Genomic DNA, 70,020 nt, shown 5'->3' on the forward strand with positions numbered 1-70,020 from the left:
TCACCCAGGATGGCTAACCGAAGGGCGAACGATCCTGATCATGAAGGATCCCTCAAAGGGTGCAGGCCCATCCAACTATCGGCCAATAACCTGTCTCTCCACAACATGGAAGCTCATGTCAGGCATCATTGCGGCTAAGATAAGTGGACACATGGATCAATACATGAGCGAAGCACAGAAGGGCATTGGTAGAGATACCAGAGGAGCCAAACATCAGCTCCTGGTCGACAGAACAGTCGCACAAGACTGCAGGTCCCGACGTACCAACCTGTGCACAGCCTGGATTGATTACAAGAAAGCCTATGACTCGATGCCACATACATGGATCACTGAATGCTTGGAGTTGTACAAGGTGAACAGGACCCTAAGAGCCTTTGTTGCGAACTCGATGAGGATGTGGAAAACCACACTTGAAGCCAATGGCAAGCCACTTACCCAAGTGTCCATCAAATGTGGCATATGCCAAGGTGATGCACTCTCCCCACTGCTGTTCTGCATAGGACTGAACCCCCTAAGCCAAGTAATCACCAAGACAGGCTATGGATACCGCCTCAGAAATGGAGCTACAATCAGTCACCTCCTCTACATGGATGACATAAAGCGAAAGGGACATAGGTTGTGTGGACTCCCTGATCCACACAACCAGGATCTACAGCAGCGACATCGGGATGTCATTCGGGCTTGAGAAATGTAGTCGGATGGTGACTAAGAGAGGAAAGGTAGTCCGCACTGAAGGGGTCTCACTCCCTGAAGGAACAATAGCAGACATTGAGGACAGCTACAAGTACCTCGGTATACCACAAGCCAATGGCAACCTCGAACTGGCAACAAGGAAAGCGGCTACGGCCAAATACCTCCAGCGAGTGAGGCAAGTCCTAAGAAGCCAGCTCAATGGCAAGAATAAGACCCAGGCAATAAACAGCTATGCCCTGCCAGTGATCAGATACCCTGCAGGAATAATAAGGTGGCCAAAGGAAGAGATTCAGACCACGGACGTTAAGACCCGAAAGCTCCTAACCATGCACGGAGGGTTCCATCCCAAATCCAGCACCCTGAGACTGTACGCAAGCCGAAAGGAAGGAGGCCGGGGACTAGTGAGTGTGAGAGCCACTATCCAGGATGAAACATCCAAGCTCCATGAATACATCAAGGAGAAGGCTCCAACGGATGACGTACTCAGAGAATGCCTCAGACAATGGGGAAGATGAGTGGTTGCAACAGATCCCGGGAACTACATCGGACATCTCAGTCCAGAAATGTGCAGTGCTGGGAACAGCAAGGATACTGCGCAGAACCCTCAAGCTTCCTGGAGGACCCGAGCTGAATGAGGGACGGACACCACCCGAGGGGGGCGGGGGGGGGGAGACGAGGAATTTTATATATATATATATTTAGTATACCATTTCATATTTACCTTTGGGCTGGGGGAAAAAAAAGTCACCTAAGTCAACACAAAATTTCACCGGCATCATGTTACACATCTACACAGACAATTCTGTTCTCGCTAAAACTCCTTTGTTCGTATTCCAACTACTCATGGCCATTTCACAGTCTATTAGCATCTTGTATTGGTTACCGTTCATAGTCGGGACTCAATCCTTGTCTCCCATCTCTAAAGTCGTGCTACCCACTACCCGCTACCAACTACCCACTGACTGGATGTAAATCCATCTGACTACTTGATTAATTGATGGAACAATCAATGATGAATCCATTCAACTGCAATGAAAACTCATCACCATAAGTCCATTTCAGGTACCACTTCTGTCTCTTTTAAATCAGGCGTCATTCCGCGTAATTAATAAACAAGGATTCACATATTCTCTCGTGTTGTGAAATAACATCAGGCTACAGGAGTATCAAAAGTGGAATTATAAAAATGCAGGCAGGGCCTTTGCGAGTAGAGGCATTCTGACGGTGCTTCTCACATTCCCAAAAGACATTCTGAAAGAACAGAGTGAGATGAGGTTGCATAATGCGCACCTTGAATTCATGGAAAAGAATGCCTGCTCTTTTGAGACGGATACGCTGACACATCCAGGACGCCTGAGGAGAATCATGCAAACTGTGACGTTTTTGGCCGGAGCCTTTTGTAGCCTAATTGATACTAGTTGCTACAAGCTGTGCTAACAATGGAGGTTAGCTGCTTTGAATCCTTCGCCAGTCCTCCAACGGGCTCACTTTGTGTTGCTACATTTCTGTAGATTGCAAGGTCATGAGGTTCAGTCAAGTGGGTCTGCAGTCAAAGCATTCCCCGCCTGTCACTTGTATTCTTTGAATTAAAAAATATATATACTGTAGATAGATAGAGTGGACAAGTACTCGCTTAAGTAGCTATTCAAGTCTCAAACAAATTCCAGGAGGAGATAAAAGCCATGAACACGCTGAGTCAAGACAGTGACAAGTAGAACTTAGTGTCAATAAAGAGTAGGATTTTACAATATAAGGCCAGCAGAGAGTGGGACACCATCCATTAAAGGACATTTATTGACCTCCAATTTGTTTGGTTTGCAACACAATGTTTCCCTTTTCAACCCTGGAGAACCCACAGGGTCAAATTTGGCCCCTATGAATTCTGCTATTCAAATGCTACCCTTAAATCCCAAAGGGTCAAATTTGGCCCTTATCCTAAATTAGGATTAAAGCATGGAATATTTGAAAAAACATATTTTGGTGTTCAGTGAACATATAGCAGTTATTTAATGTATAATTCATCATTTTCCAAAGAAGAAAAGGGTTCTTGGGGTTCTCCAGGGTTAAAAAACAAAAATAAAATACAGCAATTCCCCTATGGACAGAAACCACCACAAAAACACAAACAAAAAACTTGGGTAGGCTATTTGCCATCACCGTAGTTTTTTTTTTTTTTTTAAATAAGTGACAATGTTAATAGTTTTAACCAGACCAATACCACAAACTATGATGCCCAAAAAGTTTTCGATTATTTCAAACTCATATTACAATGTTACCCTTAAAAATGCATGGCTGAAATGCTTGGCACGTGTAAACATCTGGCGAAGACACTCTTTATCTTCCACTTACAACCCAAGCTACTCGTGCATATGCAAAGCTTGTCTCCCGTCTAAGACGTATCACTTTGACATACAGGCTTGACACCAATGACTACTTTCCTATTTAGCAAGCGCTTTGCAGCCAATGCATTTTTGCTGCAATTTATGGTGTTACAGCAACAGCACAAAAAAGCAAGAGACTTTTTCAGCAAATAACTGGGAATAGGTTGCACAGAAGAAAAAAAAAATGCTGCTGTGTAGAGTTGCGAAACATTTATAGGCAGGAGATCACTGGAACCAAGAACTCCCCAAATTTTGCAAACACAAAAATAATTTAGGACAAGCACCCACTAAAATTTAAGACAAATGTGTACCGACCCCCATCTCCGAGACCAGTTGCACCAATCCACACCAAATTAGTAAATATGACAAGAATACAATGCAATGCATCTTTATATATGTCGCGCTTTTCACAACAGCTGCATCTGTAACAAAGTGCTTATAGTTAACATAAAATAACAAAATATGGTCATATAACACAACATATAACATAAGACATGGACAGTCACGCAATCGTCACCACTATCTCTGCATACGCTTTGTAGTTTGAAGCAGTTCTAGATGAAAGAGGAGAGAATCAAAGTGTCCTTTCACCAGTAGGTCAGAGACGTCATGCTCAAAAGGTGCATGACATCCCACACATCTGCTACAAGCTAAGTTGAAAAGTAAACAAGAAGCTGTAGCGTCCATTGATGGAAAAAAAGAAAGATCGGTTCACCTCTCCTGTCAATCCTGTCACGTAAATCCGCTTCAATACAAAGCGCCGACTCTCAGTTCCAAATCCGCGCCACGCCGATGGTCCGCTCTCCTCAGCTCCAGCAGCCATCCATCCAGCCACCCCAAAGCAGACTGTCCAACAACGCCGACATCTCCGCAAAACAAAACGAGGCAGTGAAGAAAAATGCTGCCCAATACCTGTGCAAAAAACAGGCGACATTCAAATAGCACCGACATTTCCCCCCATCAAAATCTGTGCTGGCACACGTGCGCTGCAGAGAAGGTGCAACCATCAGGCACAGATTCGTCTCCTTTGAGGAATGTCGTGGCCAAAACGCTGAACAGCACACGATGCACAAAAGGCCAAAGCTACAACGAAAAAAAGCAGAGCTCTTGCAGATGGCTGCCAACGACGGCACCATCTTCAAAGGGCAATGCCTGATAATGAACAGGAAGTCCGCCATCTTGTAAGGAATTTGGCCATTTCCAGGCATCATAAACTCCTCGTGTACAGTCGAGCTGATCATAACATTTGAATGACGTTTTCCTGTGTTTGTTGCTATTATTGGAGTTGAACCACAGCGTAATTGCAGTTCCGCTCAAGAACTGTGCACGCCACACCACAAAGTTTGTGTCTGTATCTGTACCTCCAGGCTGCTGAATTCCGAGTCGACCACAAGAAGGGAGGCATGCGCCCGGTGGATTTCCACGTGCCTCATTCTACAAGAGGCATGCATGAGGCACGATCAGTCTCCGTTTTGGCCTGCGACGCCGTGCGTCATCCCGCGGCTGCATCACTTCCTCTTGCCTTGGGGTTGGGGAAAAAGAAGTTCCGCTGGGCCTGGGAGTGAAGTAACGGCTGCTTCACTCTTAAAGCTCATCAATTTGTTTCGTTCAAAAGGTTTGCACCTCAGTGCCATCCAGTGGTGGCGGTGAAGTCTCAAGACCTCATGGGAAAGCTGCATTTCATTCACCAGGTAGAAGAAATATGTCGAATCAGCAAATCTACGTACCTACTGAGAAGAGATTAAACCGCCACGCCCCAAAAAACAGTCGAGCATTAAGGTTGGATTCACTGAAAAGCAATAAATCAAGAATAAAACTGATTTTTTTTTCTGGTTGCTGAAGTCTTCCCTTGTCATGATTCTGTTTGGGACCAACAGGTGGCACTGTAGGGCTCCCTCTGCAGCTGCACACCTGTTGGTCATTAGGCAATTAGTGCCTTAAAAGGACTCCCAGCCCGACCACTCATTGTCGGGTCATTGTTGTTTTTGCTGCTGCCATGTTTGTTTGTTTGTCATGTTTCTGTTATTGATAGTTTTGAGCTTCAGTCATGGTTTTTGTTTGCTACTTTGGACTTTGTTTGCTTAGGATTTTGTTTTCTGTGTTTTATCAATACACTTCTTCAAATACACCCTCCTCCTCTCTCCTGCCTGCTTTTTGGGGTCCACCACCACCGCGCAACGTGACATCCCTTGATTTAGACACGTTATAGGTTAGTCAAAGAAAACCCCAAATGTCTGTCTTATCCAATCCACTGGCATCTAGCATCCGTAATCATGCATGAAATGAACACCAATATCGAGCAGAAGCTTTGTAGTTGAATCGACAAAGCCGGTCGATTTCCAAGTTGCTCTAATTTTATTAATATAATAAATCATGTTAACTGGACTGGGCTTAAAATGCCACCAGTAGATTTTCCAAAAGCATTCCGAGGTGTCACTGAGACCGTAACCCACTGTATCCATTTTCCGAACCGCTTGATCCTCACTAGGGTCGCGGGGGGTGCTGGAGCCTATCCCAGCCATCTCCGGGCAGTAGGCGGGGGACACCCTGAATCAGTTGCCAGCCAATCGCAGGGCACACAGAGACGAACAACCATCCACGCCCACACTCACACCTAGGGACAATTTAGAGCGTCCAATCAGCCTGACACGCATGATTTTTGGAATGTGGGAGGAAACCGGAGCACCCGGAGAAAACCCACGCAGGCCCGGGGAGAACATGCAAACTCCACACAGGGAGGCCGGAGCTGGAATCGAACCCGGTACCTCTGCACTGTGAAGCCGACGTGCTAACCACTGGACTACCGGGCCGCCCCTACCCACTGTATCATCAAATTAAATGTCACTAAGACAAAGTAAAAAGAGTGACCCCTTTAGTTATGGGTCTGATTTGCAGTCACGCCTGATGTGATGCTATGATGATAAATAATTTATTGGGGAAAAAAATATGTATGAGACAGTACAGTACCAAATGTTACAAAAGATGAATGAAAAGACATTAAATAAATTCCAATTCCAACTCTACTTAAAAAAACGTCTAGCAACTGGGGGCTCTGCCAAAGCTGTTGTGACAATAATAATTGTTTTTTGACATATTTAGCAACATTCCTGACCTCTTTAAACTTTATTTTTACCCCAAAAACCTACGTGCAACAAATTTAGATTTTCTTTTTGTGGTGTAATTGAAGACTCCCTCCAGAGAAGGAGGGAACATCTCATCTCAAAGTGAAGACTACAAATGAACGGTGTTTGCAGGAGGCTACTGGTAAATTTTGCCATTTCACAAATAGGCAGGTCGACATTCAAAATGGACTTGGTTATTTTTGTTACGCTTCATGGGTGAGTGGGTAGTCCAGAAATGCAGCAATTTGCAAAGCCATTTATGGACCTGGAGGTTCCACGAATCTATTATGGATTTCATGTGCACATGATCTATGGCGAGAATTAAAAAAGATTAAAAAAATAATAATTAAACATTATACTGTATGCTGGAGTTCTATGGCACTAAGATGATATAGAACAAAATCAGCTTCCGACTCGGGTAGTAGTGTTGTTGTTGTTTTTCAGAATATGATCGGCTGCAAGCTTCAATACTCAATAGGGAATTTTCATGACCCCCCCAATAAAACAGAAATCGGACACTGCAACACAAAGACGGGTTGAGTATAAGCATTATCAAACACATTTTATTCAGCTGCCGCACACACGCACACACATTCACTACTTTTAGAAAAAACACTTCATTAAGTTGATAAAAGCTACTACGTGAGCCAGTCAGTCTAGGCTACTAATTCTATCCAGAAATTGTTAATTACCGCAAGATGGCTGCAATTTCTATTCGATCAGATGAAGTCCGTAATGATTGACACGGATCGTTAAAGATGGCATCCGAGTGCCAACATTTGCCTCGTCAGCGGTATTATACAGCTGCATAAACACATAATATGTGCAGATTGAGAGCACGCTTGTAGCCGCTGAGACCTTCAAGAGTGCAAACAATTACAGCGCCTGATGTACTTTCTGCCGAGGTGACATCATTTTTTTTTTTTTTTACTCTTGTGTCATTCTTTGATGAACACCTCATGATCATGCGGTAGTAAACAGGACAAGCTCGTTTAATCATAGGATTCTCCCATTAGCAGGTACATTAAAATGTACGGCGGACAACTTGTAAATGTAGCACTAGCACTAATGATGGTTTTTTTGTTTTTTTTAAAGTAAACACATCTGTGTTCGTTTTATAGAGCTCATAATTATTTCTTAAGCGGGATGCATGCATACTGATCAAGGTACGCAAAGGGCTGATGAGTGGATGTCTCTAAAAGATTATCCTGAGCAATTTTCTATGGTGTGGATTGATTCTTCCTCTTGCTCAGAAAACGGTCGCGGGCCAATAATCGGAGACATCAAACCCGTTCAACATTCATGATTGCAAAACCTTATCAACATCAGGATGTCTCAAGTCATTCATCACAGGAAAAAAAAAAGACAGGAAGATTTTGAAGCCACAATGTAGTTGGGAGACAAGCTAACAGTTAGCCTAGCATCATCAATTCCTTCTTGGTGTTTTTTTTTTTTTTTTGCAGCAGCAGTCCGGACTCTGTGGCACCATGCTGCCTCTCGTATTCGCAGGTTAGTCTGTATGACAGCAGATAGCGTGACCTGTGTTTTGTTATATAAGCGCAATAAGGACACACGCGGCAATTTTTATTTTATTTTTTTGTCTGCGTGTGTGTTTGCACACCGCAATCGAGCTATTAGAACATTGGTGGATTGGCGATATATAAGCTACATGAAGTGAAAGATACAATTGTATCAAATGTTGAGGAAAAAGTATCGGGGGGGAAAAAATTCTGATCCATAAGCACCAGGTGTGTTCCTGGAAGAACATCAAGCACAAAAAAAATTGGGTTGACACATGAAAAAGATTGAAAGATATGTAAGCGTTGCTGCACAATGTGTTTGTTTCTATTTAAAATCCTTTTTGGGAATTTAATCGACTTTATATCAGCACAAAACTGAACCGTAACTTTGGTGCCTCACTGACCTAAAAGCGCACAAACTGTACAGGCATGTATAAAATCTAAAGCAACAAAAATAAGTCATTCACAGAAAATGGTACGTATATCAGTTCAGGGCAAAGACATTTAAAGGCACACTCTGCAATATTTCCGACTGCATGATCATTATTGCGTTTGACAAGAACGTGCAGCGTTGTGGAAATGCGGAGCTTCTGCAGTCAGTCTTGGGCGTAACGCGCGAGCAAAGTGAAATGCCAATCTCAGCATGCACGCAATTAAACATCTCGGAGCACCTGAATGCAGTAAATGTGACATCTGTGGGCGCTTTGCGTTTTATAGCTACTGTTGTAGCATTTACACCCTTTTGTGTAGACTTTAAACTATTAAGCTTTTGTTGTCTTATAAAATGTTTCCAAAAAGAGAAAGTCACATGTGATTCAGGTTGTGGTTTGAAAAAAAAAAAAAAAAAAAAAAAGGCGTTATTGAACACGTCTGCTCACAATGGAACGCTACACGAGGAAGCATCACTTCCTCGTGTAAAGAAGGCGAGAGGAGTCAAGTGGCGCATTAAGTACGCTCAGTTTGGTCGAGAACCGATTATCCGAGGCATAAAAAAAACTCAAACTTTCTGGTCGAAAACCAATCTGGTCGAGAACAGAGACGTTCGAAAACCGAGGTTTGACTGTACAGGGTAGTTCGTTACGCAGGTTTAGCTTACACTGAGTACAGCGATTTGTGTCCTGGTGTCTGGACCTTGTTGGTGCGCCTTTCCATGTAGCGATTTTGTTTTGAACTGCGGTGTCACTTGACTGGTACCATTTTTTAAAAATATTACTCGAACACGACAATTAAACTGTCTCTGCCCATTTGCAATTGAGTGAATAAAACACACACTGGCTCTATGTTTGAAGTAGCTTGTGATTGCTGGTTATTTACCGTATTTTCCGGACTACAAGTCGCTCCTGAGTATAAGTCGCACCAGCCATAAAATGCATCAAAAAAACATACAAAAGTCACACTGGAGTATAAGTCGCGTTTTGGGGGGAAATTTATGTGATAAAATCCAACCCCGAGAACAGACATGTCATCTTGAAAGGCAATTTAAAAATAAAATAAAATAGAAAACAACACGCGGAATAAGTTTACAATATGCTAACGTTACATGACGCATAAACGATAAACTGAGAACGTGCCAGGTATGTTCAAGTCACATATTAAGAGTTATTCAGGTAACTATAGCATAAAGAACATGCTAACAAGTTCACCAAACCATCAATGTCACTCCAAATCACTAAATCCAATGAAATCTTCATCCCGTGTCATTTTAAAACAACTCCACCAACTCCGGAGGTGGAAGATCTTCTACGTCGCTTACGTCAGACTCATCGTGGTTTTATCAATACGGGTCTAGCGCGGCCTCTTGCGGTTTAATGTGAAAATAACATGTGAAATGATATAATAATGTGTTAATAATTTCACCCATAAATCGCTCCAGAGTATAAGTCGCACCCACAGCCTAACTATGAAAACAACTGCGACTTATAGTCCGTAAAATACGGTATATGTTCTATTTTGATGAAAAAGAAGGAACGACGGGCAGAGTGTCCTGCGTGTTACCGAAGCGACACGTCTGCAGGTCTGTACTGGCCGCGCTCTCGCTTTGCTCGAAACAGGTGGTGCAGGCTGACAAGATGGGCTCCTTTCTGCATATGACGAAACCACTCTTCCGCCAAACGTGCCCCCAGTGAAAGAGTGTTGCCACACGTCCGAGTCATACGCTATTCGCGGCGTCGACGCGGAAAAGAAGGCTAAGTAGAAAATCTTGCCGACTGTGCCTTTAAATCACCCGATGGATGCAAAAAAGGAGAGAAATGTATTTTCAGGGCGGAGTCGTCTACTTCTTCTCCATCTTCAGCGTCGTCACAAAACCCCATAGGTCCTTGACTACCTGTGGTAGACATGGAAGAAGGGGAGAAACATCCAAGCGTGAGAGACATGACTCACTTTTCCGAACATGTTTTCGTGCGTCTCGGCGGTGGGACTTGAAAGCGGGGCTGTTGGGGGGAGACGAGGGTTTGGGTGGGGGCAGTAGTACATACCAGAGTAGATACGAGTTAGGTGCTTCATTCAGGTCTGACAAATCTCAGCCCGGGCTGATGAAGCCGAACAGCATTTCCACAGATGTTTCTCCACGCGGCGAGATCAACAGCTACGGCCGGGCCCTCGCGACACGTAAAAGGGCTTTTCACCTGCTCTCTATACCGCGCGGCCAACATTTTCCAACTAAACTCCACCCACCCTCAATGGCAAAGACGGCAGGTTAGCATCGCCCGCATGTTTAACATGCGCGGCTCAAACTTTGGAGGACACGTTGGTTTTGGAAGGCCCCTTTGGAGTCGGCCAAAACTGACATTTCCGACCAAAATGGCTACCTTCCAATGTGTGTTTCGTGTTTAATGCCGAGTCATGAAACTTTAATGCAGTGCTTCACCCACACACTTTTTAAAAAAGCTTATTAGCAACATGTATGGAGTACACGGAGATGCAATTAGATTCGAGTCCAGGGAGATACAGATTTTTAAGCGTGCACTTAAACCGCTAGATGGCGCCAAGTTAACTTCACAACATCCAGCCACTATCAATTCACATTGGCTTCCCTGCCGGTCGGGCAATATCAGATGGCGGCAGTAATGTGCCGCTACGCGGGTTTGCCAACCGCCAGAAGACCCCACGGGAGAAGGAACGTCAAATGTGTTTGCGATCGGGCAAGCCATGAAACGTTGCTGCCATAATCGAATCACATGCAATGAGGGGAAACTCAAATATTTCTCAACTTTGTGCAAACCATCTCTCAAGCGCACCCGAACGAAATCTCGATAGACACGCTAATTTCCGAAGCACATGCCCAGCATGGCCCTAAAATGGCCACTTTAAACTGTAATCATTGATTTCCTGGTCTTTTCACCTGAAGGGAAACTGGCTTTGGGGCGGGATTCTCGAGTTGGGAGTCTTTTGAGTAGGGGAAAGCCCTCAAATCGGCAATTATTTTTTTTCTCTGAAGAATAACAACGCTGAAACGAAACAATTTTAACCCCGTAAATAATACATGTCCAGACAGCGCTGAACACACCATGATACTATCCGACACTCCGCAGAAGTCTTAGAAGCTTCTTTGAGTGATTCATTTGCGTGCCCGCAAATAAAAGGAAATGGGCTGTTGTTTTTCCACTAAAATGACAAGAAAGCAGCGGAAAGATTTAGTTCCTGCACTGAGCTGGTCGAAGGCCTTGAATGTGCATGTGAGACTGGTACCATCCGCATACCACCAGTCCCTTCATTAAGGCTACAAAAGACACACACTCCACTAAATCACTGGGAAAGAGTTGGTCTTGGCAGGTGTACTCCCATTCCGCCTCAACACGGGCCGGCCCGCCCACTGACACAAAATTGATATAATTCAAAGAGAACACGGTGTCCTGGAGAGGTGCGTGTGTGTGTGTGTGTGTGTGCGTGTGTGTGCGAGGCCGACTGGAGAGTATAATGTATGTCAACCGTGTGAAGAACAATGGCGCATTCCTGTGAATTCATCTTGGCAAAGAGCTCTTGAGGCTTAAAATGAAGCAAAAGAGCTCTTGACCCTGCAACTGCCAAGAGCCCGAGCAAGACGGCCAGCTAGCAATGTTGATGCAGCAGGACCTTGAATGGCGCACGGGTCGCACGATTCACAAGCTTTCCTTGAAAACTACGGCTTCCGGCCACTGTCAGGCTGGAGGAGAAACACGACTTCAGCCTACCTCGTGAGACTTGAACGTGAGTATATCGAAAAGAGGGCTTCTCAACCTTTTTTTGGGTGCAGGGATCCCTCGCGGGGGTGATTTCTTTATTTTTGCCAAGGACCCCCTCGCAATCCTAAAGCCAATTAAACAGAACTTCCATGTGGACTTCAAAGTGCCATCTTTTTTTTAAACAGTTGAACATATGTATGGCCTGTTTAATGGGGAGCAACTTGGATAACTAACTACACAGCATAGTTTTTCCAATGGCAGAATGAATAAAGTGGATATCGGGTCCCACGCCCTTGATCAAACGAGGACCCTTTGAACATCGTCCGATAGGCCAAGGGGCCAATTTTTTCCGACTGTTTTTATCTTTACATACTCTATCCGTTTACTGTAATTTCCGGATTATAAAACGCGACTTTTGTTACACGCTTTCAACTCTGCGGCTTATTTAATGAAGCGGCCTATTTAAACGATTTTTCTAACGGGCTCCTGTGTCCCGTCTTTCTATGTAAACACCCCAAGTTACAATGTGGGCACCTGCGGCTTATATGTATACAAAATGTTTTTTCCTTTAAAAATGGCGTGGGTGAGGTTCATAATCAGGTGCGTTCTATAGTCCAGAAATTACGTGACAGCAGTTGTAAATCAAACCTTGCCTGCAGGGATCTTCAACAGCATGAGAGAGATCTCCCTGTATCAGTCAGGGCAAGGGTGCAAGTGGAGTCATTTTATATCCACTGTACAAACATGTTAATCTGGTGGATATGAAAGTCATCCTCAGAGGTTGACGTGTGTAGAGAGCGGCCAGTAAACAACTCTTGGGGCTATACATCTATCATAAGAACAAATAATACACAACACATGGTGTGAGGCGAAGGAGAAGAAGATGAAAAAAAAAGGGGGAGGCTTTCAAGGTAAGAGCTGTCTGCGCTGGCTTTGGGATCTAAACCCCATGTGTGATCAGTAAAGACATCACCCAAAAATAAATCTAAGGCGTCACAGTCACTTACTTTTTTGTCGGAGATTTTAAAGGAACTCTTGGCAAAGTTCTCAAACTTCTGCTCCGTCTTGGGCAGCGGTCTCCCCTGACGCCAGAAGACAGTCAATCATGGAGTCAGCCAGGCGGCAGATACCCAATTAAGAGCGGCAATCGGCGAGGATGAGAACGGCGGGCCGTACCTCTTTGGCCGCCGTCGACAACTTGCTCTTTATCTCGGCCAAAGACGGGGATTTCGACGGGCCGGCCTGCGCTTTGTCTCTTCCTGGAACAGGTGTCTGGAAAAAATATATTGTCCAGATAAGACAGGCTGATTGGGGTGTCAAATGGAGATTTACAGGGCTGGAGATTCAAAAGATTACATATTTGAGCAATATTCCTTCTTGAATACCATCTGACCGGCTTATGGTGTATAAAATGGAGGCTTTCTTAAGCGGATTGAGTGGTGATGGATTGATATTGTGAGCATCGCGGGGAAAGCTTCGGCCCCAATCGTGACCTATTTAGTCTGGCCCGTGTTTATAGCCTTGGCACGAGTCAGCAGCTGGACAGAGATAAAAGAATGACAAGGGACGACAAAATGTACCCGCATGACAACATCTTATTTTTAATACATCAGGTACAAATTATTACTCGCGAGCCGGGGAGGGCGAGGCGAGCCTTGGTCGTTCCAGTTGATGAAATTTCCATTAATGGAAAATCCGCAGAAATGAAAGACACGTGCCAACAGGCAACATGTGTGGTTAAGTCTGCCCTTTTTCTTTTGAAGAGATGCCTTTCTTTCCGTTCAATACCTTGAATCTTTAGTGATCTCATAGACACAATTACAAGGAATGAAGGCTGCGGCGATCGCAGTCCAACGAGTGCGTCCAGAGTGTGTCTGAACGTGACATACGCCACACACACAGACAAATGGCATACTGGATTCGAGTGGATGTTACACAAGCCAACGAGCTTGTCCCTGCTTGCAACGGCAGTGTGGAATCTGACGAAATTGCAGGGTTTCACCGATAGCCAGAGACGAGTTTGAAAGAAGCAAGAAGAGACTCATGGAAGGGGACTAGGCACGGACGGCAAGCACAGCCTCGGCCGGTCACGCTGTCTTTTGGGTTCTGTTTGTGTCGATTCAGAAAGGTGTGCGCTGCGGGAAGGTACAAGTGACAGACACTCAATATTTTTTGGGGGAGTCGACTGTGATGTGATGAAAGTCAAGGCAAAGTCGATTATTCGATGATGTCATTATAAACGGTCTCGATAGAACACCAGGATATTGCCTTGATATTTTTATTGACATGCTCAGCTATAACATGCAAAAATAATTGAGGATATTTGGTAATGATCTAAATGTTGGTCTATTAAATTCAAACGGCCACCAGCAAACAAGTGACTTCATGCACATAATGCATAGCAATTGTCTTTTTCCTGTAATTACAAAACCTCGTAGAATAACAGTCCAACCAGCCACGTTATTAGAAAACATATTTACAAATAAAACCGATTATGAAATAGTAAGTGGTCTTCTTATAAATGACATCAGTGATCACCTGCCTGTCTTTGCAATTATTCGAAATGATTTCCAGTTTTAAAAATCTAAACAAATAATTCATACATCAGAAATGAGGTCAAGAACAACTCAGAGAGTACGTTTCCTGGTTTGAAGTGCTATTGGGCTTTGCTTGAGAAGAAAACTCTCCCTGATTGGCTTTAATGGTGCTGTCTTGCTCGGTCCAAGACATTTTTCTGTCATTGTTGGAGCCAAAGCTGAGAGAGCAAACACCTGATTTCATTCTCATCCCACTTGACAGCACGTGGACGGTCTGGAGAAATATGCTGAATTTGATCAAAGTGTGCAGGAGAGCAACCGGTGCTTAAAAGGGAGACACGATGTCAGATCTTGGTTCTTCTGAACGTTACGGTGTAAAACACGCCATTTGTCCAAGACAAGCAACGTCTCTCTTTTGAGATTTAAGACAAATCATTTGACATCGTTGGAAACCTGGACAATTCTCAGGGATATGATTCGCGATTCTACTTTTAAGAGTAGTCCATGTTTCAAAAAAATACTGTCATCTGTCCCCATGTCCGTGAGACCAATATTTTACGGCGCACATCAAAAGGTCGAAATAAAAAGAAAAACTTGGCGCAACACGCACTGCGCTACAGGCAAAGAGCACATATGCTGCTGGCTGCTGGCCAGCCAAATCCACTACATTTATTATTTACAGGCAGCTCTCCGCACAAGCCAGCACCACAGGCCAGCTGCGGACCTGAAACAGCTGATAAACACACAGGCTTTTTCATCTGGCCCAGACGCTGATTACAGATGCCACAAGACATGGAACTTAATCACAAGCACACTCTCATTTGACGCAATCTGTCGTCTTCAATCCAAAGCAAACACATGTTTTTGCAACACCTTTGCTCATCAAGTTTGCCTGGGGGGGGGGGGCGGTGGAGGAGGAGGAGGGGGGGGGGGGGGGCTTCTCGACGATGAGAGCTCCGCAAAGCCACAACGTCTTGAAGAGATCTGGCTCAACGTGACCGAGTAACCACAATCACTGATAAGTAGTCTGTTAAGTCAACCCTGGCTCTCTTAATCTAGCTGTGAGGATGTTCGCGTGGACTTCAATCAACAAGAACAGCCCACAATCCTTCACAAATACGAGGCTGAAAGCGACCGAAGCAAGAGGCGAGGCAAAGCTGCTATTCAAGAGCCGTTAACACAGAATTCAACCCATTCCGGGACACCGGTCGGAGGTTGTTCCGATTTCAAACCAAATTTTTCCAATGGGGAATTAACCCTTTCAGGGACAGCGGTTATGACAGTGGACAGCTTATTGTGTTATCAGGTTACAGGGTGCATGAATTAAAACCTCAATGAACCACACAAGCAATTCAGCTCCTTGCATTATGGATTAGAAAAGGCCAAAGAAAACGCAAAACAGACGTCCAGTACTTTATGCTTGCCGAACTCAGACCGCATGTGATTGGCTGGCAGTTGGCAATAAACAGCTCGCCACTTCAGAGGCATATTTTTGGCTGAAAATGTCGATCGAAGTCCGAATGGTACGATATCGCCGGCGCTCTCGAGTACTTCAGAGATTCCGCTCTACCGGTTTTCATTAATTCCTTCATGGTCCCAATCATGAGGGCGAGGGTTGCAGCTTCCAAATATTTGCTTGAATTGAACATGCACTGTAATTGGGTCGAGTATTTGGGTACCGGTAATCTGATATAAAAAAAAATAAAAAATTATATTGCATTAATAAACGCATTAATATGAATGCAAGGTGCATGGATTGTTTTTACTCGGACATCTACGTGGCTGAGTGTGGATGACTTTAAAAAGTGGTGCCTGGTCTGGTGAATGACATGGGACTTGGCGAATGAGAGTGCAGAGTTTGCTTGCTGATAACTGCGTGTTAAGTGACTCCGCGTGAGTTGTGGCAGGAGGGAAACTCGTGGATGAACGTGCTTATTATGTTTGTTTTCTGACCCTTTGTTCAATAAAGAGTTTTAAGGCAGAGATTTTGCTTCAACATTTCGAATTATTCATGCGCCCTGTAACCTGCTAACATGGTAAGCCGTCCACTGTCGTAACCGCTGTCTCTCAAAGCATTAATTATGGCACGGACAAAGCGAATGAATTTCACACACAGGTTAGCGATCTCATCAGCGCCCATATCCGCTTTGTTGAACACGTTAAGGTGTGGAGTATAACTGTCGCATGAAACTTTGGGGTCCAGGAAAAGAGATATATTTTACAAATGATGCTTGCAGTGCAGGCGTCGACTCGTCCTTCTGTCATAATGATGTCATGCAATGTTTCTGGATATTGGGTCATGTATGTCACTCAGTGGGTTGGTCTTTTTGAAGTTTCTCATGCACATTAGTTCCAATCTGACGAGTCATACCCACATTAGAAAAAAAAAAATCCTTACACTTAATGCTATCCAGATAGGCACCTGTTTTAACACGTCAATCAGCTGCTAAAAACAATGACTCATCCTCTGGGATAAGTCTGAGCAAAGTGGTTAACAACTTTACAACTCTGACGTCTGCTTTAAGGCATAACTTCTCCAAACTCATCAATCTAAGGAAAACCAGCTGGAAGATAAATGGACTTCGGATCGGCGCGACTTTGTTGATTCTCATGACAAGCCCCGGTTACGCAAGAAGGTGCAGCGACATGCTGGGCTGCGAGAGGTGAGAACTGCAGTACTGGCAGCAGATCTGACGAGGCAATCTAATGACCAGTCACCTGCGTTTAAGAGAGAAAAAACAGACATCCACGCCCTCTTCCTCGCTCCTCGGGGGCATCTGGAAGCGCAAGCTGCACCAGACATCAAACGCTGGTAATGAGAGCAATTGGGAGAAGGTGTGTCCAGGAAGCGAGGGGTGTGAAGAGGTTGTCAAGATGGAACAGTTGTTGGGTACAAGAGAGGCGACGGAAACAGGCCAAGCTCTACGGGCCACAAATTCAAACCGGTCGGACGGTATCGCCAGCAAATCGCCAGAGGATTAAAAAAAAAAAAAAAAAGGCGGGGGGGTTTCAAATGTGTGGTGCTACAAAATATCTCGAACAGCATTATGAATTCGTCCAAAACATGGACGCCCCATTTTCGTAAACATTTTTTTCAACAAGCACAAAAATGGACACTGGTGTTTTTCACAGGACAGCGACAGCATGTCATGTGTTGTCCATTCCCTCACCCGATGAAGATGGAAAAGGAATTGGTTCGATTAGTGGTCGCGATAACGGAAGCGGAATCACAATTGTCATCCCCGGGACAAAAAAACTGTCACTTTCGCGGTTAATGGGGACCAAAACCACCCGCGATAAACGAAAATCCGCGAAGTAGTGACCAATTAACATGTACAGGTTAAAAAATAACTAACTAAATAAATTGAATTTTATTTTTTGTTTTGTTTTTAAAGTCCGCAAAAAGTCCGCAAACAGTCCGGGAGAAGCTGCAAAACAACAGTGAGTCACATAGAGCAACATATACAATACTGTACTCCATGTATATGGAATTGTTTTTTTTTTTTTTTTTTTTTAATGAATATGTTTGAAAAAATCCGCGATGCACCAAATCCGCGATAAACGAACCGCGAAATAGCGAGGGATCACTGTATATACCATTCAAATTTGGAAACAAGTGGGCCAAGTCTCTCGCCACTGCAGTTCTGAAGTTCCTGCAGTGCAAAAGCCCCGTTTTCCTCACCTCGGGAGTTCTGTTCTCAGTGTTTCACACAAATCACAACCTTTCCAGGGGTCAGATAAGCAGCAATTGGCCCGGGTGTATTGTCTTTGTGGTTGAACCGCCTTATCTTTGTTCCTGTCAAAGCCATTTGATCAAATGCTATGCGAAACATGTGGAGAAGCCGGCCAATTTGTATTCCCCTGGTGTTGCATGTTGCCGTGTGGGCTGGCGGGGGGCATCAAAAGGTGGCTGCAACCCAAGACGGCGGGGTCGGGACACAGGGTCACGGGTTTAAACCTTGCCCCAGGAAACCATTTTAGAGGTCAGGTGTGTTTGCTTAAGCGAGAGGCAGGGTTGAAGATTTGGGCTTTGAGAAGCAGCCGCCCAAGACATTCCACCGTAGAAATTTTGCATCAGGTAGAGCTATTTACAATGCGCTCATCGCATTCCACTGCACAAAGAAGGCAAAACTGATTTGGATTCAGTCTATTTGGAGGCACTTAATGTTAATGGAAGCAGATAGTCATTCAGAAATGCTGGCGACGGCAGTCAGTTTACAGAGAGTATCAAGATATCATTTCAGCTGCTATGATGACATGCGTGAATTTTTGTTGATTAAGTTCAAGCTGTTTCATCAGTCAAAGCTGTAACACGGTAGTACTCGTCTTTTAGTGGAAACGGCACAGCAAGATGTTGTACCTTAACCTGTGGTTCAACCCCCGATCCTGATGGTTTCGACGCAGGGCCATTTTGTTTCATCTGACTTTTGTTAGCCTTCTTCGATATTTCCGGGCCCTATGGAGGGGGAAAAAAAAAATCAAAAATAAAATCATAATTAACACGAACCTGATGGGACAAAACATGAACTGAAGGATGTAGAATGCTAGTTCAATTCATCAAACTAAAATGTATGCATTAAAAAGACAAAACTGAACTAAGGAAATTTGATTTCTTATTGAGAATTCTTCAAAAAGAAAAACTGGAGAGACAACACAAATTAGTGCAACTTCCCATAAATCAGCACCTCAGCTGTCTCCTTACATGCCGCAGGCCTTCCAATTACATTTCTATTGATAGAATTCACCTGCGCGATTATCTAATAACCCACATTTCCTGAACACCAACCCTTTACTCGCCTCGGAGCGGGTTGCAAGTGTAATTGCCCGTGTTGACATAACGACTACAAGACCATTATGCGTGTCATTTCCTGAAGCGATACCTCTGGAAAGACCGAGTGATGGCATTTACGAGACGTTTTGAACATGACGAGATGAGAACCGCGGAAAACACTTCAGTCATGACAACAGACCTGTCAAGTTTCAATATTGAAGAGGGAACAACCCGTGCTGGAAATGAGGTGTGGTTCAGTCAAAAAGATTCGAACACAGGCAAAATGGTAAAGGTGGAAATCTTTTTGCATTCATAAAACTTTTAAACAACGTTTAGCATCAGTACCGTATTTTCCACACTAAAAGGCGCACTGGATTATGAGGCGCACGTTAAATGAATGGCCTATTTTGTATTGTTTTTCATACATTGGACGCACCGCATTATAAGACGCAATCTACAACGCATCCACTAGATGGAGCTACGCTCAAGGAAATGCCAACAGAATGATCAAATGTCAATAAAACGTATTTAATAAAGCGGCGACAGAGTTCACTTAACCAACAGCAAGTTATAACATCGACTCGTTAACGTCGAACTCTCTTGCCACTGCTGTATTTCCGTGTTCAACTGCGTAACCGATCGCCTTAAGTTTGAACTCTGCGTTGTAAGCACGTCTCTAGCAAGGAGCCATTTTGGCGCCGAAATATTACCGTACTGACCATACACAAGGTGCATCGGATTTTAAGGCGCGCTGTGAGCTTTTAAGAAAATGGAAGACTTTTCGGTGCGCCTTATGGTGCAGAAAATACGGTAGTTTGTTGTTGTGTAAACCTATTGAGCTTTTTACACTTTGTTTTACCCTATTAGATATGCCTTATAGAAGAGCAAATTGCTAGCGAGCATGACTGGCAAACAAATTTCATTGCACACTTCGAGCTCAGTGAGCTGTAACTAAGAATGAGCATCTATTGAAACCTTTTTGTGTTGGTATGATAGGATATCATGCTTTCTTATGAAAAAAAAAAGGGTCACAAATGCATTTGTAATAAGTATGTTCGTACACAACTTGCTCCAGCCATGACTGGCCCAGGCCCGGAGACTAGCTAACTAGACTAGCCAAGTAACAGCAAGCCGCTAACCAGTCAACTCCACGCTCTCACTTGCTGACTCCCATCTTACTCACCAGGCCAAGCATTGACTTTTAAAGCCACACACAGTCAAAGTCACAGACAGTAGTGTGGCGGGATAGAGGGATGGAATGGAATTCTTTCAGCTAACATGCAAATTCAATGTGATCCTGTTACTCAATTTTTCAATGGAACAATCTATAGAATTATACATGCTGTAAATTCTACTCAAAAAATTTCCGAGCCCGACACTGATAACATTTTTTTCTGCCTGGTTTCTGGGTTGCTCTTATGTAAACTGCAGGTCCCTCAGTCATGCCACTCGAGGAAATAGTTGATGTGTTTTATTGGATTGTTTTACATTTATGGACTGGAAGTGTTTTTCACTCAAATATTTACTGCAATTATGCAAATTGTACTCTCGTTTGGTTAGGTTCATGTGTGATTGACAACAACAAAGAAAATTCATCAATACTTTATTTTCTTTTAAATGGCCAGAGGAAGGCGTTGTATATTAACCCCCCAGAAACAAGAAAAATATGGTGCATTTGACCTGCCACATTTTTTTAAAAATTTGATTAGCTGAATTTAAATTCATGACTCATTTGACCGTAGATTTATAAGGACAAAGTCTTATAAATAATGGATTATAAGAGCATATACAGACATAAATTAATCAATTAAATAAAAGTACACATTTAATTAATGCAGCCGTTACTCTGCAAACTACAGCGACGTCTTAGCAAATCAAATTTTGGATGAAAAAAAAAGAAAAAAGTTGTTAAGTATACAGTATAAAAAAATAAAATAAGCCTTTTTCACAAAACTGAGACCTACAGTCCAAGAGAGTCTTTAAGTGAGGCCCACCCTGTACATTTTAAGGCCCCATTTATCAAATCAACGACCTCTCATTCATTAAAACTGACCACTAAAATCATGCAAATGTGTCCACTTTTTTTAAGGCTTAATCACTCTACGTTTGAAAAATATCAACATTTTCATGCAGTTTCACCCATCAAGCTATCTGGTCATTGACTTGTATTTTTAAGTGCTATCTATGGTCTCGTGGACAAACAACGTGAAGACATGGGCTCGGGTCATGGAGGAAGGAGAAGACAACAGAATAAATCAACAGGTGACAGACGCGCTCAGCTGTCATCCGACCCCGAGGCGAGGATCGGCACTCATGTCGCAGGTATGCGCATCTGCCCCGCTTTGATCTCTCACCCTGGCACCACTTCTCTTTGGACCCGCGTGTTTTCGTCAAAGCGAGGAAAAATCACACGCAGAAATTGGGCTGGTACACACACACACACGCACACGCACACACACACACACTTGAAAGTGATTGCGGAGACACGCAAAACACGTTCAAAGGCGAGGGCCAGGTGCAGGGCTGAAGTGGCACGAGAGATGAAAAAAAAAAAAAAACAATCTTATTATTACCAGTGGGATGACAGAGGGACAAAGATATGTCAGCTTACACACACACACACACACACACACAAAAAAAGTGGTGCGCGTGTGCAAAGTAATCCTACAAGACATTACAAGTATAGAGTAGAACCTGCAAAGTGCAACAATTTGGAGCTCTCGGGAAAAATATGCAGCAAAAGTCAAACAAAACTTTGGAGTTGAAACCATCATGCATGGTGTCAGCAAATCCCTTGAGACTCCAGCTCAGGAAGTGCAGAGTAAAAGTTGCATGTGCGAGTGCCCGCCAGGATGTGCGAAGTAACAAGTGTTACGACACTCTGGTCTAGAATAAATTACACATTTACTCTCTTGTTTTTACATATGTGGCTTTATTTAGGGCGGGCAGTGTACGTCAACTGAGTCTGCATGTTGAAGGGGGTGCATCGCTTCTGATTTCTAGAAAAATAAGTAGAAGGGTTAAATACAAACATGTTGTTGATAAAATGCCATTTTAAAACGCAATGATTTTGAGTCTTTTGCAGCAGGAACAAAGTACGTGCCAATCTTGAAGAGGAGGTGTGGCTTTCAAAGATTGGAAAGTCTCGACTGTGCAATGTTTGGGACTGTTCACCCTTTCACCCCACCCAAAGTGAGGTTTAAATGAAAATGAAGGGGGAAAAAAAGCTTATACTGTACATGACAAGTCATGTATCTAAAAACAGGGGCTTTTATGTTGCCGAAGGCTGAAAGACTCAACATTACTCCGCCCAAGGTTATTTATAAAAGTAATAAATAAAAGGTCAATTATGATAATTTTGTGGAACTCAAAATGTTTTTGGGGGTTTTTTTTTTGTTTTTTTTACATTTTTCGGAAACCTGTATCTTAAAAAATATTTTCAATTAGACATGGGCAAAGTGCGGCCCGGGGGCCATATGCGGCCGGCCCACGGATTCCAGCCCTTCACTATGAGCCTGACATCAAAGTAAAACATCAAATATGCTGTGCATTTGCTTTGAATGTTGTGCTTTTATTTTAGGTGCACACGTATGGATGCTAGTAAAAGCAAGTGAGCAAGCAAGAGTCTTGTGTCTGCGGTGTTGCCAACATTATAATTTGCAACTTTTTCAACCTCTCAAAAATGACAACAGTGGTGCGAATATTAGCAATGTTTTGTTGAAAATGTGTATTTCCTAATCATAACAATGCAGTCCATATCGACGCACACAGCAATTTACTGAAACATGAAAATGTGTTTTTTCCAAATAAATTAAAAATCATACAAAGATAATGTGAGCATGTTGGGCCCTCGGCAAGCGTTCCAGTTTCTCATGTTGTCCCTTTGCAAAATTAATTGCCCACCCCTGTATTAAATCATAATTAAAACAGTTATATATGAAAATTAAAAAAAAACTTTAAAGGAAAATAAATAAATAAAGCAGGCTCGCTCTAAAATTTCTAAAAACGTTGTCAACGGCTACAAAATAGTTTCTCCCCAAGTGAGAATTATAATGAATGTTTCCCCCCAAAAAAGTAAATGAGTGTGAGTAGTCATGAAATAGTGTCGTCCTGCTGGTGAGACAGTGAGAATCCCGTAGATTACAGAGGAGAAATCCGACCATCACGCCACACGAAACCTGTGTTTTACTCAGCAAAAACAGGTGGGCGCAAGAGTGAACAGGATGGAAAAGGTCATGTTTTTTGCCTCGTACAGTGCGGGCTGGGGGGAAAAAAAAAGGTGGCCGGTCAGTGGGTGCAGGGGTGGTAGGCGCAGCTGGAGGCAAATGAAACATTGCCACAGGACACAAACAGTCTGTGGGAGTTTGAATTAAGATGGAAACAAAAGGACTTGAGGCAGAAGCAAGTTTCTGCCTCTGCTGACACCCAGTGGACAACTGAGAACTAACCGTTTCCTGAGATTTTGTGATAACCATCATATAAAAATAGACTTAATAAAGTGTGTGTGTGTGTATGTGTGTTTCTTTTTTTGACATTTTTAGGAAACTTGTAGCTTAAAACATTTCAATGACACATGGGCAAAGTACGGCCCGGGGGCCATATGCGGCCGGCCCACGGGATCAAGCCCTTCACTATGAGCCTGACATCAAAGTAAAACATAAAATATGCTGTACATTAGCTTTGAATATTGTGTATGCACATACACGCGCACACACACGCACACACACACACACACACACACACATATCTACGCCCCCCCCACTCTCTTCTCCCCTCTGCTCTTTATGTCATGTTTTGTCAAATTGTGATTATCTTGGAAATGCAATTAATCAATCAGCCCAAGTTCTTATTCACACTGTAAATTTTGCAAGTGAACCATATACAGTATTGTACACCCGTCGATGCGTGTGATGATCAGTGTTCCCGTTGGGCAGGAATGACGAGGGCGCCACATAGGCCACAAACTTGGAAATGGAGGAAACTTGTTATGTATATTTGTGCTGTTATTAGAGCTGCAAAATGATCTTGAGTGTCAAGAGCAGCTTATTCGATGCAGGTTTCGCAATGCTACATTTCGACAATTGGGAAGTGCATTGGCGACTGCGTGCAGTGACCTGCAGGAGCGTGTGTGCTCTGCATGCCTTGATCCACAACGCGCTGGCGGCAAAAGTCGAAGGTATGACCAACATTCACTATGGGCTAATATTTACCACAATGCTGGGCTACGGCGGCTTGTTAAGTCCAAAAATTCCCATTTATCCTGTAAACGGTGAGGTATTCACACCGAAAGCACACTGCACCGAGCCGTTTGAAAGCGCACCAAGACCACATCAAAAAGTGGCTCTTGGTCCAGTTGTTTGATCCACGCCAGGATTCGTTTGTGTGCATTTAAACCCGCATAAACACACCAGCGCGGCTCGTTTAAAGTGAACCAAATACAGCGGGTTTGAATACACCCTTGGTTATTGGATCTTTTTATTTCCCGTTGAGTTGTTTCCCTCTGGGTTCCGATGCCATCTCGTTACCAATTGTAACGTAAAAGGGTTCTGCCGGACACTACAACGTTGTCAAACAAAGATAACACCAATAACATAGTTAACTACTGACTAAACGAAGGAAGGAGACAAGCAAGACTTCGAAGGCTATTTACCCCCTTGTGGATGTGAGCCCAGGAGGTTTGTGTGCCCTTTTGTTGAATCAATTGTCTTCAGAATTATTGTCTTTCATTTATCGTTTTGTTATGCCATTTGTTTTTATGCCAGGGAATAAACTCTGTTTTCTTTTATAAGATAACATTATTAGTCTCGCAATGGAGAAATTCCCAATTCACAGCAGCAAAGTTATGAAAGGAAGAAGTAGAACAACAAAATATAGGAGCTGCTGGGGACTTTGTGTCGTGCTACATGCTACATCCTGAGGGAGCCACATACAGATCAATATTCTGATTTATTGGACGTAGTATTTTAAATGTTCTGTAAAGTGCTTTGTGATAGCTGCAGAGGTTATGAAAGCTCTATATAAATAAAGCTGTATTGTATTGCATTCCTTTTAGTAGTGGATCCATGAAGCAACTGCAGCCGTTATTGTCGCTTCTATTCTTTCCACTTTATAATGCAATGCGCCCGATATATGAAAATAGTTTTAAAATAGGCCACTCATTGAAGGTGCACCTTATATTCCACAGTGCCACATAGTGCTGAAAATACGGTAATCATTGCAGCCCTTAAAATAATGTGAGATAAACCCTAAATGTAGTCCGGATTTATGGCAGAATGCAACTAATCTATAATGATCATTCACTTCAAAAAGCGGCCAAATCAACCCGGCTTACTTTTTTGACGCTCATCTGGGGCGTGACTTGATTTTCATCACTATCCTCATCTTCATCATCACTACAAAATAACAAAAGATAATAACATAAATCTTGAGACCGATGAAATTTCCCAATGAAATTATCATAAAAAGGAAGGAAAAAAAACATACTCATCATCATCATCCTCCTCCTCCTCCTCATCATCATCATCACTGTCTTCGTCAAAGTCCATTTTTAGCTTTTTCTGCCATATTAATAAGAACAAGGAAACATAGATTAGAGTTTTGCACATCTTGAAATCCTTTTTATGGATATTCCAATTATTTACAAGAATTTGATTTGGAATGTCTCATTTGGCAAAGCAAGCAAATTATAATACAAATTTCAAATAAATAGCAAGAAAAAAAGCCAAATCTTTAGTTGTTTGTTGTTGTTGTTTTTTTTCAATCACAAATGTAAAACCCATCAATATTAACAATGGCAGATATTTTGTGGGCAAACCATAGACTCTGTAATAGTGACATGAAATGGGATGACACCGTGAGATAATCTCATCTCAATTTAAGATAAGATAAGAGATCCTTTATTTGTCCCACACTGGGGAAATTTACAGCCTACAGCAGCAAGAATGTGGGTAGAAAGAAGAAAAAACAAACGAACACCATTCAATTAAGTGCTACTGACAATTGTCAATAGCACTGCCACAATGGTAATGGTAAATTTACCACAAATGTAGTGATTTAGATTAGATTAGCGAGACACAAAAGTGTTATTCTGTTATATGAGTGCCAATTGGTGGATACACAGGTTAATAATACCTTCTGCCGTCTAGTGGAATTTATTGTTATGGTATAAATAAAGAAATACACTTCTCCCAGCACATCTCAGTGTTTGGGTTAAGTCAAACCTTGGTATGTGAGTCTATCGCTTTTGTCAGTCTTAAAAGCTGCTCGATTTTCGTGTGCAGCCATTGAAAAAGAAGAAATTCGAGAGTTACCTTTGAAGCCTTTTTCCCCAACATCTGGCTAGCAGGACGCTTCACGGGCGATGTGTTGTGTTCTTCCTCTCCATTGTCTGAATCTCTCACACCTTACAAATCAAAATAAGTCAGTTTATACTCAGATTTACATCTTCAACTATCCATCAATTTTCGATAGTTTCTGTATTCATCGGGTTTATCGGTGCGCTCTGTCCCAAAAACACAATAAAAATCCACAATTTTTCAACTTTTAGTTTTGACAAATGCCAAGCATAATAGAGGCGTTAATTTGAGCAAAAGACATGAAGTAACAACTCAATGTTGAATTTCATCACCTCAGTTTTATTTTTTTAAACTTTGTGGAGAACAGGCATGGATGGGCAAGTAGACATTTTCAAGTGGATACATATTTTCAAAGACCGACCCGGAAACAAATAAAAAGTAATGTTTTCACATATCACTCATCACCATCATGTACGCTTCGACGAGCTGCCGTATTCCAACAGTAAAGACACAGGTGCCATAAAGTGTCATGGCGATTGTTATTTGAAGATGAATTAAGTTTTCCTTAACACACAGTTGTTGTCTGAGCATTATTGAATACAATAATCTGGCAATAAAGCTTCACATTGTGTCGCAACCCTTGCTCCTCATCGTTGATATGAATCGATTAAGCCCAGCAGTGATCAGGGTTCGCCTCAAATCGTGATCTTTCAGCTAATGTCGGACTTGTCTGCTACTTTTCTCGGCGACAGCACTGGAGCCAATCATCAGAACAAAGCTGTGAGGTGGGGGATGGATCACAGAATTTGGCTATTTTGTCTTTTGCTTCAGACCCTTTGATGTTGCGTTTGGATGATGGAGTCAGGTCAAGTCAACTGTATTTATAGAGCACTTTCAAACAGCCATCGCTGCATACAAAGTGCTGTACATGGAGCAATTTAACATGCACAATAAACAGTAAAAGAAATCGGTAAAAAAGGCGGTAGAAAGCACTTTTATGGAGTTCAACACAGTCCATGCATTGAGAAATGTATTACGAAACAAGCAATACATTAAGAGCATATATTTTGCACAGATTTAAAGTGGCATTTTTGCTATACGTCTGGTTAGGAAGTGTGCGGTCCTATGTGCCCATAATAGCACTGATGAAAAATTGCAGACCCTCCAGCATTTAAATTGCCCATCCCTGGCCTAGTACAATGAAAAGGGCCAACGTGTGAATACTCACTGACAAAATGTTGTCCACTTATGTGTACCGGTCCGGAACCTGACAGGAGACGGAAAGTAACTGGCGGCGTGATCTCAAATCCACCTAAACTCATCTAGAAAATTAAGAAGGGATATTCATATCAAATTTCTGCAATTGGATCTAGCGCGCGCGTGCGCACACACACACACACACACACACACACAAAAACGCATGTAAAATGTAGATTTTCTTTTTCTTTGACTGATTTTGACTCACAGAAGGAAGCACAGATGGCTTCAGCACAACCAGCGGTACTTTGGTGGCCTTTCCGTCATAAGTAAGCGCCTCCAACTCCACCATGTGGAACTTGTCCTCAGCCTCGGCTCCCAGGCAAGCCTGACACAGCGGCAGGGTGCAGCATACAACACAAACAGGTATAGGTGTGTATAAACAAGATAGTCATGCTACTAAAACATTTGGGTTGAATTACGATTAGCGATTGTTGCATTTCTTTAGATACAGTGAACCCCTAACATGTTTGCAGTTTGCTATTCACCAATTTACGTTATTGTTTTTTTTTTGCGTCAAACCTATACTCAAGTACATTTTTTGTGCTCTTTCTCCACTCCACTCCAAGATGCCACAAAATGGCCCCAAAGCCCTCACTAATATAAACATAGTAATTGGTGTTAGGGAAATACAATAGCCCATGGCGATCTTTCCCCATTGAAATGGAAATAATATGGAAAATTAACGACTCCGTTCCAGCTGCGAATCGTGTTTTTTTTTTATGTATTTAAAAATTAAACAGTTTGCACAATTTGATGAATGAATTGTGGTTCCTTCAGGTGTGCGTGACTGGCCACTGGTTGGCAGTATAACACAGTAATGCTGGCCAATTTGGAATAGATTCGCAACTAATTTAATCGACTCGAAACTGCTGTAATTAAATACTACTTTCTTTTGCATAAGATTAATACAGACCTGTAGCATATTGTCTGTCTATGTGTGTTACTGCACTGTTTGCGTTTGAATATCCCATCATTGATGCATTATAACACCACAACTTGCCCATCTGTGGCGTTTTTCAATGTCTGTTAATATTATGCTAGCGTTATGTTCAGAGTCACCCAGTCAGGTGGGATAACTCGTTCAGTGAATAAGATGGATGCATGGAAACCAATGTTTCCTTTAAAATGTAATACATTAAATTTCCCTTGCAAATATATAAGAGGACAAAAGCGCCCCCTGAGTGGCTGCCTCTCCAGCAGCGATTCTTGCTGCTGGAGGCTGTAAATTTCCCCAGTGTGGGACTAATAAAGGATATCTTATCTTATCTTAAAACAAAAGATGGCAGATTCGCGCCAGTCTATGTAAATTGGCAGTGATTCATTCGTGTACGTGTGTGTGTGTGTGTGTGTGTGTGTGTGTGTGTGTGTGTGTGTGTGTGTGTGTGTGTGTGTGTGTGTGTGTGTGTGTGTGTGTGTGTACGGGCTTCCAAGCAACGAATTTTGAACAAACGCTACAGTTGCTGTTGTTTATATTCCACCTTTCCACTGATTTTTCGACTGGTTTTATGGACGCCTTACCGCTTTGAGAGACAGCTGTTGCTCCGTTTCATCGTCGTCGACATCGACTTTGTACTCCCGTTTGTCTGATTTGAGGGTACAACCTGGAGTAAGACAAGAGACATGTAAAGAATGCCACGTGCGTGCAAACCGCAAGTCGACACGACATAGACGTGGAGAAATTTGAGGCACGCTTATGTGCCATTTTATGACCTTTATTCCGCGGCTTGCTAACAAAAGATCCAACTGGGCCGGTCAAATGAGCCTGTTACACTAACAGCGTCTTTCAATTAAACGTATTATATGCGTCAGGTAAAACTGCTAAACATTTTTTTCATTGTTGAATGCAAGAGCTCACCGAATAAATACATTTGAGGTCTGTTCATATCTGAAATATCGCCCTCCATATTTGTTGTTGTGTGTAATGGGGTTTTACTTCCGCAGAACGCCCTGACGGACGCCTGGCCGAGCCAATAGGAGAGGCAGAAGAAACGCCGTGACAGCGCCAATAGTTTGAGCCAATAGAGTCGAAGTGGAGGCGGGACAAAGGGTATTGGATTTCTTCTGTGGATGAACGCTAGAGAGAGCTGTCGTAAAGTAGATTGAGGAATAACAAAAAAACTAAATATGAAGATCGAAAAATGCAATCTCTCAAATATACCTAAGTCCAAAAAGTAAAAATAAAATCTTATTGTCAGTATATCCCAACAAGATTTGTTTTGCTAACTCAGTTGTAAGCACAATGAAACGATACATTTCTCTGCAAAAACAAATCCCTGGATTCAGCTAAATTCTAACAGGACTGAATTGACTGATGCAACAGCAAAACAAAGCAGCATAAAAAAATAAAAATAATGAAAGCTAAATTAGCTCATAATTAAACTTAAAAAATACACCTTGCATGTAATATTAGATAAGAGAGAATGTGTTCACTGGCAAAAGCTGGCACTTTTTTGGAAAATGCATTCACCTTTAATCGTTTTTTTTTTTGTAGCTGTCAACAGAATAGAAATCTTGTAATACCTCGCTTCGCCACATCTACTATGTCATTGTCTTTATGCTGCCTAAATTGGTGAAGATTGCACGACTGTCTGTGTCCTATGTGTTGTGTTGTGTTATTTTTGTTATTTTGACTTCAAAATGGCGCCGCGTGAGTGGCTGCCTTTCCAGCAGCTCCTATATTTTGTTGTTCTACTACTTTCATAACTTTGCTGCTGTGAATTGGGAATTTCTCCATTGCGAGACTAAAAAAAGTTTTCTTATCTTATCTTATTTCTTTTTCCATGTCGCAGGTGCCTGTTATTTTCTTTTTAGGATCCCATCTACCTCATCTACAAATGACGTGCGTTTTCATAATCAACTGCGGCCCTTGAGCACAAATGTTTGCCCATTCTTGATTTGCTGTATTCACGAATTGCAGCTTTTATTGAGAAATAGTGGTTTGTTAATACCAGGTGTGTTGATGGGAACTACATAAAACAGACATTTCTGAGGTTGTTAAAAAAAATACTTAGAATAAGATGAGAACATTAGAGGAGAAATAACCCTCATAGAATATCGTAAACTCAATGATGGCATGGGCCCTGTTGGCTTCAGAGCCAAATGAAAAATAAAACACATGTGAAAATTCCTCCTTCATGCTCAGTTTGCGTTACTCATCACCTCATACTGTATCTCTTTGTATTTCTCTTCTTAAACCGTGCGTGCAAAGATCACCTTGACCGCTCCTGTGTTTTAATTGCCGCCGAACCGTGTCCGCTGGAATTGTGACACACCAGCCAGCTGAACGGCTTGTCAGTTGCCATTCTAGCCTCACGTTACTACATTTGCACAGCAGGTGTTGAGTCACATGCAGGGGCCAAAAGCCTCAATTTTGACCCGACAGGAATGACATGTCTTCACACATGGCCAAACTCTTTGAAGGGGAAGCACATCTGCACGTCGACGGCTCACTCAATGCCTATTTGAGGGAGAACAACGGCTGAAATTGATATTCATTTCATTTACATTAAACCCCTGGCCATTTGCTACTTGTTATTTACCATAGTTTCCCAAAAGTACGGCACACCGTATTAAGAGGTGCAGTGTCAGTTACGGGTGCTGTTTCTGTATTTAACAGATACACAAGATGCACTTCCAGTAATAATTTTACAGTTTGAGCCCTGTGAGTCCCAGGGACTCGCTGATTAGAAAAGTATGAGTCCCATTATGCATTTAGAGAGTCCCAAATTTCGAATTCTGAAATGGTCTACATATTCAATTGCAGATGATAATAACACAAACACCAACAACATACTGCACGTTGTTTATTTTTCAAAAATGTTCATAATTCAGGCATACAAGATTTGCTGAGAAATAGATTCTTATTTCATCCCATGGTTCAGTCTTTGGGTTAATAAATTCTCCTCTCTTTACTTGGCTTTCTCAAAGTCAACTTATCATCGCCAAAAACTATCCAACTTTAGCTGCTTCCTCTGTGATATCGCCGCGATAAACTTTCGCGACACTTGTTTTAACATTACACAAGTTGGCAATCGTCTGCTTCTTGCGAGGTGAAGGCCGATTTCGCCAATCTCGTCTCATGAGAACGGAAATCTCGTCACGCGAGATTACTTAACGCGGGATCAAAACAACAATGGCAGCGATGGTCAAACTGCGATCGACGCTGGGGAAAAAAGATTTGCCGTACTTTTTTTTTTGTTTTGGCGGCGAAATTTCCTCGCGTCCCAAAAACGCACATTATTTGGAACTGTGCGTCCCGCGAGAAACTTATGCGTCTAGGACGCGGGACGCAGAGGTAACGAGATGGCTGCACTTCATTGTTGGACGCAGGCATGGTAAAACGTACGCTATCTTAAAAAAATACGGTAGCATGCATGCCCGCTAACGTATTTTTAAAAAGGCAGCGGAAGCAAAACTGAGTTTGGTTTCCATTTATTGAAGTATTTAACAACGTACTCACGTTATGTTTTGATCGATCCACGAGTCCATCAATGTCCTAATCTTCTGTATCCGAAATGAATGGCTGGGCAGGTTCCCTCGTGTCATTGTCAGGCTCAATCTCGTTGTCGTCTCAGAAATGGCTCTTTCGTAAACTAGAACAACAGTGCAAGCAGACACGTTAGCCCATGCATCCACAATCCATTCAGAAATTGTGGCGATGCCTCCCACTTTTAGTAAAGCTGTGTTCGCCATTGCTCCCATGCCACTCGCGTCTTAACTTTGAACGTCTTTTTTTTCACCGATGTCCAACGGTTGGTGTTCCTTCATCAAGCCTCCCAGAATGATGTCAAACTCAGAGTTAATTTGCTGCACTTGGCCATCTCACGGCCGCTGTGAAAAATGTGCACGAAGTCATAGATCGTCAGGGACGATGACACGTACGCCTCACTTAGCCACTTTCTCATTTTCTCCTCGTCCATCCAGCCTTTTTGATTGGCCCAAACGATGACTCCGGCCGGAAAACGTTTCTTTTAGGCAGCGTCATGTAGGAATGTGGGGATTGGTTGAGAGAAAAGTCAGGAATGGAAGCCAAGTGAGGCCGGCAGAGTGGCAGAATAAAGGATTAAAATCTCCCAGAAAGTGTCTTTATTTAATGCAATGCAGAACATTACACTTTGTAATGCAAGTAGGAGCGGAAGTTGGCCATCCGTCCTTATCTGGATGAATCGATGGCGCTGTTTCATAAAACGGAAGCACCATGGATGAGTTGATCTTGAATTCTCTCGTGTTTTTACTCGAGGTCCTCCGCGTAACTGATAGCTTGCATTTTAAACTGTGCCTCGTAAGCCTGTCTCTTCGTAGCTGCCATTTTCGGGGAACCTTTGCCAAACCGATGTTGTTTAGCACAATGCACATCCCGGCACTTTTTACCTATACTGGGGGGCATGCCTTTCGCGTCCTCTTTCACGCCCACCCTTCCCACTGTAACGTCCGCCTTTCCTTTGATATAAGCAGTCGGTCGAGTGCAGCGCTCAGCGAGGTCACGCAACACCATTCACAGAGTTTGGAACTCAGTGAATACACAAGACACCCCACCCCGCCCCATTTTATTAGGCAACCTGTCCATTTTGGAGAAAATTTAAGTGCACCTTATGGTCGTGAAAATACAGTACAGTGATCCCTCGCTATTTCACGGTTCGTTTATCGCAACTTCAGTGCATCGCGGATTTTTTCAAACATATTCATAAATTTTTTTTTGTTTCGTATTAAGTCCGCAAAAAGTACGCAAAAGGTCCGTGAGAAGCAGCGAAAGTCAGCAAAACAACAGCGAGTCACATAGAGCAACATATACAGTACTACATGTACGTATATGTTTACTGTATTTTGTTATTCATAAACTAACCTAACTTATACATGTTTAAATCTATTAGTATACAGCATTAAGTCATGTTAATTACTTCAAAATGTACTTCTACATGCATGTATACCATTAAATTTGGCCTTATAAAAGAGCTGCAAGAAGGAGAGATACCGCCGCTCATTCCGACCGACTACTGTCAGGCTGCTGAATCAAAAAAATAAAATAAAACAATTGTAAATAGCACAGCCACCTTATCTATGTCTATATTTATATTGCACTTCATTGAACGGTGTACATTGAAACTGTAACATTCATTTTGTGAATGCAAACACTTTGTTTTTCTTCTTTCTTCCTTCTACCCAGAATCTTGCTGCTGTAGACTGTAAATTTCCCCAGTGTGGGACAAATAAAGGATATCTTATCTTAAATATTATGTACATGTACCTATATGGGGGGGGGGGGGGGGGGTCGCTACTTCGCGGATTTTCGTTTATCGCGGGTGGTTTTGGTCCCCATTAACCGCGATAAACGAGGGATTACTGTACCTATTTTCACCTTGTGAGGAACCAAATCTCAACTGATCGCTCAAAAAAAAAAAAAGAAAAAAGATTCCACAAGATTGCGACAAAGCTAACATGAAAGTGGTCATTAGTGTCAAGGAAGTGGCTTAAAGTGGTACATCTCGACTGAGGGACTGTATCCTTCAAGTGTATAGTGACAGAATTTTCTGGAATGATCAAAGATTTCAGCACATCTTGTCAGTGAATTTTATCAACTATAGATCAAATTATCAGGAGAAAAGTAAAACCTAGGGTGAAAAAAATGAAGCCCATATTTTTTGAATAATGTATATGAATATATTTGAATAATTGCTTTTTCTGTCAGCTGAGGAGGGAAATCAAACATAATTTAGGTTTTTTTTTCCAGTCCATATTTCTTCTATCAGCTGTGCGTCTTCATTTTATTACTGCTTTTTTTTCTTTTTTGACCGCTGACCGTTTGACACATGACAGCAAACTGGGAATGCCCTCATACTAGATAAATCGTGGCCTGTATACTTTTTAAGGGTTTATCCGGGCTGTTAAAAGCTTCATCAAAACCGCAGAGCTGCTGACATGCAACAACTCATATGCATTCCGTAAATAAATGAGAAATTCGCTAGAAATTTTAAGAGGCGACGAAGCGGCATTCGCTACACACAACAGCTGGGAATGGCGTGGTGTGGTGAAGCAGCAGGCCGGGTCGAGACGCCGCTTAAATAAACATGTTAGATCAGCCTCGTCTTTACTGAGACGGCCTGATGAAGCTCTGCATTGTCTAGAGTAGCAAATGTTGCACTGGGAGCAACACATGAGCCAGAATTTTACGTGTGGATTAGTGAGGGTTAAACACTTTGTGCATGGGGTTTTTCTTGTTTGGATTTGTTCTATAAATAAGTCTCACTTTAGCAGAAAATAGTATCAAGCGGCCGAATTGTCCTTTGAAGGAAATAAATATCGGCTTGCATGACTGAGTGGATTATACTGGGATGCAAACAAGTCGAGTTTTTTTTTCTTTGTAAATATTCTATCAACAACCTTCCATCAAAAACAAGCTTCAAGTATGAAAGAGCCCCCCCCCCCAATGCATTAATTAATAAGATTTACAACCAGGTTGCAGTTATATTATTATGTCTATTGTAGTGTACGTCAAGCACCTGATATGGAAATGATGGCCAAGGATGACTACTACTCTTAGAGCCAGTAGGGCAGTAGACGGGGGACAATTTAGAGTGTTCAATCAGCCTGCCATGCATGTTTTTGGAACGTGGGAGGAAACCGGAGCACCTGGAGAAAACCCACGCAGGCCCGGGGAGAACATGCAAACTCCACACAGGGAGGCCGGAGCTGGAATTGAACCCGGAACCTCTGCACTGTGAAGCCGACGTGCTAACCGCTGGCCTACCGGGCCGCCCTCTCCATTTGTTTATTTATTTATTTATTTATTTGCATTTGCGTCAAACACCAGCCAGTTTCTCGCTTCTCTTTTTTTTTTTGCTGGTGTGTCCCATATCAGATTGGAAAAGCAGAAAGTCAATTAGCATGCTCTGAGATGCTAAATATGGTGGTTAGGATAATCCACATTTCAAACTGTAATACAAACCTAACCATCCAAAATGTTATCACCATCTTGTTCTTCCTTCTTTGTTGTCTTCTTTTACAGTTTGTCTACTTTTTGTATTTCTTTTTTTATGTGTGTGTCACGCGCCAAATTGGAGTATCGGACGAAACTTGAAACTGGAATACTGTCTAAAATGTTGTCATGTTTTTTTTTTTTGGGGGGGGGGGGTCCACTCTTGCTGTCTTCATTTTTTTCCGACTGATACCAGGACGAGTATTAGTATTCACTGTTGAGTACATACCGATACCGAGTATCGATACAAGTTGTACTTTTCATTCATAAAGTTTCAATACACATAATAACAAATAAGGGTGAACAAAGACCTTTATTTGTTTCTGACACACATGATGATTTGTCAGTGTGTCAACCTGCCAGAGTGCAGCTCCAACTACTGTTGAGTTGGAACTTCCGGTCAGAAGGACAAGATATCAGATATTTTTTGGCCTTAAAGCGGATGTCCGCTCTTTTTTCTTTTTTGGACTTTCTAGTCTTAACACGGTTTTCTGATTAATATTGTGTTTGTGGAATATGAATTAAGCAGCAAACTCAATCAATATTCAATATCAGATTGTTTCGACCATAGGGGCTACATAGAAATATGTTGAAGGCATATGTTTAGTTGGATTTCCCTCTAAGTATCTGTGACTGGTATTGTCAGCCTTCACCAGTACCCAATATCTCAAAATAAGGCTGGTATCAGCCCGATACCAATACCTGGTATCGACACCGGGCCATCCCAGGTTGTGTCACACCCCAGATAAGAGAAGCGGAAAGACAGCTATTTCTCTGAAACGCTGGATACGGTGGTAACGATAATTGACTATTTGAAATGATATTATGAACGTTTTTTTTTTCTCTTTGCATTGTCATCTTCTACAGTTTGTGTCTTCTTTTGACGTCTGCTTGCCGTTGCGTCATGCAACGGATGGGTCAAAAAACAACTACCTGTACAACTCTCAGCGACGCTCAACACAGTTGTAACAATAATGACCAAGTAAAGAGTTGTACTAACCCTCTGAATTTTGATGATGCGCCTCCCCCCACCTCCCCCTCCTAGTGTACACAAACAGGCTTGTTTTGACTTTTATAGTTTTTATAAGAGGGGTGCGCCAACTCAGTCAGGATGTTGAACAAGGGCGCATGGCTTTAAATGTTTGGGAAAGCCTTCTCCCAAGCAGTCTGACCTTACTTAAATATTCAATACCGGCAGCTTGCATCAGTGTTTACAGTCAGGCTGTCTGCGTCCCCTCTGAGCTCTGCTAAGTGAACCGTGGCCGCTTCAATGGCCTCCCTGATTAGGAGTTAAATGTCTCCAAAGAATGGAGACAAGTGATGGCCGCAGACCAAGCGTGGCACACGGTGTGTGCTGAAACAGTTGTCTGGTTGCCCCGCAAACACAAGATAGGAAGTCCGATACGAGGCCGGGGCTCGACTGTTTGTTCATAAAGAAGACGGAGGCGGGGGGGTGAGAGCGCCGTGACGGGGGATTAAAAAAAAAAAAAATCTTTAAGCACCTGCAGTAAAACACAATGCACGCTTATGAAAACAGCCAGGCCAGGAATTTTTCCAAAATGAGCCAAGTCACGTCTTCAACGCGACCGAGACAGGAGCATGAAAGCGGCAGAGGAAATGGGGGTAGAGGGAGGCGTCACCTGGAGGGCGGGCCGCCGCTGCTGACAGGATCCCGACTGAGCGAGACGCCCGAAGAAACGACGGAACGCCGGGCCCTGCGCCTCACGGGGGTCGTCGGGGGTGGCTGCCTTTGCAGACAGCTGTTGGTGAGCACATCATTGGCCTTTCCGCAGCAGCGAGACGCTGACAGATTAGGGTTGACGTCTCTTCAAAACGTCCTTGACATTTATTGGGAAAGGTTTGGTGTGTCATTACTGTACAGTCTTGTAAGGCACATTTTCACCAAGATTTTTTCAAAAATGAAATGCAAACATTGATGCCTTCGTTTCCACTATTCAGTCACAGGGAACATTAATCCTATTCACCAAACGTTAAGGGAAATTCAGGTTTCAGGTGAAATTTGAGTGACCTTAATTTGACCTCTCAACTTGAATTAATGCATGTGACCAATTGCTCAGTAGGGCTGAGCGATTACAGGAAAAAATGATCCCGATCATTTTGAGTGGTGTTGAAATTACAATTACGGTAATCAAACCATTTTTCATTGAAACCTTGCATTTATTCAACTCCTCAAAACTACAGTCATAGTTTCATGCCCGTTCATCCCTCCATGTTGAACACTATTCTTTTTGTCACGTAAATCATGGCCTAGTAAATACTGTATGTGTAATTCAAGCCTCAATTTTCATTTTGCGACATCCATTCCTTTGATGCCTTACATCTTTGCCCAAATTCAAATAATGTGAATAAGCATTTACCTTCTCTCTATACAATATTTATTGTTAGCTTATTTTTCCCCCACAAGCCTTAGGGTTTACTGGGAAAACCTGGGACCGCTCTGCAAGGTATTCATTTTTCTTCGATTATAACATTTTAAAAATTGCGATAAGCCGAAATCAAAGTTTCGATTAATCGCCCAGCCGTACTGCTCAGTGTTTCACTACGTTGCGCACTATTTGCTGTTGTCCAGCAAGGAGCTGAAGAACAAAATAGCTACAGGTTTGAAAATTTCCAAGGATGCCCAATTTTATGACTTTTTATGACTCTTTACAGTCTCTCTACCTCTGTTCCAGATTTTCTGGCTACTTAGTATTTGAAGGATCTGTATGCTGATTTCATGATGTCCAAATGTGAACAGTATGATTAAAAACGACTGTTTCAATACCAATTCTAAATGAACCAGGAAATGTTGTGTTCAATTCATGGATCAAACACCGCTTGTGAATTTTGCCGTTCAGCTGCTTGTGGGAGGACAGGAAGTTGTGCCTAAGGTACTGAATCTCAGAACAGTTGCATATGTGCATTCAACACTTTCAAGAAGGTCAAATGAAGTTGACCTGTAGGGGCCATTGTGAATTTTAAGGTTTTGCTGAAACATTACCCGAAAACCCCGTGTCCCAAAGTTTTGGAGAGTAATGCCTATATGTTCCATTCACACTCACAATCACACCTATTGACAAATTAGAGTCTTGTCAGACTGCCCCTGGAAAATCCCACAAAGCACAACGTGAGTCTGCACAGGAAGGCCGGCGCCGAGAGTTGAACCCCCAAAGCTCAAAACAGTGATGAGGACATACACTCCATTTGTCTAGCGCCCTGCCTCATTTACAAGCCAACAAGCGCCACAAAATGCTGCTTTGGAACACACTGGTCTGCTAAGATAAACAAGAAGGCCACTTGAGTTTTAGTGAAGAGGAGGTGAAGTCGTGGCCCGTTCTGCGGGATGTCACAAGGACGAAGGCTCATTTACGATCAGGGAACCTGAATGAGGTGTTTACTGCACCTTCCAGATTGCTAATCTTTTGTTATGACTTGGCTGAAAAAACATTTGGCCGATAGGGTGGATCCGCTGATAACAAAATGTTTACGGCTGCTCGCTGTCTTTTTTTTTTTCTTTGTTTTTTGGTCACCTTGACAACACAAGCCTAATAACAACAATCATCCAAAAGCTTATCCCAATTTGCTCAAAGACATGTTTTAAATTTCACATTTGAAAACCGGTCTCACGTTTCACAATGTCTGTGGCGTCCAAATAGCCCAAGGATCAATAATTACAGTATACTTTCCACCCCCTTTTTTTGCAAGGTAGCCAGCCCTTATCCAATTCCCCTACTGGACGATGGTAAATCCACATTTTGTTACCATGGCAACTAAGAGTGGAGCTGATGGTGGAGCCACACTTTGAGCTTGAAGTTAGAAATCTATGAACTACAAATCACAGGCTAGCCACTTTGATCTCACACCATCTTACCCTTCTGGGCTGCTTCATCGCCACTCTCCTGCCTAGTTTCCCTGGTCAGCTGCCCAGACACTCCTGTAAAAAGTCCAAGTGCTTTTTCTCTCTCCCCTAAACTATGTAACGACCTCCCGGTTAACATTAGACAATTTTTTTTTTTAAACCATACTTAAAACACATTTTTATTCCATGGTGTTCAACACAGCATGATACTTGAGCCCTTATTTTAGTGCCGTGTGTGTTTGTATTGTTTTTAACTTTTACTCTGTTGTTATTTATCAAAATATGTTTTGTTTAATTGTCATTTTGATTGATGTTAAACACTACAGTTACAGTTTTTAAAGTGCTCTTTTTGACACTTTTAGTCCCACCTCAAATTGTCATGACCCAGAACACAAACTGACACGAAACACAAGAAATTGTCATTATTTCCCAAAAAAGCCACAATATCATTTAATATAAAACACCCTTCAAGATGGACCGTCGTAAGGAAGTCCTTATCCATGAGGAGTGCTGGCAAACAGCAGAACTCCCAGCCAGCGCATACAGAAAAGGATTTAAACATGCATTTTCTTTTATTACTACATTGTACAAAGTCATAGGGAGAATCCAGGTGTGTATTTCTTTTTTTTTTTTTTTTTTTGCAGACATGGGCACAAAAGTCTCTGCATCCTCTTGAAGCTTCTAGCGGTAAAAAGGGAGGGGGGGTGGATCAGTCTTGATAGGTGGGCATGTACACAGGTGTCCATTAGTTAGGGGGTCCCTCCCGCCTTTTTAGACCGTCAGCTGAAGGGAAAGCGGAAATGTGGTGTAAGGCAGGAAAATGACTCAACACTTCGACTAATCATAAAAACTTCAAAACATAGCCCAATATCATGAACTTTTTTGGTAAGTACTGTACTGTACATTCTTGGTCCAGACTGTGTCCATTCAGAAGGAGTCATGGGTTTCGACCTGGCAGAATCCTTCCCACACACACATGCTTACACACATTCACACAACAGATGCCACGGAGGTGACGGACGTCACCTTATTGTCATCCGCCCAGGGCTGCAGGTTCTGCAGGGCGTACAGGGAGGAGTTGTGCAGGCAGAGCGGGTCGGGCTGCAGGGGCTGGCTCAGGGTCTTTTGGAAGGCTTCCTGCTGGAGCTGGAGCATGAGCCGGTTGGCCTGCTGCCTCTCGGCCTCCCGCTCCTCTGCCGTCTGTCTCCTGATCGGGTAGAAGAGACCAGAGAGGGTTTTAGCATTGCTGTGGGTAGAGAGACAAGGAACCGGATTTGCTAGTACAGAACAAGATGACACCAAAGCCCTGGATAATATTAAAGTGATATTGAAGTGTTTTAGAAACCGAGTTTGTGATATGTTTAGAATTAGGCAATTCTAAACATTTTTAGATGGGAACTTAAGGCAAAAAAATGTATATCCAGTAATGTCTTCTATGCAAATCGAACGCAAAGCGCAGCCTATCTAACGGTGCGCTTCGGTGGAGTTTTCTTTCTTATGGAGTATTTTTGTAGACACACACACACACACACACACACACACACACACACACACACGCTGTGCGATTGAACACTTGCTTCCTTCCCAGCCAATTGAAGTGGCTCCTCTCCTTCCCTTTTAAATGCAGCATCGCAGGAGAGGTTTGCGGCGTACATGGTGAAAGCGGAAACGGACTCACTGGAGTTCATCCATCCATACACCCATCCATTTTCTGATCCCACAACAGTCGTGCTGGAGCCTATCCCAGCTGTCCTCGGGCAGTAGGTGTGGTACAACCTGAAATAGTTGCCAGCCAATCGCAGTTGCTGGAGTCCATGAGTCCATATTGACGGGCTACGTTTATAAGCAGCGAGATGATGTAAAATGGACCTCTGTGAACTGGGCACTTGGGAGATGGTCTTCCAAACCCGATCGTGCGACAGTGATATCGAAGGACACCTCTCTTGTTTGTTAGCTTAGGGCAGGGGTCGGCAACTCAAAATGTCGAAAGAGCCATATTGGACCAAAGAAAAACAAAAAACAAATATGTCTGGAGCAGCAAAAAATTAAAAGCCTTATATAAGCCTTACATTGAAGGCAACACATGCTGTATGAATCTATATTTGCCTACTATCAAAATGACTAAGTTGGCTACAAATACACAATGAGCCTTCACGGTTAAATGTTTTTTTTCTCCTTGCAATGTAGCGAAGGGGTGCCCAACCTTTTTTGACGGAAGATCTACTTTTCGATCAACCAACCTCCCGTGATCTGCTCATTACCGCACGCGCGCATACACACGCATTTACACACGCATGCCATAATGAGCAGCAGCCATAACGGCCGCTAAGATCATCGAGGCATGGGATGCACTTTTGAAGCGTGTTAACTATCGTAGCTCACGTGTCGCGTTTAAAATGCTTCACTTAGCCATCCACATTCCCATTCTTCCCAATAGCTGATGATGGGCTCCACCAGGGTAAAAAAATGAATGTGAATTTGTAAACAGGCAATGAATGACAAAATGGATCCCGCACGATCACTCAGAGGTCCCGCAAATTATACTGCATCACATCGAGATCTGCCATTTTATTCACTGCTGCCTTTCTTACAGAATTACAGTATTAGTACACCATATTAGTTCCTTCGTCCTTTCAGCAGGAAGTGGGAGCAAGTCAGCCATAATTCTTCAGTTTTCACCTGCAACTTTCATGTCAGTCCCAGATTCCCATGGCAAAAACCAAGCCAGTCAAGTCAAGTCCCAACTACATTTCAAGCAAGTCATGTCAAGTAATTCCTTGGTTTAAGCACGTCGCATGCCAATCGTACAATCTTGCTGAGGAACAGCATGTCAGCATTGATTGGACAGTGACGAGAATTTTTAACACGCATGACAGTGCGTGCGATGTGAGCATCAAGTGTTCAACTTCAGATCAGTTTGGGCTCTGATACTAGTGAGGTACTTCTCTGAAGCTGTATGTTGTGTGGCCTACTCTGTGTTACTACCTTTCACACTGAACGGAAACAAAGGAAAAATCTGGGAAGAATTGGCATTAATGGGCCTCTTTCACGCAGCGATCCTACAGGCTATTGGCATCCGTAACAGTAGAGCTGACATTTATCCTCCTGTGCCTTAAACAGAGAATCCAGCAGAGCAGGATATTGCAGTAACTTTCACGCATCAACATGGGATCCCAGCAATGCAAAATACGCTTACACACAGGTGGCATCCCAACTCTGTTATGACCGTGACACCGGGCCAAAAGAGGAAATGTCTATGTTGGCTCCACCCAACTCCCCCATTCCTTATCAGTACCTTTCAAGCAGAACAGCGACACAAAAAGATGCTTTCAAAGTCAGTGTAAAAGAGGCTTTGTTTTACACAGCTAACAGCAGACACATCTGGCATTTACATGTTTTCCTTTCATGTTGAACTCAGCAAAATTGAATATTTTGGTGGTAAAAGACCTGAGTAATCTTGCACATATCACATAAACAAGGTGAAAAAGTATTTTCACAGGCAGTGTGAAAGTATGCTCTGTGGCAGTAGAAGTTGTGGTTCTGTGTTTTTGTTTTTTTTCCAAGATGTGCCGTTGGCAAATGCTGTTCAAGAGTCTTGTTATTTATTTTTTTGGGTTGATTTTGTGTTTTGTTTTGTCACATTGTGTTTGTTGTTACGTCGTGTTGACCTGCTGTGGATTGTTTTCAGCATTTTTTCCCCCACGACGTTCGTCAAAGGAGAAGAATCTGTGCTTGGAGGTTGTGCCTTCTCGGCAGCACGCGTGTACCACCACTGATTTTGATTGGGAGGAATGTCGGCGCCATTTGACTGTTGTTGCTGGACAGCCCCGGAGCGATTTTGTTTTGCGCCTGTAATGTTCAGCATTTTCACAGCCCCGCTTTGTTCAGCGGAAAAGGTCATTGCTGTTGGACAGTCTGCGGCTGGATGGATGCTTGTGGAGTCGACAATGAGAAGAGAGGAGGGTCAGCGCAGAGCGCCGATGCGTATGTGGAACTGGGAGTCGCGGCTTGGAATTGAAGCGGATTTACATGGGAAAGGAGATGTGAGCGATTTTTCGTCAATGGACGCGGCAGCTTCGTGTTTGCTTTCAAACTTAGCTTGTAGCCGACATGTGCACATTTTCAGGAGACGTCTTTGATCCACTGGTGAAAGGACACTTTGATTCGCTCCTCTTTCATCTGTAACTGCTTCAAACAACATGTATGCAGAAAAAGTGGTTGAGATTGCACGACTATAGGTGTCTTTTATGTGTTGCGTTGTATTATTTTGTCATTTTACGTTAACTGTTCTTTTGATGGCAGCGCGGGCACCCCCAGCGGCTCCTCTCTCTTTCCTGTGGTTGAGAGGAAAGTAATTTAATTTGTGCTGTATGTTGCACATGTAGCACATTTGACAATAAAGTTGACTTGACTTGACTTGACTAATGGTTTCGTCCAGTGAGAGTCGAATCAAACAACAGACAAATGGTCCCCACCATTTGTGAGACAAACGCAAAATAACTGGTAGCCATGTCAACATTACAAGTATTGTTTGAGTGTTAACACGCCACGGAGAAAGCTGCACATTAGCATTTTTATTTCCTCGCCACCTGTGTCGGGGGATTGAGAGGGCGAGATGACAGCTGATCTGGCTGAGTGGCAAGTGTTAGCGAGGAGGAAACCTGACTGGCGGGCAGGGAGGTGGGCGGCTCAGCGTTACACGTGTTAACATGGAGATGCGCGTGTTGTACGGCATGTCGTGAGGTGGTTGGATTACCCCGACTCTGATTTTGCAGAAGAGTAGCTTTAGATGAAAAATTAAACTACAGAACCTGTCTGTTGCGAACCAAACACAGGAGCACAGCTTGTCAGAAACCATCTCTCAGATGGATTCAAGGAGGCATTTTTCATGTTGTACATGCATATATTAAGATGCACCTTATCCCATGGGCGGACTGACTTTAGGCAAAAGCAAGTAATTTTACCTGAGGGTCTGTAATTTCCCTAAAAAAGGATAAAAACACATACACACACACACACACACGCGCGCGCACACACACGCACACGCACACACACACACGCACACAACAAATTACATGTAAAACTTAGGGCAACTGAAACTCAAGTTAAAAGGTTCTTAAGGAAACCTATGAAGTGGAATCATACAAATTATGACATTAAAATATACAACTTATTCAAGTACAACCAAAGATTTTCAACTTTAAATGAATAAAGGCATTAAGTTGAAGGGATAACCTAGGTCAAAACTTACAATTTAAGTTGGACATAAAATCCATCCAATCCATTTCCAAGCAATATGCATCCATATAAATTAACTGATAAACCACATATTTCATATTTTATATCCACCATGGATACACTTAGAGAGCACACTATTTCTATTTTTTTAATAAACTCAACCTCTCATAGCTGACTGTTTTTCTTTATTTTGCAAAATAGTCAAGAGTAACTCAACGGTGCCTCTGCTGATGGCAGCCGAGTAGTGCAGCCCATTTAAGTCTATAGTATGTTTTGATCAATATCCATATCAAAAATCAATAACCAGGCTGGAGTGAAATGCTGTGCTAATGGCAACAAGAAGAAAATGATTAGGGCAGCTATGGCCCTCACGCAGGCGCGCGCAGCAAGCTGCGGCCATTAGCCACGCGTTATTGCTAACAGCATTACCATAATATGGTTGGCTGCCTGCTGATTCGATCACCATCTTGTTAGTTAGCATGCTTGTCACGTGAGCGCATCCCTCATGTTGAGGCTAGCAGGTGCACACTGCTACGGCAGCGGCAGCATCAATCTCGGTCAAACGAGGAAGTGGGTTAAGGCCTGGGCGCTTATTCGTCTTGACACGCCATTTTGTCTGTGCTGAATTTAGTTTTAGGCATTGAAATTGGTGTTTGCTGTACATGAGTTGCAGAGGCGATTGCTCTAAGACTGCAAGGGAAGCTCAGCTTCCCCTAAAATGTCAAAAAATAAGTGATCAAATATATGTGTGTGTGTACATACAATTGTGTGTACATGTCATTGACTAAATATGCGCCTAAACGCGCTCAACTTTTGTTCCGAATCAGCTTCTTATTACAGGGAATGACGCGACTCTCTTCTCATTCATTCCCGCACCTTCAGTGTGCTTTAAACTGTCTGGACGCTGAGCGTCTACAGCGCGGACGCTGGGCGTCTAGAGAGGAGTCCCAATGCATTGAAACGAGACGAGTTATTGGATAAATGCTGGTTTTGTCCCGCCCACCGGACGCTCAGCGTCTCTGGGAGTCGATGGACTGTGGGCGTGTATCGGCTGGCACGGACACTGAGCTTTTCTGCATGATGATTGGATGATCTGTCTGAGGCTGAATCTCTTTTTGATTGACAGCAAAATGAGCCGATCACCGATCTTCTAGTGTAGGCATCCGTGGGAGCATTTTTCAATTCTCATTCTGTTCTGAGTTGAACTGGAGACTTCTTCTAATCATCTAAGCGACACGCTCTTTGTTGAAAACGACTAGCAACAAATGAATCTTTTATTTCTGGTGGGTTTTATTGTAGTTGCTTGTGTTCGCAGACTGACCTATATCACCACAGTTTCCGTCCTAACCGAGCAGCGGGACACTAGTTAAGTCCCTGGAAAAGATGCCTTGTTGGTATGACAGGGTCACAGATCATTTTCTAGAAAAGGATCGGAGAGTACAATTCACGTATAAATAAATGGACACATTTTATGATGTAGACCGAAATTGAGCTTCCCCTCCTTGACAGACCAGCATCCGCTCACCCACCAACTTTGTGGTGGGTGAGAATGATTACGATTACTTCCACCAATGAATTTTGCCAAGCACATGCTAATATCAATACAAAATATTGAATACTAGAACATATATTATACAGTACAGTGGTGTCTTGATTGCATATGAGTATTTTTCATTGTAGTTTATACTTCTTTTTAGTTTTGTTTTTCAAATTCAATTAGTTTTAATTACTTCTTAGAGTGTTTTTTATTCAGGATGGGCGAGTATCAATTCCACGTATCAGTATCGGGCCAATTCCAGCCATAGTTTAAGGTATCGGGTACTCGTGGAGTACTTACTACCCCTGATGCTTAGGGTCCAAAAAAGAAATTCTCCTCAGCAGGAGTTGTCACTATATTGCGGCAGTGAGCCACATTAGCGAATCATCATCTGCGGAAGAAAGATTGATCTTAGTTCACAATTTGTTGTCATTGTGTTAAGTGAAATTAATTAAAAGTACGAGAGGTATTGTTACACAGTACGCATGAGTCCTCTAAGACTGAATACTTGTACTGGTATCGGTCTGGGAAAAAAAGTGGAATAGAACATCACTAGTTTTTACATTTTTTTTTCCGAAAATGCTGAGTTTTAATGTCGTTTATTGCTTTTAGTTAGTCAGTTTTTTTTTTTAATTATCATGGTGTATTCCTGGTGTGTGTGAGATGAAAAAAACGGTCGCCATAAGTATTCTGCACTTAAAAACTCAACAAAAGGTATCATTTAAAAAAAAAAAAAACATTTGAAAAAGCAGATCACCAAATATTCCGTACAGCCGTTAAATACAGCTGTCATAAAACCGTCCGAGCAAACAAACAGTAGAGCCACCCGTACTTGCGGTTCTGTTCACAGATTATTACTTTTTCAATGTTTTGAAAATATTTTCAATACCTATAAAGTGCAGCCCGGTAGTCCAGTGGTTAGCACGTCGGCTTCACAGTGCAGAGGTACCGGGTTCGATTCCAGCTCCGGCCTCCCTGTGTGGAGTTTGCATGTTCTCCCCGGGCCTGCGTGGGTTTTCTCCGGGTGCTCCGGTTTCCTCCCACGTTCCAAAAACATGCATGGCAGGCTGATTGAACACTCTAAATTATCCCTCGGTGTGAGTGTGAGCGCGCGTGGTTGTTCGTCTCTGTGTGTGCCCTGCGATTGGCTGGCAACCGGTTCAGGGTGTCCCCCCGCCTACTGCCCGAAGACGGCTGGGATAGGCTGCGGCACCCCCCGCGACCCTAGTGAGGATTAAGCGGTTCGGAAAATGGATGGATGGATACCTATAAAGTACTTATTGTAGAAGTGAGTCTGTAAACACCTTGGTTATTTGCTGACAAACAACCAAAACAAAAATACTCATTTTTGAGTGAACATCATGTTGCCTAGTGGCTTCAGATATGCTTTTTAAAGGCACGGTCACTTTAAGGACGCGGGGTAATTGGATTTATCACACGTTCACCTCCAAACGAATGCAAACAGCGGCAAGAATGAAGTGCAGAGAATGCACGTGTCTCCGGTGAGAGGCTTTGAGTATTGCTGTGGACAGCAGCTTTCTAAAAGGCCTTTTAGGAGGCTCCGGTAATTGTGCTTGGTCAAGCGAACTGGCCTCTGCCGGCCGCCCAGCTAAGCAAAATAAAAAGGCACGCGCCGTGTTGCGAGGCGCCTCCGACGTTTAAACCGCAACAGCCATTTTGTGCAACATCAGAAGCTACTTTGGATCTAAGGGCAAAACAAAGCGCGTCCATTTAGGGCTTGACAAAAGTGCACATGCTGTTTTGATGGATCAGTTTAGGGCTGCATTTCTTGAGTTCTAATTAGAACAAACGAATCAGACATGAAGAAACCATCTAGCCTCATGAAATGCTTTAAATGCGGATTATTTGGATTTCCAGTGAGCTCCGGCCATTATCAAGTGCTTTAATTAAGATCTTTACATTTTCAATGAGCTCTCAACATGTTACCATGATTTTTAACAGGAATGGGTGATTTCAATACCAACTGAATTCTACTTAGCAATATGACTTTGAAAAAATAAGAAGAGGCTATCCTGCATCGTGCAATGCTTCAATGCGGTTTCTTTCCGTTTTCAGTCAGTTCTGAATGTTGGACCATTTTGAATAGGAATGACAAATTTCAAACTGCATTCTCCTTCAGCCTTTTTACTTGTGACAACCACGTAAACAATAAAAGGGCATCATGATGTGCTTTATTGCGGATTCTTTCAATTTTCGGTTTCTTAATGTTTTACCATTTTGAACAGGAATAGAAAATGTGAAACTGGACTAGCCTTCAACCATTTGCCCTGTTGTTTAGCAAAACATGTTTAATCTCACACACCATGGTTTAGGAATTTCTGTGTCTTGTAGGAGTTCAACAGTGTAGCATCGCGACTCTTACCGCCATTTTGTTCGCCTGTTCTGAAACCACGTCTTAACTTGGGCGTCTGTCATCTTGAGGGCCTTGGCCAGCGTGGCACGCTCGGCCGACGCCAGGTACTTCTGCCGGTGGAAGCGTTTCTCCAACTCGCAGATCTGCACCCGGCTGAAGGACGTGCGGGGCTTTTTCCTCTTGGGCGGCGTGCGGTTCTGGTACGGGTGGCCGATGCGGCGGGTCACAGAGAAGGGTGACAGGGCGGCTGGAAAATGGAGAAACACAGGAGCAGGCTGTGTTTTGGAGTGGTCAAACACAAGCAAAAACTGACAAATCATTGCAGTGATTGGTAGAGGTGGGGGTACTTGAGTGAGACACTTTTAGGACTTGGAACTTGCTTTGCTAAAACCTATTAAAACCTCAACTTTTTCCCGCCTCTGGTGATTTATGTCCCGGATCAGTTATTACCATCAAAACCCAGGAAGAAAAGATTTCCCTGGAGATTTGGTTTGTTTTTCAGTCCTTAACTGGATGAAGTGATTGCCAATTTTGTGGTACATTTCGGGCCTCTGAGCGAAAGGCCTGGAAGCTGCCAGTTGAGGACGATTGTAATTATGATTGTCTGTGAATCAATGAAATCACATTTCTCAGAAGGAAAAATTACAGAATGGAGTAGGAAAAGAAAACAACAACAACAAAATGTTCTCAGAAATTCTCCATCCATCCATTTTCAGATCCGCTTCATCCTCACGAGGATCGCAGGCATGCCGGAGCCTGCCCCAGCCGTCTTCGGGGAGTAGACAGGGTACACCCTGAATCGGTTGCCAGCCAATCGCAGGGCACACAGAGACGAACGCCCATTTGCACTCACACACAGGGACAATTTAGAGTGTTCAATCAGCCTGCCGTGCATGTTTTTGGAATGTGGGAGGAAACCGAATTACCCGGAGAAAAGCCACGCAGGCACTGGGAGAACATGCAAACTCCACACATGAAGACCAGAGGTGGATTCTCAAACCCTGCACCTCTGCCATGCTGCCCTCATTAAATGAATCATTCAAAAAATAAAATAATGATTAAATGTTCATTTTCTCCTTAGTTGATCATGAAAGTGTCGTCAACCAGCCCATCCCTAATTGTTGTCATGGCATGTCAGCAATGTTTGTGGCATGATCTCACATTGGCTTCATCAAGGATGCCCAAATGATGGTGCATAAGCTTTAAAGTACATTGGTATGTTACAGTATATCTGGTATATCAATAACACAAGTATTGTGTCCTATTTTTTAGGTTGCCTATCGGGGGGAGGGGTGCTCCATTTAACTTGGTTGTTTGATCAACTTTGCCTGATTAAATGATGCTTTTTAAATGGGCTATGTTTTCCAGGTTGTGTAGTGAAGAGCTGTGGTGCACCTTCTCTCTCATGTCAATTTAGTGTAGCGTATATGTGCTGGCACCTTGAATGCATTTATTGATTTATTTATTTTATTTTATCCCAATGATGCCTGAAATGGACTTTTTTTCTGACATTTTTTAGGTTAGGGAGAAGGGCTACACCATCTAGTTTGTGGTTCTAAATCTTTTGGATGTTTTGTCACTTGTTTTGTTTCGTGTATATGAGGAATCAAAATTTTAAACAGGCTTTATTTTTCCTATTTTTGTAACTATTGTGTATTGGGGAAGGAGGTGTTGCCATATATATGGTGGTTGTTTTTGTTCTCAATGTTTTGTCTTATCTTGAGCATGTTTGCATCGATGCTTAAAGTCAAAATTGTTAAATGTATAGCTTGTAAATATTTTATTTTATCACACTGTTGCTGTTAAATGTTTTTTCTTCAACATATTTTAGAGTTTTGCAATATTTTGGGCTTTATTTATTTTGACTTATTTGGTGCAAATGTTTAGGAGTGTGTTTTGATCATGTACGATGAAACATTGATCCTAAAGTCAGCATAGTTATGCATACAACTTGTACATTTTTATTTTTTATTTTTAACATGCTGATGCCGTTAAATGGGTTCTGTACTATTTTTCAGCTATTTTTTGAGACCATCTGTGAGAGGGAGCGGGGAGTGGGTGCACCATCTTGGAAGGTATTTGTATGTTTGAGTCATATTTTGATAAAAAAAAATTCAAGGTTGTGTGTAGGAAAGGAGGTGGTAGGCCATTTGTTGCTGAGGCGGTGACTCACCTGGGCAAGCCCCACCTATTTGAAATATTCTGTCATTTTTAAGGTGTGCATGGATGAGGAGGGTGATGCCAATTTGTTGTGCATTCGGGTGAGGCGGTGACTCACCTGGGCAAGCCCCCTTTGGGAAAGAATAGTCTGCGAGGAGGCCATTGCCATCTCGCAGGTGCGCGAGCTCGGGGTAATAGCATTTAGCTAAGGTCTCCACCGTGCTCCAGACGGGGACCCTGCCGATGTCCCCCTTGGGGAGAGGGCAGAGGGGCCCGGCCGCCGCTGCCCCGTTCCCCGGCCCCCCCGCGGCCTCTCGTGCTCGGCTCTCCTCTGCCTGCTCCCCTAAAGGAAAGGGAGAAACGGTGAGGTCCCGCATCTGGAGCAGAGCAGCCAGCCGGGCGCCATCGGCGGCCCAGGGTGGTGAATTACATGAGGGAGAAGCCTGAATGAAGAACTCCGGCTATTTGAATGACAATTATGCTTTCAGTTGAGTAACACAAGTGACAGATAGCATTGCTGAGGATGGTAAATCAAAGCAGTCAATCGGCATCAACACCATAACGTCAAGGGGGTTGGTCACAGGTAAGTCAGCAAGGATAATAGAAAGAAGTGATGTGAAAAATGACATATACACGTCATAAAAGCAGATGAATAAAACAACTCTATACAACACTATTACAAGTGGAGGTGAGAAACTAACGTGTTATTATGCATCCAAGTACATCAATGTCTTTTTTTTTTTAACTTACCAAATCAATCGACAATACCAAGGAGCTCACTAAAATGTGTTTCGTTTTTTCCCCAACAAAGATGGCTTATGCAATTAGACGATGAGGCAAGCAAAATTTATAAGTGGGTTCACTAAGAAAATGTATCTGGAGTGTCATCCCTCCATCCATTTTCTCATGGGCTTCTTCTCAAGTGGGTGGCGGAAACATGTTGGAGCCTATCTCAGCTGTATTCGGGCAGTGGGCGGGGCACGCCCCAAACTGGTTGCCAGCCGATCGCGGGGCACAACAACCAGCCGCGCCCCCACTCACACCGAGGGACAACTTGGAGAGTGTTCCATTAACCCGCCATTCATGTTTTTGGAATGTGGGAGGAAACTGTAATACCCAGAGAAAACCCACGCAGGCTGAGGGAGAACATGCAAACTCCAAACAGGAAGGCTAGAATCAAACCCTGCCCCTCTGCACTGTGAAGCGGCCGTGCTAACCAGTCAACTGTCCTGCCACCCTGAATTGTCATTAAAAACAGTGAAAAGTTATTTTAAAAACACTTTTAAAAATAATATATTTTTAAGACCGTTAGAATCAAATGAAATTTGTCAATAAGGTTTCTACAGCTAGGACCCCTGTTTCAAATTCTGGAAAAAGTGGTGCACGTGCAGTTGAAATCTTTCTTGGATGAACATAAACAACATAAGGTCTTCCAGTCAGGTTTCAAGATGATGCATAGCACAGATTCAGCCCTGTTATGCGTTTCTAATGACATCCTCCTGGCAAATGACACTGGTGACTATGTGTGTCTGGTTTTATTGGATTTAACTGCAGCATTTGATACAGTGGATCACAGTATTCTGTTGACTCGTTTGCAGCACTTGGTGGGCATTGGCGGTAGTGCTCTTGAGTGGTTTAAGTCCTATTTAGCTGACAGAACCTTTTGTGTCAGCCTTGGCTGCTCTGAGTCACGTACTACTCCACTGTCATGTGGTGTTCCACAGGGCTCTATTCTGGGACCTTGCGCCACCTTACTTCTCTGAGCTCATCCACCTGCCTGGCGCCTCAGGTCTGCGGACCAGACATTATTAGAAGTACCAAGAACTAAACGAAAACTCAGAGGGGATCGAGCCTTTTCCGTTGCTGTTCCTCTCTCTGGAATGACCTCCCACTGAACATTCGGCAAGCCCCTTCGCTGCCCATCTTTAAAACCCGCCTCAAAACTCACTTGTATTCTTTGGCATTTGACTCAGCATGACTCAGATCTGATCTTAGTTTTACTGTTTCGTGCCTTCTACCATCTTTGTTACTGATTTATAGCTTTATTGTTGTATATATGTTAGTTGCTCCATGTACAGCACTTTGTATGCAGCGATGGCTGTTTGAAAGTGCTCTATAAATACAGTTGAGTTGAGTTGAGTTGAGAAATCACTAGCCAGTTTTCACACCCACTACCCAGTTTGAAGGATCCAAAATATGAACTTCTATTCGATTTAAATAATTTATAACATTAGCAAACATATCTCAAAAAATACATGCCACAGTTATGCATCAATGACAATTTTGTTCCTTTTACTTGAGCGTTTTTGTTCCCCAAATAGGAAACTTGCATATTGTCATATTGGTCTTCCTGCCTGCTTGCTTGGCTCACTTTCATTGCAAGTATTAATAACCACTTATCATCTGCATCATAAAATATCTATGAATCCTGTCTATTTTGTCAGTCGTGGGATAAACACACAATCGATACGTGTGGAAGAGGATCATTTTTGGCCATAGATCCACTCGCCCAACCAACCACTCGCCACACTCTTACCGTGACGGAGAGCAATAGAACGTGAAACAATCTTGCTTTTTTGTTGTTTCTTTCCAACTCTTTGGCCAGCAAAAAAAAGATCACCCGGAGCCCAAATGAGTATAAACATCTGTTCAGGAGTCCCGTGAGCATCGCTGATACTATTTGGCAACAGTGCGGTGAGTTCTAAGGTGCTCCTGAGCTTTGTGATTTCAAGACGGATTGCTGCAATTTGAACGTCATCGTGTAATGACAAGCGCATTTAGGGACATATTGCTCAGTAATGACACTCCCTAATCTTCTACACTTTTTTTTATGAACATCATCAGGTTTCATGGTCCGTAATTGTGAGAATGGCAACTGTATACCCCACTAAAAGATTTCTTCAGGGGGGGAGGGGTTGTGAGTGACTTTTTTTATCATTATCATTAGTCGGTTTGAATCCCATCGATGCTACCTGAAGATGCGAGTCCATGACCCAGGATTTAAGGATATCTCATTTTTGGATTTACTGTTTCCCTGTTTTTCTAGAAAATGTTGGCGGACCCCCAAATTTCACCATCAGTCTATTCCAATAAGCAGGTGCCACCGTATTTGACTATTTCAGCTCTGTGTACATTTTATTTTCATCTTGTTTTTTTTTTTTCATTTTATAATTTTTGAGTCCAAGTACGTCAGCGTCTGACTTTGCAGGCCTGTTTAGGCTCACAAGCAGTGTGTCTGGCCATATAAATGTTCGGCATTAGATGCTATTTTGGGCCATCTGCATCCTAAATAAAGGACCAGGCACATAGAAAGGAACACTCGAGTCACTGCTGAAAAAGATTGAATAGACAGCTGGAATTCAAATGCAACCAGATAAATGCATTGCTCATCCGTTGACTTGTACCATCCTGCGCACCCACCCCCCCAAAAAAATACAATTATTGCAACCCCTGTTTCCCTATTTGCAGTGCCATTATACTTGAACCGATACCACGTAAGGTCCAAAGGATCGCCTAAAAAAATTCTGTTCCTAGCTTTTCAATTACGCCACCCCACAATGTTTATGTTCTTGCAACCCCTACTATTTCACTCCTTTGACCTCTTTCCAGTGAAATCTAAAAACATGCCCAAAAACAGGAATACATCCTGACCTTAATTTCTTTTTTGTTGGCATATAGGGAACACAATGATAGCTGACATTTGTTCAAGTTTTTGGACATGTTAAAACTTTGTTAGGTAGAGGAAAACAGCATTAAACAGGATTCTTACATGTGTGGCACATAAAAAAGGACACACTGAGCGGTGACATTCTTTTCATGGCTTAAACCTTGCAAATGAATGCATTGCATTAGGTTAGGTTGCATAGGTTCTCAACTCAGGGTGCATATGATATAAGGGCGTGTGTAAACTTGAATTTAGACATTTTTTAAAAATTGTGAATCTGGGATTATGCAAATTTTTGAAAATTGCAGATAGAATTTATTGGTCTGAAAATGAATCCACATTTCTCTTCAGATCTGATGTTGTAATGGGTGCAAGATTATTTTAAATGGTTACAATTTGTACATGCCACACCTCGAAGAAAGCACGGGATTGTAAGTATTTGAATGTAAATAAAGTACATGTATATTACTTTTCATCCCCTCCAAAAATATTGATTTGAAAATTGGCTGAACAAAAGTTTTTTGTACCCCTGCCCCAATGCCATTATGCTCGACCCAATAGGGTCCGACAGAAAATACAGTATTTCAATGGACGACACCCCTCAGAAAGCTCAGTACAGTGGACCCCTGCATACTCACTCCAGTGCACCCACAGGTTCAGCTATTCTCTGATTTTCCTCCAATATTTATTTATTTAGTCATTTATTTGTTGGGGGGTTCTATATTGGGAGTCAACCCCTATTTTTCATTTTTTAAATGCCTATTGGCAGTTGATGCAGATTTTGTGGGGGGGGGGGGGTAAACTATTTCAATGGATTGAAATGAACGTCAGTTATAGGTGGATTTTGCTTGCAAATACTGGGGCTCCACCGCATTGTAAATAGGTGAAAATAAATAAGGTACATTTATATTTCATTTTCACCTGAGTCCCCCCCCCCCCAAAAAAAAAAAACAATCATTCCAAATTCGACTAATGCAAGTTTTCGAAACCTCCAAATTTAGACCAAATTCAAAAATGACTGAATTTATATTTTTTGTGCCCACTCTGAAATACTGCACCATTGATGGAAACATACAATCTCACAAAAACAACACTCTAATCAATAGGTCATTATGACTGTTTAAAATATTAAGAGCCCTCACTAAAGCTGTGCTAAAACACTCCAGGTGGAGTCTATGAAATATGAATTATTTTCCCTGCTTAAATGCAAGCACCCCCCCCCCCCCCAAAAAAAATCGTGTTCTCCCAATAAGACAAAACGTGCATGTTTGGGCTCTAACCCAATTCGACCAAAAGCAAAACGCTACCGCAGAGAATATGTGGCGTGTATAATATAAGGAGGCGTGCGGGTGTGTGATGTACTTAATAACACTTCTCGGTGACGAAGCGGCTCTTCCCCCCCCCCACTGCGGATATTACCTTTTCTCGGGCAATCTAATAAATAAATCCGTGAAGGATTCAAACGGGGATATTGAAATAGAACATGAACATATTGTACAGTTCTATTTATTACCGTGCGGCGTTGCAGGCGCGAGACGCAAGGCAGAAAGGAGGCTGGCGTTCAGGCAGGCTGCTGCTGATTTGTGTTTATTTATTTATTTATGCTGAGCAAAGTGGACGTGATGGCTGCTCTGTTTATTGTCGCGTGTCGTATTAGGGTGACGAGTCTTACTCGGACTGCATGGCCCACGCGTGTCAACGATCAATCAGGGGGAATGGCTCTTTATCGGACTGAAAATGCACCATACTGTGTATGTATTTTCCAAATCAAATAAGGAAATACGTTGTGTTAAAAAGACGTGACAACTTTGAAATCGTGACCTTTTTCCCCCCATTATAAGCAAAACTGAAAGATTGTAAAAATATGGTTTGAGTAACAACGTCTCATTATAAAAAGCAAATACAACTTGACATACTCTAAAATTTTGGCATTGTTTTTATTATTTAATACGTAATCGATGGCTTTAAAAACGTCTCGTATGCATCATGAAAAACGCAATGGAACAATTAGGTATCAGCTTTTGGCTACAATTTGAAGATTGAATTAACTATTCAAAATAAATAAAACGTCAAACCACAGTATAGATTAAAAACGAGAGAAACAATGCGAGAAATGTGAACTGGATTTTAAGCGTATATGTCGATAGGATGATAAAATGACCGATTACCATACAAATACGTGGTAAAACGAAAGAAAATAATGTGTGAAAATGAAAATAAAAATATTGCACTTTTTTTTATTTGTACATCTATAGAACTTATTAGCCAAACATGAAAACGTCTTTGTATGTTAAAAATGTGTGTGTGTGTGTGTGTGTGTGTGTGTGAGTGTGTGTGTGTGTGTGTGTGTGTGTGTGTTCAAACATGAACATAAAAAATAATATCCTACAAGAAAGGTCGAGAAAATTTAGAAATGGACATTTAATCTGATGACTCAAACAACAACAACAAAAGACGTCTTTCCACAGTATGTGTAAAGAGAATAAAAAAAAAACAACAACGTGTAGCCAAACATGAACAGAAAACGCAATGAAATGGCATCTTTTTATAAACGTGGTAAATTTCCGCAACATATAAAACAGTCTTACAAGTAATGACTCAGTATTTTGCACAAAAACACGTCACGGGTGACGAAAATCTAAATTGTGCAAACCAAATCGTGCATTTTTGCCCCCCCCCCCCCAAAATCTCTTGCTCGTGTCTTTTTAATTGGACGCCATTTTCTGATCAATAGGGCGGCCTACGTCGACAAAATGGAGGAATTAAAAGGAGAGATCATCAGTGAGTCTTGAAACGAGTGGAGCCTTTTGCATTTGACCCCTCCCAACACACACACACACACATACACACATCAGTATTAATAATTCTTCACATCGAATGAACAGAATGGTCAATATCTAAGGAAGGGTGGGGGGGGGGGACTTTCATCTTCGTAACTGTGAGATCATGTGACACATACGCACACTTGACTAATCAATAGTACCGTTTAAAAACGTTCTGAATATGAATGATATGTTCGCCAGCATTACACGTATATATATATATATATATATATTATGTATAAGACAACAGCCTGGCTCAGCATGAGCTTCATTACAATACGGATAAATAATGTATAGGAAGTGTAGTCAAAGTATACATCGTCATCTATCGACTTCGAGTCAAAAAGCCATTAATATGATTCATATATTACAATGAAAGGGATTCATATTTGCGAATAATGTGCGCTCTAATTGGTCAGTTTTGCATAGACAACAATTTGAAAAAATACATTATAGAATAAAATGGCAGACGAAAGCATTTCTTGAAAGATTTGTTTGTTTCTTGTTTTGCATTTCAGACATCTTGGTAGCAGTGCCGCATTCAGTTTCTTTAATACTAAAAACAGTATTCGTTTACAATTAACAATGACTTAAATATCCTTTATTCATCACCAGTGGAGAAATTGTGTTAGGGGTGCGGGGTGTATTAATATTTTTCATATATATTGTCATATACCATCACTATCGTCTCGTGTAATGTTCAATGTATAATCAAAATATGAATGCATATACATTTCTAAGATGTTTATTATTTCTTGAAAAAAGAACAGGGGCTCGTTCCCTCCGTTGACTGCATACACATTTTATGAACATTAGTGTGCAGATAGTGGTGTTTTATTTTATTTATTTTTTTAACAAATAGCCACGTGGATGGTTCCAACCTGAAACGTGTGTTCGATAGGTAAATGAAGTATAAATCCAAGCAGGTTTATGACATTTTAAAATACGCATCCTCGTTCACAGCATGGTTTGACCATTTCCCTTTTGTTGTTGCAGTTGAGGGTCATGTGAAATGTTCAAATGTGATGCAAAAACCAGTTTTATGAGAATGTGGGGCTTTGTTTTAGCGCCAGTTGCTTTTGGGCTTTACGTATGGTCAAATGCTCTCCTAAATTTGTGTACTGATGCAAAGGTGCGTTTTAAAAGCATTTTGTGCATATTTTGAGGGTTTTTTTGTGACCGCTCCTCTTGGTTTGTACTTCTTTTTGGAGCACAAAAATGGCGCAAAGAATTGATGCATTTGCGTGCTTGTTTTTTGACTTCTCGTAACAGTTCTTTTGATTTGTACTTGTTTTTAGAGTGTTGAAGTTGTGAAAAACAATGATGCATTTTTACATACGTTTTATGAGCTTTTTGTTGATATTGGATTTTTTTCCTTGTTTTATCAACACTGCTTGAATGCAACAACACATTTTTATGCATGATTTTGGGCCAATTTTAACCATTTCTCTCGTGGTTCACTTGTTGCTATACACTTTCCCCAAAAAGTATGATGCAAAAGCAGTTTCTGAGCATTTTTGTGGATATTTGGGGACTCTGAACGTCCTGAAGCTTCATCTTGAAAAAGTTCCTCTTGGATTCTACTGCCACCCCCCAATACTATGTTTGTCCTACATTGTTTTCAGTACAGATTTGTGAACAAACATATTTTAGGAATGCATATCTGGCGGGCCATAAGACTACTTCATGTGTTTTACTGGAATACTAAATTTTCTGGTCAAAAAACACTTTTGAACACAACCAGGCATCGCATACACACACACGCGCGCACACACACACACACACACACACACACACACACACGCATGATGTAATATTTGAAAAAAACTAACAGTAATTTACCTGTTAGTCTGTCTTTGGCAAACCTCCTGCTGCTCTCCATCCAGGGGAAGGTAAAATTGCCATTGCCTATGGGCCCCATGCCAGGCACCGGGCCGAGGCCGGGAGGCGGCTGATGGGTCCCGCCGGCAGCCGAGTTGGGCGGTGGAGGTGGCGGCGGCGGCATGGGCCTGTGCGCCGGGACCCGGATCACCCCGCCGGCCCCCGACCCCGCCGCCCCCGCCGCCGCCGAGTTGACGTTGACGTTCATGTTCATACTGACGTTCATGTTCATGTTGACGTTATAGGAGCCGGCCAGGCCCATGGAGCAAGCCGGGTTGTACACGCCGCCGTAGCCGTTGCCGTAGACGGCGTTGGAGGCGGCGGCCAGCGCGGCGTACTCGGGATCCCCGGTCCGGTTGGGAAGCATGCAGCCGCTCTGGGATTGCTCCGAGGTGTTGAGGATCTGGTCGATGCCGAAACTGATGGGTTCGTGCTGCTGCTGCTGCTGCTGCTGCTGCTGCTGGTGAGTTTGGTTCACCTCCTCAATGCCCGTGTGCTCCATCTTTTTTTTTTTTTTTTTGTGTAATCTTATTCAAATAACAAGCACAGATGTGTGTGTTTTTTCTCTCTCACACTATATTTGTTGCAGTCTGCTTGCTTTCAAGCATCCATGCTGGCCCACGGTGAGGATAATAACAATAGATCCAATGCGTAAAACGACCCAAATGGTGCCATTGTTTGTGTCCAAAGGGGGCTAAGAGACAGCGTATTCCATTTTACGCGGACCCGGCATGAGTGTGACAAATCACTTACTGACACAAATCCGAGCGTTGGGCCCCCGGAGAGCCTGCGAGGGCCCACGGCTGGGGATGCTGCTGGTGAAGATCCATGTGCGTCAAAACCGAGCGAATCCTCGACCGGACACTTTTGACTCGCCGCGGTGAGCCGGGTGACTCGTGTTGTGTTCAAGAGCAGGTGAGACGAGCCTATGCGCGAGAGCTGCCATTCGGCCGAGCCCTCCTCCTCTTCCTCTTCCTCCTCCTTCTCTTCTTTCTCTTTCTTCCTCCTCTTCTTCATCTTTAGTGGACGTGCACGTTGCTCTTAAAGAGACAGCAACTTTGTTGGCGGTCAAAAGCTAAGTGGGGCTTTTGTGGCTTTAAATGATGCCGGAGGCCACGAAGTAACACTCCAATTCGTCCTTTCAGTAATTTTTCTGTGAATGAACAAGTAGTATGATTATTATAATAATAATAATAATTATTATTATTATTATTATTATTATTATTAATGAGCGGCATGGTGGGCGATTGATTGGCACGTCCGCCTCACCGTGCAGAGTTGCAGGGTTCGATCCCAGCTCCGGCCTTCCTTTGTGGAGTTTGCATTTATTTCCCATGCCTGCGTGGGTTTTCTCCGGGTACTCTGCCCCCCCCCCACCGCCCCACCCCCGTGCTCCAAAAACACGCATCACAGGGTGTGATCGTGGTGTGGGTGTTCGTCTATGTGCGCCCTGCGATTGGCTGGCAACCAGTTCAAGGTGCACCCCGCCTACTGCCCGAAGACAGCGTGAACGCCCTCGACCTACGTGAGGATACACGATTAGAAAATTGGGTATTAGTGTTAGTGTTGTTGTTGTTATTATTATAAATTGTATTAACACCAATATAAATATTAACAGTAATGCTACCATTAATACGGAAATTAAGATTACTGGTAATATTAAAGTTAATATTAATATTGGCATTGGGAGTAATGCTAATATTAGTCTTAGAATACAATTTTATTATGAATATTATTAATCATAATATTCATAACAATATGTAAATTGTATAAACAGATTAAGTGGATTTTCCATTTTTTTTGTCCAAGAGTATTTTCAGTCATAGGCGCTACTTTTAGCCACCAGACAGAAGTTTGGAGTTCACAAATAACAACAGAAATAGTACACGCATAACAGTGACGCCACAAATGGAAGGTGAACTCCTCTTTGCAATTTAATCATGCGAGTTGCTCGCCTCCGAGATGTCTGACAGAGTCACTTCTTCAACACCAAAGTCCCCGCTCCCCATAAATAATACATCGTTTCCATTCTTGTGAGTGACGTAATTCATTTGTAAATTGTGATGTAGAAAATGTGTAAACATCCAACTAATCGTGCCGGATTTCTAAATTTAAGCAATCATTCAATCATAAAAACTGTGAGTATAGAACAAATAACAGTATGCAGCGGGTATCGTCATAAATGTGTGGAAACGGACCTGTTTTACAGTTTATGATTTGTATAAATTAATTTTTATTTTTAAAACCTGACCAAAAATGCATTTAAAAACGGAGCCCAATTCTCATATGGAGGAAGACCTTGCATGACGTCATATGTGTGGATGTTGAGCAGCTGAATCAATATAAGAATATGAAAGTAAAAAAATGACTTTTGTTGGATTGTTTATTCAAATGTTTTTGTTTTAGTTACTTTAAAAATCATGAAACAAAAATACATTCAAATGTCAAACTAAGACAAGGTGAAATAGAACGTCACAAACGAGCGGCTCGGACTGATGGACAAATTTCTGTCAAAATATCAATCCACCAGCATTAAAACTGACTCTAATGTTTCATTTGTATAATTTAAATCATTACTATGTTATACATAAACTGTTAGATAGGTGGACCAAAATATATTTGGCCTGTTTTAAAGATATACGGAGACGTCACCTCGAGCAAGCCCGCTAGCTTGCTGGATAAGAAATAGAAGGCCATTTTATGTCGTTTGTTCAAACGTATATTAACCCTTTTCATGCACCTTGTAATCCGATAACATGATAAACGGTCCACTGTGGTAACCGCTGTCCCTGAAAGGGTTAATATATATTTCAAACGGTCTCAGAAACATTAGATTTAATTTACATTTAATTAATACATTTCGTTTTTGAGGACGTTTGGTGACGTCATCAACCGAGAAAAATGTCAGTCAGTGTCAGTTTATGTCAGTGAAACGAATTCCAATGTGTGCATAGATAGATAGATAGATAGATAGATAGATAGATAGATAGATGGCTTCAGCTCCTTGTGCAGGCCTTAATTCAATAAACATGAAAAATGAGTGATAATAAAAGTATCACACGCGCTGCGAGGGAGGAGAAGGAGCAGGAGGAAGAGAAGGAGGGAAGGCGGGTGGGGGGGGGGGGGGGTAAAAACAAATTTAATATATCAGCGTTTTATTACGCACTTATTTCACTTTGGGCGCGAATGGAGATATGTCTCCGCTGCAAGAGGTGGCTGCAGGGGAGGCATAAAAATCAATTGTGTGCATGCTACGCGGGCCATATCCATAACGCTGGTGGCTGCGATGCTCAATGTTATGATCATGATGACGACGAAGCCGAAGATGATGACGACGAGGAGGAGAGCCGGTTTACATGCTGCAAATGAATTCAATACAAACGTAAATGTCAACGCCGTCATAATTTGACCAGCATGACAAACAAGGCACATATGCAATATTTTGACGTTTTTCTTGCCACTTTGACCATGTATTTCCATGTATGCATTCTTCACATACATTATGATGGATCTAATGTATAAAATACTTTTTTTAAATTCGTGCAGAGACAACATTATTAATTCAGCAAATGCTTGTTTTTCATTGATACCGTCAGATATGTAGCATTATATAACATGGATATTCATAATTAAGACTACTGATGATGTGTGCACAGCGGGGACTCTTCACACTCAACCTGTAACAGCCCAAATTGAATGTGAGTTTCCAAATTAAAAATTACACATCAGTTATAGCCAACTGATCGTGTTTAAATAAAGACTGAATTAAATCCATGCCTTTTGAAAGTCCATGTACATTGATTAATAAACTTTACCGAGTATGGATCGTTTAATAAAAATCATCTATTTTTACTTCTTGTTATACTAAATAAGCATCTATATCTAAAATTATACATATGGAATATAGAGATATTCATATATAAATTAATATAACCATTTTTAAATAACAGCTTTCAAAAATCGATTTTTATCCATTAATTATTAAAATATATACAAATAAACAAACATATAAAAATTAATGTTGAATGTTTATAAAATAATAACATTGAAAACATCTATTCATTTTAATTAAATATTTTATTCGGAATACTAAATACATGAATGAAGATTGACCTAATTGAAAAAAATCATTATTTTGTCGTCTTACACATCTATGTAAATATTGAATTCGATGTGATATTATTTATTTATTTATTTATTTTTGTCAAACGTTCAACTCATTTTTCCAAACAATGGTTTGATTATACCCATGTCCTAGTTTAGTATATGTCTCATTTTGCATGTGTCAACCTGATTCTTTTCCCAACTACTGTAAACACAAGTCTCAAAGTTTTACTTCATAGTTGAATTTCATATGAGAAGATCATACCGCAAAGGAAAAAAAATAAAGAACGGGACGTTACCCCCTTTTGTGTCCTTGCGACGCTCAAACGTGTCGCCCAGACATGCATCCACTCAATGCGTGGATTTCCCCATTTGCACTCTTGTGTTATTGTTGCTTTGAATTGGCAGCGTGCAAGATGCTAGCTCACACAAACTGTGACCATTTCCTTTTTGTTCCCTTTTTTTTTTTTTGTCTTCATGGTTGCTCCTTTGCTGATGGGCTTTATGCAGCACAGCGACTGGATCGCTTGCAGACATATTCAGCGCACACACAGGAAAAAGCACATGCATGTGCGCATAATATATGCCTCATGCCATGGAATCACCAATAAAAAGATGTATTTTAACGAAAGCTCACGTGTGCCTTTAATATCAAAGGACAGAAATTGAAGATTATTTTCATCGAGTTCAGCATTTTTTTCTTAGTTTTAAGAGAATTTTTCCATTTACCTTTTTATGTTTTATGCTTAGGATTTTTATATAGCATGCATTTAATTTAATTATCAAAAATAGTTTCCTTATATCAAGATTATTTTTCATGAGAAATATATCATAATTTAACATTCCCTTTTCACTTCCTCTCTTCACTCCCCAGCCCATGCAGCACATTTAGCCTGGAGAAAAACGTCCATTTGTGAAATAAAGGTCAACTACTTGTGTGCTTGCTTGTCTGTGTGCATTGTGGGGGAGGGGGGGGGCAGCCATGAAGGTGTCCATCACACTGGACAAGAGGAGCGGTGCAGAGGTGCATTGAAAAGTGACAGCTGCAAAATGATCAAAGCTGTCACACTTCCAGTGTTATGTTGTGTTGTGTGTGTGTGTGTGTGATTTGCTTAGAGTAACAAGAAATCTCTCTCTCTCTCTCTCTCTCTCTCTCTCTCTCTCTATATATATATATATATATATATATATATATATATATATACAAACATACATGCACACGTGTCCTCCGATATATTTACTTACCAACCTTTCTTATACCTTTTTTATATATACACCCACTGACCTTTTTCTAGTTAGTTAGTTCCCATGTATGCATGCAGGTTGTATTTGGAGCGTTGTATTACATTAGAGTGCATTTGCGGGGTCCTCAAGACCCCCCAGGGGGAAACCTGGCGCCTCTTGCTTGGAGCAGACGACGCATAGCTGCGTGGCCAGAATGGAAGAGGAAGAGTGAAAAAAAAAACCCTCGAAGTGAAATGTTGGCTGGGGACGATTGATGGACGTCGTATTGTTGCTTGTACTGACAAGCTCAAAGCAACGAGGTCATTTGGTTCAGCATCACATCAACATCATCATCATCATCATCACCATTATTATTATTATTATTACGATTGAGGGGATCATTTTGTTATGCTGACAAGCTCAAGGCATGCTAATGTATTAGTATTGTTAATATTGTTATTGGCAAGCATGCCATTGATTAATATTGTGTATCTAACCATTTTAAAGTAAATAGTGACACTGATAGGCTCGAGGCAATCAAGCCTTTTATTATTTTATTTCATTATTACAATGAAGCGCTGAAGACAATACTAATTCTTTTTTGGTGGTGATTAATCCATACGGAAGCTCAGATAATGCAGGTAATTTCGGTAATATTAATTATCATGGTGTTATTAGTTTTATTTTTCTAAAAAATATTTTAGCATACTTGAAGGCTGAGAATAAGCAGATCAAGTAGGCTATTATTTATGCTATTTGATCTGGCTTTGTCATCGTTATTACTATTACTTTTGATTTTACATTAAGAAGCTCAAATAATTTAAGAAAGTATTTTATATCAAGCAGATAATTATGACATAGTTGTTCATGTATTTCTATTCTGTTTTTCGTTGTTCTTAGTTCAAATTGTTTTTAAAAATTTGTATTTATCGATGTTAAAAACACTTGAATTATATGTACCTATCTCGTATTATTGCTCCAAAAAAGAGATCACGTTACACAACTTATCATTTTACTGCAATTATATTCTTTTACTATTCTTAAAAGACCAAAGCAAGCAGGTTATTTATTCATTTCATTTTCAGGTTTTAATATTAGATTACTTTAAAAAGATGTCACAAAGTAAGCAGGGGACTTAAAGAATGAATTCCCATTTATTCCTGGCCCACAAAGTCCAAAATGCATCGACTCACTAATTTATGATTATTATAATATCGATTTTTTAAAAAAAATTCCCCCCACTCTCCTGAGTGTTCTCTTCCTTTCTCCTCATCCTGGTGCTGTTCGTCTTGGTATCGGGCATCTCAGCTGAGTTGCACGCCGCGTATCGATCTTGCACGGGCGAGCTTCTTTTTATTGAGTAAGTTGCTGCAGCTTCAAGTGAATTACTGCCACCGCTCTGAGGCGTTTACGTGAATGTCATTTAGTCGGATAAAAGAGCTTCTCTCTCATTGACTCGCCTCGCCCTTTTCATTTCGCCCCTTTAACGGTCGCGACGGGGGAGAATACAAATTACAAGTATCGTTACAAGTATCAGTAGTAAAAAAAACGTCTTTCTTAATGAGGACTGCGTTTACTGGGATGCGTTTAGCATTGCGCGGAAGGTCCCTCCTGTACTGTGTTTAGTCGTGGCAAATCGGCGGAGATGGTGGACTGCGCATGCGCACGGCCAAGCGTAATTGGCCGTATCATCGGCTTTTGTCTTGTTTATAAAAGCGTAATTGAATTTCCTCCGCCGGCATTGAAGGGGCCACCCTGCGGCCGCCTGTAACACAGCCCACTTCGGGATGGTCAACCCCGGCAGCGAGCAGCAGGCTGGCCCGAGGCGAGACTGAAGGAGGAAAGGGGGAGGAACCAGAAGGAAAAGGGAGGAAGGGGGACATCTGTCTGCATCAGGTGGAAGTCTGTCTTTTTACGGGTACACACATGACCAAAGGAGCGTTTTGGACATTTCTTTTGGATCAATAAACAACCATTCTAGAAGCGCTATAATCATAAAAAATGAAACGAACACACCCATGCACACGCGACATATATTAAAATGTTGCTAAATCCATAATTGCAATCTCTCTCTCTCTCTCTCTTTCTCTCTCTCTCTCTCTCTCTCTATATATATATAAACGCATATATATATATATATATATATATATATATATATATATATGCGTTATGGATTTAGCAACATTTTAATATGTCACGTGTGCATGGGTGTGTTTGTTTCATTATATATATATATATATATATATATATATATATATATATATATATATATATATATATATATATATATATATATATACATATATATATATACAGGTATATAAAATCCTCGTCTCACCCCTCGGGTGGTGTCCGTCCCTCATTCTACCAGAGGCCAGGAAGCTTGAGGGTTCTGCGCAGTATCCTCGCTGTTCCCAGCACTGCACATTTCTTCGGGATCTGTTGCAACCACTCATCTAGTTTGGGGGTCACTGCCCCGAGTGCTCCGACCACCACAGGCACGACTGTCACTTTTACCTTCCAGGCTCTCTCCAGCTCCTCTCTGAGCCCTTGGTATTTCTCGAGTTTCTCGTGTTCCTTCTTTCTGATGTTTCCATCACTTGGGACCGCTACATCCACTACAACGGCTTTCCTCTGCCCTTTATCTATGATCACGATATCTGGTTGGTTCGCCATTACCATCTTGTCAGTCTGGATCTGGAAGTCCCACAGGATCTTCGCTCTGTCATTCTCCACCACCTTCGGAGGTGTTTCCCATTTTGACCTTGGGGTTTCCAGTCCATACTCCGCACAGATGTTTCGGTAGACTATGCCAGCCACCTGGTTATGGCGTTCCATGTAGGCTTTCCCTGCCAGCATCTTACACCCTGCAGTTATGTGTTGGATCGTCTCAGGTGCCTCTTTGCACAACCTACACCTTGGGTCTTGTCTGGTGTGGTATATCTGGGCCTCGATGGCTCTGGTGCTCAGGGCCTGCTCCTGAGCAGCCAGGATGAATGCCTCTGTGCTGTCCTTCAGGCCAGCCCTCTCAAGCCACTGATAGGACTTCTTGAGATCAGCCACTTCAGTTATGGTCCGGTGGTACATCCCGTGTAGGTCACGTTCCGTATTTGACAGCAGGGGGCAGGCGTTCTTGCTTGCCGCCTGCACACCTGCCACCCATTAGTTGACGATTGCACCTGCTAGGCACCCCGACAGTCAACTCACTGCCGGAGTATTCCACGCCTATTCCTTCTCGGTTAAAACACAGATTTGATGACTATTGACTATTATTGCGTGCTTTGATATTCCTCTCGTGTTTGATTTAATATTTTGCCTAAGAACTTTCTCCTTGCCGTTTTTGTTTCGCAAGCGTTTTCTGTTTCCTCGTTATTATTTCCTGGTCCTCTTTTTGACCAGCGTTTTCTGTTGTCCGTTTAGACGGTGATTTTGTGTTATATCAAATCTCATTTTTTGTGACAAGATACTTTTCTGTGTCTGCTATTTCGGGGATCCACTTATCTCTAGTAGTTGCGCACGAAGCGATTATTCTGTCGCTTCGGGCCCAACGTGACAGTGTAGGGGCTTGTCCTCCCATATATATATATATATATATATATATATATATATATCCATTCATTCATTCATTCATTCATTCATTCATTTTCCGAACCGCTTGATCCTCACTAGGGTCGCGGGGGGTGCTGGAGCCTATCCCAGCCATCTCCGGGCAGTAGGCGGGGGACACCCTGAATCAGTTGCCAGCCAATCGCAGGGCATATATATATATATATATATATGATATTAGAATACCTTATTGATCTCCAGGGATATTTGGGTTTTCTGTACTGCATTGCAAATACACAACATCTTTCATTGGTTGAGATACATAATTGAACATAACAGGCCTATAAGAATGAGACATGTGAACAACCTTAAAATAAACGTACTACTATGAGAACTAAAACAGTGCCACAAAATAAAAGTAAAATAGAGAAAACAATGCAGGTTTAATCAATACAATTATCACTTGATTGTATACAATCACTGAGTGGATTGAAAAGTGTGCCACGAGCAGGCAAGAATTTCAAATATTGTTTTTTAAAAGTTACCTAAAAATGATAAATTTTTGGGTAAATTGCTGATTGGTTGACATAGAAAAGAGCGTGGTGATATAGAAATAATTGGCTGCCACAAAACACCAGAAATCGGGTGAAAGTCAAGATGGGAAGATAAATGGAAAAAGGACATTAAAAACCGTCAGAAGTAGTGCAAAATGTTTAAAAAAAAAATTCAAAAAAGACAATAAAGTGTACAGAATATAAAGTTAATCGGCAACAATGAGACCAAACGCGCTTTAAAAAAATCGCCCCTAAATGAACTCTTTATTATCGTCGTCAGGAGGAGGGGGAAAAAACAGAGCGTGAAAGACGAGAAGAGAGCGAGCACATTAGGCCTGAGGGTGCATCATTATTAGAGAGACACTATTCTCCCTGAGTCCCCCCCCCCCCTTCCCTCCCTCCCTTTCATCCAATCAGAGCAAGCGGTCGAAGGACAAACGGCGAAGCTTCCCCCTAATTAGGCCATGATACAATGCAATATTCCTCGCCGGCTATTCCCACATAAATCCACTGGGCGGCCCATTAAAGCTGCAGCGGGTGGGATCATTTATATGGCGGCGGTCCCGCTACACGGTGTTTTTTTTTAACAACGCTGCTCCCAGCTCCTTGCACCCCCCCCCCCCCCCCCCCACCCTCCCAGTGTAGCGGCACCAACTCGCTAGGCGCTAACTCAACGTAATGTCTCGCAAATTAAAGTATCGCTGAGGCTCGCGCCGCGGCGTCAGATGAATGCGCTCCATTAGGAGGCCCCAGCCGGGTGCCCAACAATTGATTGCTTGTATTTGTTCGTTGTCCGCCGACGCGCATCGAGACGGATGTGCGCCATCTCCGGTTGCGCTGTACGCTGGAACTGGCAAAGAGCACCTCCAAAAAAGCGCCGCAAATTAGCCATTGGCGGCGTGAATTGTAACGTAAGGTGCGGTTAGATATTGCCGACCTTACATCATGAAATAATTGGTGCACAACAGTCGATGTAGTGGAAGAAAATCATGATGTCTAAATAATCGAAGAAGAAAAAAATTGAAATCAGTACTTGGTTACTCAAAGCAAAGCAACAAGGAAACTAATGTTTGGTCACTTATGGAGCATTTTGACAGTACTGTACATACAGTAGAAAAGAATGCATTTCACAATTGGTTTATTAAAACAAAGTAACTGGCGTAAAAATGAACAGAACCGGTGCTGGTTGGGCAGTGGAATGTTAAAGACATGAGAGAACAAGACATGTTTTTATTGGTCTTTTATAAGAGCCGTGGAGACAGGACAAGGAGAATATGTTGACACGTGGTTTCGTCAAACAAAGTAAGTATGGAATGAAAATGGCGTGCCTTCGGTGGTCATTT

At 42.2% G+C, this 70,020-nt stretch overlaps 2 protein-coding genes across 4 annotated transcripts; both read right to left on the bottom strand.

The window, feature by feature from the left end:
• Nucleotides 1–6,743: 6,743 nt before the first annotated feature.
• On the bottom strand, nt 6,744–29,684 carry npm1b (nucleophosmin 1b). Of its 2 annotated transcripts, XM_086105881.1 has the most exons (11): nt 29,598–29,684; nt 29,261–29,343; nt 27,948–28,067; nt 27,711–27,804; nt 26,498–26,589; nt 25,671–25,744; nt 25,519–25,579; nt 18,777–18,872; nt 13,056–13,151; nt 12,887–12,961; nt 6,744–10,042 (listed from the first exon to the last, which is right to left on the bottom strand). In XM_086105881.1, the coding sequence occupies exons 1-11, from the start codon at nt 29,644–29,646 to the stop codon at nt 9,989–9,991; spliced, it is 894 nt and encodes a 297-aa protein (XP_085962007.1). In that variant the 5' UTR covers nt 29,647–29,684; the 3' UTR covers nt 6,744–9,988. The 2 variants fall into 2 exon arrangements, with proteins under 2 accessions (XP_085962007.1, XP_085962008.1); XM_086105882.1 differs by lacking the exon at nt 18,777–18,872.
• Nucleotides 29,685–39,966: 10,282 nt separating this feature from the next.
• On the bottom strand, nt 39,967–60,198 carry tlx2 (T cell leukemia homeobox 2). 2 transcript variants are annotated; one of them, XM_086105885.1, is made up of 5 exons: nt 59,211–60,198; nt 51,001–51,225; nt 48,732–48,969; nt 40,600–40,780; nt 39,967–40,356 (listed from the first exon to the last, which is right to left on the bottom strand). In XM_086105885.1, the coding sequence occupies exons 1-5, from the start codon at nt 59,749–59,751 to the stop codon at nt 40,345–40,347; spliced, it is 1,197 nt and encodes a 398-aa protein (XP_085962011.1). In that variant the 5' UTR covers nt 59,752–60,198; the 3' UTR covers nt 39,967–40,344. The 2 variants fall into 2 exon arrangements, with proteins under 2 accessions (XP_085962011.1, XP_085962010.1); XM_086105884.1 differs by lacking the exon at nt 39,967–40,356 and having other exon boundaries at nt 40,414–40,780.
• Nucleotides 60,199–70,020: the final 9,822 nt, after the last annotated feature.

Source organism: Hippocampus guttulatus, chromosome 2 (genome assembly GCF_054856545.1).
Source record: "Hippocampus guttulatus isolate MCC_2025c chromosome 2, RoL_Hgut_1.0, whole genome shotgun sequence".
Lineage (NCBI taxonomy): Eukaryota > Metazoa > Chordata > Actinopteri > Syngnathiformes > Syngnathidae > Hippocampus > Hippocampus guttulatus.

What these genes read in the sequence shown, in the direction of transcription:
- npm1b (XM_086105881.1), bottom strand. Translation starts at nt 29,646, where the DNA reads ATGGAGGGCGATATTTCAGATATGAACAGACCTCAAATGTATTTATTC. An exon ending in TGGGGAAAAAGGCTTCAAAG is followed by an intron (nt 25,745 to 26,497) that starts GTAACTCTCGAA and finishes TTAATATGGCAG; the next exon opens with AAAAAGCTAAAAATGGACTT. An exon ending in TTAAAATCTCCGACAAAAAA is followed by an intron (nt 10,043 to 12,886) that starts GTAAGTGACTGT and finishes TGTCTACCACAG; the next exon opens with GTAGTCAAGGACCTATGGGG.
- tlx2 (XM_086105884.1), bottom strand. Translation starts at nt 59,751, where the DNA reads ATGGAGCACACGGGCATTGAGGAGGTGAACCAAACTCACCAGCAGCAG. An exon ending in TGCCAAAGACAGACTAACAG is followed by an intron (nt 51,226 to 59,210) that starts GTAAATTACTGT and finishes CCTTTCCTTTAG; the next exon opens with GGGAGCAGGCAGAGGAGAGC. An exon ending in AACAGGCGAACAAAATGGCG is followed by an intron (nt 40,781 to 48,731) that starts GTAAGAGTCGCG and finishes CTACCCGATCAG; the next exon opens with GAGACAGACGGCAGAGGAGC.